Source organism: Gadus chalcogrammus, chromosome 19, assembly GCF_026213295.1.
Source record: "Gadus chalcogrammus isolate NIFS_2021 chromosome 19, NIFS_Gcha_1.0, whole genome shotgun sequence".
NCBI classification, from domain to species: domain Eukaryota; kingdom Metazoa; phylum Chordata; class Actinopteri; order Gadiformes; family Gadidae; genus Gadus; species Gadus chalcogrammus.
Window position 1 is genome coordinate 2,587,024 of NC_079430.1, and position 60,948 is coordinate 2,647,971.

Below are 60,948 nucleotides of genomic sequence, written 5' to 3' on the forward strand. Positions count from 1 at the left end.
TCCCCTGTTTTTAAAACGCGCAGCATTGTGGGCCGACGGAGAGAAAACACCCACGACATCGAGAGAATCAAGATAAGTTAAAGGGGAGTTAAGAAAGAAGGGGCCATATATAAAAACAGGCGTAGGTGAACGGGGGGGGGGGGGGGGGGGACGCAGAGGAGTGTGAGCAACGAAGATTGAAGCAGTCATTTTGCGTCGTACAGGGCCATTCTTTGAATATTTGATGCAGACGGATTGCTGTTCACTCCAGTGGAACAAACTGGTTGGAGCTGCTCATCTGGAAAAGGCTGTAATTTGAATTCCTAGACGACAGGGGTCCCGGAGATCCTCATTTCCTCCTCATCTCTCCGTTAGGTCCCGGGTCCGGCCAGCAGGGCCCCCGGTGGTCACTGTCCCCATCACACACAACGCTACCAGTCACTATGCACACACACACACACACACACACACACACACACACACACACACACACACACACACACACACACACACACCTGCATACACACAGACATGCATGACCCTTAATATGAACACACATGTATGCAAAATGCATACAACATGCACACACGAGACATGTTAAGACGCACCTTACTCCCCCACACACACACACACATACATACGCACAAGCACATTTGGCATACAGTAGTTATATACTACTATACACTATGCATACACACACTTACAAACTGCGCGCACACCCTAACCATACATACACTACGCATGCAAAAATTAAGCACTCACACTTCAGACTAAGACTATGCACACACACACACAAACATATTTTTTAATATTATTATAATATTTTTGCATGTAATTATGTGATCTTCTTACAAATTCTCTGCCGCATGCATTTTACCGTGGCCCTGGAAAATAGCGATGCCAGTGAACCTTTTCTCTATTACTCTCAGTTTCAGACTGAAAGTGTACTTGTATATTTATGACAAAACAGCACAAGTTTAATGGTGAACGTTATTTTTCAATGACAGATGAACCATTGGCCTGGAGAAAATATATGAACTACCAAAGTGTGCCCGGTGACTTTGCATTATGCTCCCGCGTTAGGGAGCTGCATCGTCTGTACAGCTGAGATCTCTCAGTTCTGCTTAGTTGTGTCCTGTTTTTCCACTCCTATACACAGGTGCATACCTTTCGTTACTCATCAGTTTTTTTTGCATTCGTTGTTATCTTTATATAACATCTTCAAACAACACATTTGTGCGTCACACATTAAAACAATTATACTAAATCGTGTTTTGATTGCAATCATATTAACCCAGTGAGCTCTCCAGAGGAATCCAGGCTGGTGTGTTTGTGAATGCCTTTGTTCTTCTGTCCTTTTCTGACATAACTCGTCGTGATCCACACACATTTGAACGTGTGCAGCTCATTCTTATCGTGGGTGACATACTGCATCACTGAAGAAACGTGGTCGAACCTCTTTCTCTTTATCAGTGCAGGTCGTGCAAAAATATCTCCCTCTGTCTCAAAGTACAGGTCATGCAAAAAAAGATGAGTCTCTCGCTCTGCACACACACACAGCCCCTGACACGGGTCTTCTGACGCAGGTGTGTGTGCTCTCTGGTCGTGCAGGTGTAAGTGTAACCTCCACGCCTCCCAGTGCCTGCTCCAGGACGGTAACCTCCAGTGCATGTGTGAGCACAACACCACGGGGCCCGACTGCCAGCGCTGCAAAAAGGGCTTCAAGGCCAAGTCCTGGAAGGCTGGCTCCTACCTGCCGGCGCCCAACGGATCCCCCAACACCTGTACGTATGACTCAAATCATCCTCAGCTTTTATTAAATGCAGTAATGCGTATGTCTTCCAACAGAGTAATATATGCCATGTTCTTGCTGGTTTCCACCAACTGGTTTGTCAACCTTGTACTCAGCTCCTTACTGTTTTCAGAGGGGGTTTCTCTTGGCGCCCGGCCAGCATGGGTTTGTGTGGCCGAGAGGGTTAAGCTTCTCGGACACTTGTAGTCTAGTGCAACGCTTTGTGGCGCATTTCATACAACCATCACTTATTATAGCAGTCATTCACCACAACGGTACCAGCTTTAAAAATGATCTCAAAGTCAGGCTGGTAACCATGGGAATAAGGTGCCCCTCCCTCCTACAACAGGGCTTGTGAATCTCTAAGCTCCGTGCTGAGGCAGGGGGCTGTCCTCCACTGGCTGGGGTCGGTCGGAGCCGGATGTTCACTGATTGAAATTCTCTGATTCACTAATTTACTAATTCAAAGTTTGTTTTAAAATGCATTCATGTGGATAGGATTAGCACTGCACTTTTTTTGAAAAATCATTAACCAATAACCATGCATAATTTAACATAGTATTATATTAAAAAATAAATCAATATCTGTTATTTCATAAATGGACCATTCGTAAGTACACTACAGTTGATTCAGCGCATTCATTCCTTTCATGCAGTGATTGTAATAAATGAAAACGAGCAGCAACCAATGAGGGTGCAGATTACAGAGAAGGGCAATGTCATTAGAAGCAGATGAGGTGAATGAGGGCTGAGCTGCCGTTAGTGGTGTCCTTCTCCCTCCCAGAGACCAGAAGCTGCAGAGTGCCAGGAGTGCTGCTGGGGGAAGTCCTCTTGGAGAACATAGGCTGCTTCCTATGATAAAAGAATAATCTAGGCCAGCCACTCCCTCGGATTCAGCTCTCAAACAAACAGACATTCGCTCTCACACTCAGTGAATCACAGCCCACTATATGCAAACGCATGAACTCACACAGAGGCACGCACACACACACACACTTTCACTGTTACACATTATAGAGTTACAGACAACGACACTTGCACAGACCTACACAGTTACATGCACAGGGAAAAACACACAAATGCACACACAAACACACACACTCTCTCGCACACACTACACAGCTTAATGGTTTTGCTGCTCTGTTCCATTGTCAGCACTTCTATGATCTTATTGCGTCCAGAGTTTCTCATACCTTAACCCACAGACATCCTGCCTCCATTTTAAAGTACACTATACATCACAGGTCACATTGAAAGTTATAATGTTCTAAAGATATATGTCTTCCATAATGGGCAAAAGCATTATGACTCTCATAACAGGAATTGTATATGTTATGTGTATATTGTTTTTCACTGTAATGACGGTTTAGAAACCAAACATAAAGAAGTCTTTGGGCTACAGAGCTTTCTGCATGTTCACTGTAGTCAGAGGAATGGAAGTTTGCAGTTTGGTTTCTACTTCAAAGCCTCTGCGAATCTTCCGAGAGATTCTCTTATTCTGAAAGAACCCCACACCATCTCTCAGCTCCAGCAGCTGAGTGTGATAAGTGATCCAGCGTCGGGTGTTAAGGCACTGCGTGAGTACACACATACTCATCTCCCCTTCCTTCTCTTTCTCCCTTCCAGGTGCTATTGCTGGTTCCCCATCCGGTTCCAGTAAGTACAGAAAAGAAAAGAAACCATTGGAAAGCCGAGGATGTGGTTGTTCATATCCCCTTCCTCCAACCTTGTTATTGCCCCTCTAATTTCCATCTGTCTGTTGATGCATCTTCATTTACATTCCTACCTTTCCTCCCGATGTAACGTCGTGTGTGACTCCTCTATTCCCTCCTCTGCTGGGATCTACCTATAGATGGGTAGCATCTCATTTCTCTGTCAGCCCGGTATGTTGTTCATGGCCATCAGTCCTCTTCTCTGGGTACATCAGGGCATTTCTTCAATACTATTCGCCCTTTTTCTTTTTTCTTTTATCTCGAAACAGTGCTGCAGATAGATGAAAAAGAAACGCAAGAGGGGGAGGATGAGAAACCAAGAGAGAGAGGTAGAAAGAGAGAGAGAGAGCTAGAGAGAGAGAGAGAGGTAGAAGAAGATGGAGAGAGAGATGGAGACCAAGGTAGAGAGAGATATAGGGAGAGAAGGGTAAAAAGAGAGAGAGGTAGAGAGAGATATAGGGAGAGAAGGGTAAAAAGAGAGAGAGAGAGAGATAGATAGATAAAGAGGGAGGTAAAGATAGGTAGAAAGAGAAATAGAGAGAGAGAGAGAGAGAGAGAGAGAGAGAGAGAGAGAGAGAGGCAGTGAAGAAGAGGATGTGGGAATGTGTTAGTGAGTTGTAATGCAGTGTGATTCCGGGTGAGGAGCTCAGGGAGGCAGGAATAAAAGGGAATTTGATTAAGGATTCTCTCTGTGGAGAGAGGCTCTCAGCCTCGGAGCTGTTAGACAGAAACGATCGGCAAAGTGGCTACATCAACCCTGACAGCCCGGGCCTGCTCCCTCCACATGGTCCACCGGCACCGCGCACACAGGAGACTCAACAACCGGACTGGCCATGCACCAGTCCCACTGCTTCAAGCACTACTCTCTATAAAGCTGATTCAATCACACCAGGCCAAACAGCAGACAAAATGGGAGCTTGATTATAGTCAGTTATATTGACAAAGGACTAGCACAAATCAAATGGAGATCCTTTTTTCTATGGTCTAAAATTGCCACGGTTTGAACTGTAATACTCATCCAAAGGGAGAGGAAGTAGAGCCATAAGTGTCCCTTTTAAACCCCCTGAAGCGGAGGAGGAGGCTGGAGGTGAGAATGAAGACGACACAGAAAACGAAAGTGTAAGAGAAAGCACATCGATACCCACCACTGCCAACACAGAGGGAGAAAGCTCAACCACGGCTACCATGGAACCTCAACAAGGTGCCAATCAGTAGCGGGTTAGTTATGATTAACCAGTTCATAGACGTAGTGTCGTAGTGTAGTAGTTTATAGTTGTGACGAGTTATGGGGGGGAACTGTTGTGTGTGTGGTGGGGCAAGATGTGTTGCTGTGCCATTGTGTGTATTTGTGCTTGCCTGTACAGCATACATCATTAACAAAGCAAGTCACCCCAGGTCCCCGCATATACAGCCGCTGCATCTCAGGGACATTAACTTCAGATGTCGTCGGCAGTCCTTGGCCAGACCGTGAGAGCGTCAGGCGATCAGACAGTTGGACGTTATTTGTTCTGACTGACTGACTTTCAGCCGTGTGCAGAACAGACAAGAATACATTCTGTCAGTTGCCCTATGTAAAGTGGTCCTCAGAAGTTGCTCAAGCTCATGCTAAATTTAAACCTGCCATCTTGGCAGTCAGCGGACCTCTGGTGTTCCTGCGGAGAGGCACTTAGGAGGTGGGCGGGGCTGGGAGCACCCAATGCCATGTCATCACACTTTGCTTTTTAGACACGGAAATGCATTAAGGGGTTTTGTTGAACAGCGCAGCATTTCTTTATGGTCCTGTTGTCGGCATACATTAAGAGAAGGCTGGGAGTCATTGATTTGTTGTCCTTCGGAAGTATCTGATTGAAATATTAATTTACGTGACACTGAAACAAAGCTGCAGTTGTGTGATGTGTGCGTTGTGTCTGTCTGTCTGTGCTTTGTTTTTGTATGTCTGTGCTTCCCGTCTGTCTGTGCGTCGTGTCTGTCTGTCTGTGCTTCCAGTCTGTCTGTGCTTCCTGTCTGTCTGTCTGTGCTTCCTGTCTGTCTGTGCTTCCTGTCTGTCTGTCTGTGCTTCCTGTCTGTCTGCTGTTTCTTCAGTGCACTTCAGTGAAACCTATGCATCATCCTCATCATCTCATCTTCCTCCTGGGTCTCACTGAAATGTCACCACTGAAGTGTCACCAGACATATACAGAGAGAGCAGACACTCGCACACACACACACAGTGTACAACTTAACACAACAATAGCATCTAGATGCTGTGACATCATACACAAATTGTCTTTACTCACAAGGAAATGTAAACAACTAAAGCCATTGAAGCACATAGCAACTTGCACCCGGTGCTATGGAGATTCAACTGGTCAGGGACCATGACACATTAAAGAGGTTGCTAAGCTAAGTGCTAATGGCGCACCGTCCTAACCGAGAGACCAGCAGAGCTGCAGTGAGCTGAGGACACTAGCGGCATGGCTGCAGGGCGGGGCCGGGGAGGAGGGAATGCTTCCTAGCCGCTGGATCATCATCTCCCTCCCACGGCCAGGTGCACTGAGCCTCGCACGCTCAGATGGGATTAGCGCGGCCTCTGGTGAGCCTCTGATCCGCCCAGCCCCCAGCCCATTGGTCCAGGGGAGAGATGGGCCAGTCGATGGGGGCGTGGCCAGCGGCACGGGCAAAAAAAAAAAAAAAAAAAAAAACATAAGCCTCACGAGGTTATATCCCTCGCCACGTGACCCCACCGTGCCCCCTACCGTTTTTTTTCTCGCCAAAAAAGTGTGTGTGTGGGGGGGAGGGGGGGGCGTATGCATGCTTAAACCCCTTTAATACAACAGAATACATGCAGACACACTACTATGTGCAAATCAAATTAGTGACGGAAGATTAGAAACTGCGTGCACCCACACCCACGCACACAATCATACACAACACAGGCAACACACCACAATTGAAGTTCATACCAAATCAAAGCCACACGTATCTAATACGGCCACAATGTCTCAGCCTCATTCTCCTCCTCGCTTAAAACCTCTATCTCTAAATCCCTGCCGCGCCGCCGAGGCGGGAGCATGTCCAGGACATCATGTGACCCATTAATACGTTCATGCTGTCAATCAGCTCGGTGCCATCAGGGGGGCGGCGCCGGGGTCCCCCTGAATACCGATGTCTTCATTAGTCTGCTGTTAAGTCAAGTCGTAGTAATGGCCGATCGCAATGCTCACACTGACAGCTGCCATGGAATATTATTGCTGTTATTGTTATTTTTTTGTAATGATTAATGCTGGTTACATATGCAGCTTGCAAATGATGTAATTAGATGCAAATGTGTGTGTGTGTGTGTGTGTGCGTTCGTGCGTTCGTTCGTACGTACGTGCGTGGGTGGGTGGGTGCGTGACCCACATAGCCTGTCTACGTCAGTCGGTCTGTACTTGGCCGCGGACATGTTTCTCTATGCATTAGAGTGTGAATAAATGAGAGTAAATGAGTACAGCACCCCCACCCTCCTGCCATCCTTCCTGCGTGCCTGTTTATTTGCATGTGTGTGTGTGTGTGTGTGTGTGTGTGTGTGTGCGTGCCTGTTTGTGTGTGTGTGTGTGTGTGTGTGTGTGTGTGTGTGTGTGTGTGTGTGTGTGTGTGTGTGTGTGTGTGTGAGTGTCAGGGGACAGTTAGTCAGTCCATCTGTGCAGACAGACTGGCACATGTCACAGGATTACGCAATAATTCAGCTCAGCCCTTCAGTGCACCGACTGAGTGCTGCTGCATGGGGTAAATAAGCAGAAATCTCTCAACTATACTTAGATTCAAACCTCTTTTCCTTTTGCATAGAGTCCGCCCTGTACACCAGCGTCCCTACCTGGGGCGGAGAACCAGAGCTCAGTTCTCGAACCCTTACAGGTAGGAAGGACTAAACTAGGACTAAGGAACCCTTAGGGTCTGCCCTGACTAGACAGTAGTACTAGAACCATACCTAGCTGTTTGGCTCTGCAGGTCCATTAGAAACCTTGTGGTGTCCCCCTAGTGTGCAGTGGCCCCACTTTACCTGGGTTCATTCTGCGCTTTAAATGCAGCATAAAGTTGGATATATCTTTGTAATGACGATGGTATTGTGGTCCCTAAGCTTAGGTCAATGAGGCAGACAAATTTCATACAATACACTTTTACTTTAACCCACATAAAAACACAATGTAAATTTTTAGAATTGTAAATGAAGGTTGACAATATTTTAACCTCAAATATAGTCAATTATTAATTGGTTTGAATAAATAAAACAAACCAACAAAGTTGTCTCTGGGATATCTTGAGAACAATTGCTGGTAATATAATCAGCAATTTTTTTATTTTCCTCCACATCAAATATAATATACATGCAATTAGCTCGTAAGACTTGAACATGAATCATAACAATACAACTGTATAAAGGTTTCCTCTTCCCAGGATATTCACACAACAACAGTCACACCTTCAACAGACATTATGTAAAAAAAGATAGAAAACACCATGCTACAATGGGCGCCTCAGCTTTAACCTCTCAGCAGTGTGAGATCACACTTGCATTGTGGTTCTCACCCGCTGTATGCATGTGTGTGTGTGTGCAGTGCTTGTGGATGTGTTCCACTCACACAGTACACAGGAAAGAGAGAAAGGGAATGCAGGGGATTTTCTTCTGCACAAACCATCTGAGGCAGCATCTCGTATGCTAATGCCGGGGCCTAGCCTCCTCCTTCCTCATTGTGTTCCCCTTGTCTCTCCCTACGATCACCGATGCCTCAGACGTAACAGGGTCGTCTTCCACACTAGCTGTTGGCGTGGAGGGCTCGACCCCAGCCGACACAGAGACACAGACTATGTCTTCTAGCACCTCCACGGTATCTCAGAGCTCATCTGTCACTGGGACAGAGTCCCCCGGACCTCTACAACCCCCCACAGTCGGGGGTCCTTCCTCATCTTCCCCGCCCATCCCCTCAGAGGAGAACAATCCCACCATATCCACCAGACCAGGCCAGTCTACACGCCTAGAGCCAATCACCAGGCAGGAGTCGGAGCTGGTGGATCCACTTGTCAAACTAGTGACCAAACCTTTCCTGGTTGCTTCTGGAGAGCTACCTTCTCCACAGGCTGAAGAGACTAAACTACCTCCAGGACGATCTGAATCGTCCACACGTCCTGTCCCACAAGAGACCAATCTAAATGCTGTTCCAAGTTTGCTCGAAACCAAACTGTCAGAGTCAAGGCTGGAAGAGAAAGAGGGTAAGCCACACCCATAGATCTAGATTACTGTAGACAGACTGCAATAGCCATAAAGTATGTGTAATAGCTGAACCTAGAGGTAGTACAGTAGGGTATAATAAGCATCAATCTCAATTGAAGTCAACTTGATGTCTCGCATGATGTGTTACCTCTCGTAAAATTTCGGCTGAACTAATTGAATCGCCTGCTCTTGTTCTATGCATCCTGCCATAATGTTATCCAGCATTGTATCAGATAACATTTCGACTAAGGTAACTAATTCAATCAGGCCCAGTGACATTGAAATCTAGTTAATGTGGATGAGTGTGGACGTGAGTGGCTCCACAGAGACAAGGAGACAAGGAGGGTGGTTGAGGCTGGGTACGGGTCCACTTAACAGTGGTTCTTCATGGTTCAGACACACAGAGTCCTCCTTCAGAGAGACACGCACACACACACACCATTACTGACACATACACAAACGCTGACACGCACACACACAAACACTTACACGCACACACACACACACCATTACTGACACATATACAAACACTGACGCACAAGCGCACATTAACAGTTACAGACACACTGAGAAACGCACACATTTATGCACACAACTAGTTACACACTCATACAAACGCACGGTTGCGGAGACAGACGCACAATTAGAGGCATATGCACACCCACAGAAAAAAATACACACATTCAGAAACACTCACACACACACACAAGCACACACTTAATTACAGACACACACAAACTCATGGACCCAGACAAACACACACTGCGACACACTGTCCAACTAATAAAACACTGGGAATAAACATTGGGGAATCCAAATACTCTGGCACCTCGTGTCTGACGAGAAGACACTGGTGAGCTGATTAAGATTTACACCGGGAGCCATTCCAATCATCCTACCCCACCAACCTCTCCCTGGGCTAACAAGCTGACTAATAATCATAATCCTAATAATGCTTTATACCTTTATACGACCTTCCTCTCCCCCTTCACAGGTAGTGATGGATGAGAGTTGATGAGGAGAGAAAGAGAGGGGGGGACGGGGATGCTTGTGGTACCAGAAGCTGGCCCAGAGAGGAGAGGGTGGAGTGTGGAGATGGGTGGGGTGTCTTACTTTGATAAAGAGTGGCAGTGCAGTAGCAGTGGCCCAATGCCAGCCGTGTGGTGGGGGTTGGGGCGGGGGGGGGGGGGTATTGAGACGTTCCTGGTGCCGGGAGAACAGATGTGTGCCGGGGGGGGGGGGTGTCGGTGTTGGTGTGGGTGTGGGTGTGTGCCGGGGGGGTTGGGGGGGATAGAGAGTGCGTGTGGGGGGAAAGAAAGTGGGTGGTGGGAGGGGGGGGGGGGGGGGGGGGAGCCTCAGGGAGGGAGAAGGGGGGAACTCCACAGGGGACTCAGGAAGCTGGCAGCAACACTCGCTCTGTGAGAACTACTGAAGATATGAGTGTGGGGAGGCGTCTGGATGAGGGGGCGCTACACATATACCCTAAAGAGCATTGTGCAGATCTCTGCCGATCTGCTACCAGTAGCAGCCCCTGGTTGGTAGAGTAGCCCTCCCACTGCTGCGGAGGCCGGAGCTGGAGGGCGTCGGTAGGGGGACACCAGGAGGAGGGGGATGAGGTGGGGAGGGCCGCCTCCTCCAGCCCTCTGCTGCCAGGGAGCCTCACAGTTTGGGGGGGGTCACTAGAGACTGGAGCAGGGCGAGGCTGGTCTTCAGGAGCTGTCACTATTCTTTGTGTGATTGTGTAAATGTGCTGATGCATAAAACCAGGTGCTTTGAGTTTGATCCAAGAGAGGCCTAAAAGGAGGCTGCCTCTTGATTCATACACCGTGGCTGTAGTGGAGCGGAGTAGTTAAGCAAAGTGAAACTGAAACCGAGTGTCTGAGCAGGGAAGGGTAGGAAGATAAAAGCATTTAGCTGAACGGACTTCCGGACATCTGCTGTTACATGTACCTGCTATCCTCTTCTCTAAAGTCATTAATCAATTTCTGTAGGCCTACATCCAAGGTGATGAGACCCCTGGTCATTCCACAGTGTTATGCGAACAGTATTTAGGAAAAGTCAAGGGCTGCAAAGAGTTTGTTGAACAGCTGACGATAACGTTCCTGATGCATGTGAGGGACATTTGTTTTTCCTTATTGGGATTAATTTACATTGTTTAGTGCAAAATGTATATCGACAAGTGCATCGATATGAAATTGTCCTTGCTGCATTTCGGTGAGTTAAACTAAAACAATATTCTGCCGTATTCTATGAATTGAACAAGGTTTAAGGAGAGAAAAGCCCCCTGAGAATGGCATAAAGCCCTCGGGAAAAATGGTACAGAGAGAAAAAGAAAATTCAGATGGAGAACAATGAAACGACTCATAAATGTTGCATGTGCACGGGGCTCGTTACAGTGAGGAAGATACTGTGAACTTACACAGAAAATGGTTCAACATGAAAGGTTGTTTGTGCTACAAGATTAACTTAATTCTTAAAGAGGAGCCACATCCTTGAGAATCTTTAGACGGGACATCAGATGTGTGCAGCACAGGAACCCCAGTGCTGATCAGCTGTGGTTCAGCATCAAACTGCCACGAACCGTTTTTAACACTGCCAAATATGCCCGTCTTATACCCGCCTTATTCCCGGCATGGTCCGAACGTTTACACTGACCGAGGTAATATACCGGCTTGATTTCACACCCGAATTGACCCTCTCGAACCCTACACATATTTGGGTTTTCATTTTCAGGTATACTGTTATGTTTCACTAACAGCTCATGAACCTGAGCCAGCTGCTGGAGAAACAACCGGTTACAGAGACTAACCTTTACACGGTGTATAGTACAGCCCACCATCATGCTAGATGAACCTTTACATGGTCATAGTGCAGCCCAGGGCTAGATGAACCTTTACATGGTCATAGTACAGCCCAGGGCTAGATGAACCTTAACATGGTCAAACTACAGCCAACCATCATGCTAGTGCATAAACAATATTCGTCCCCATTTCCTTTTGACGTGGGGGCATCCCAACACTGAACCCACACACACACAGTTGTTGATGCCCACACTTAAAAAGCGGAACGTTTGTGGCCCAGGGCCACGAGTCATTGGATGGGTCATCAAGACCGTCAACACACCCTGGCTTTGTACAGCCTACAATGGATGCCATCAGGGTATTGGCGCTTTGCACAAAAGTATCCACCAAATGGCTTTTATTGTTACGGTTGAACTTTGACACATTAAATAAATATATATCAACAAATCCTTTAGTCCTTCCTCGCCGCTCCCGCTTGCTGATGACCAAGGTCAGCTGACCTCTGACCCCTCCTGGTGCCCCAGAGTCCCCTGGCTGTAGGCCAGGGGGGGGGGAGCCAGAGAGAAGCCCTCTGCTGTGTAGTTAGATATCCTGCTCCTTCACAGTGCTTACTGTCCCTCTGACACATGGAGGAGAGGGGAGCGACACGGGAGCGACACACAGCTCCTCTGGGAGGAGTGAGGAGCAGGACGCCGCCCAGGAGGAGGAGGGGAGGGAGAGGAAGAAAGGTACTCACAGGAGCGGATCTGCCTGCTAGGGTTAGCGTAGTGTAGTTCCCCTTCAATAGTTCTGAGGAAATACAATGTTGTAATAATGCTGCTTATAAGCTGCTATCTTTGTATCTATATATCTATCCACCCATCTCTAACTATGTATCTCTTTCTCTGTATCTATCTTTATTTATAGATCTATCCCTATCTATCTTTCTATTTCTATCCTTCTAATTCTATCTATCTATCTGAAGTATCTATTTATCTATCCATCAATCTAGATCTATTTATCTATATCAATCTATCTACAGTATCTACTGGTTTATATCTACAGTATATCTATCTACAGTATCTACCTGTTTATATCTGCAGTATATCTATCTACAGTATCTACCTGTTTATGTCTGCAGTTTCTATCTATCTACAGTTTATATTAGAATACTTGTGGTCTTCCTAGAGCTTGACCTACAAGGCCTAGCCTGTTTGCAGACAGCAGCTGGTGCTAGAACAGAGCCCGTGGTTTATAGCTGCTAGTTTCCCATGGCCCTCTGTTAGCTCTGCCCTCTCCATAACACCCAGCACCGCGCCCACAGGCTCAGCCGCGTGTGAGTAGAATAGTGCCGTAGGTGCCGGCAGACGACTCCAGCAGAGTGTTAAACCTCAGATTCCTTTAATCCCTGAAGGGCTTCTGGGGCTCTTGATCTCGGGAGGGCCCGAGGCCAGACAGTTGTTTGGAATCATATACGACGAATTCAAAGGTAAGACCAGCGCGCGGGACAGAGTGCGAGGCGGGCTCTCCGGGGGCTCCTCAAGGGTGGGAGCGGGGGGGGGGTTAGACGTTTAAACACAACAACGTGGTCAATCTTTTTCATTTAAAACTGAATTTATAAGAGGCAGAATCTAGGGCGGGGGGGGGGGGGAATGTACAACACGTGCATATTACAAAACAAAAATGGACACTACATTTTTCCCTAAGTTGTCACCTTGCAGGTTTTCCATGTTCATTTGTCTTCCCTGTTTGTGTGCATTCCCTCCCTCCATGGGACTGGAGGTAGGTATCACCACCCTCCCTCATTCAGTCACGCAGGACCATGCTAGCTCTGGCTTATTTAAGGCATATCGGTACGGCCGTACGTAATATGGGAAGCCTTCCTCCATATCCCACATGCACACAGAACATCCCATACATCCCATCATAACGATGCTGTCCACCAGGGAGACCACTGTCCTGATTCCACCGAGCTGATTCCATTACAACACCATGTGACGCACCGGTCCAGGGGCGGGCAATTACCAACCAGTAAACACAGACTGGGAAGCTTCTGGAATGTTTTGGTTAATTTTGCGAGGGAGAACAGCGTCCCACTGCCACACTTGTCTACGGAGTAATTGAACATCTATATTTCATTAGGCCCTCGCTCTCTCTATCTCGATGTCTCTCTCTACCCCACTGCTCAGTTACCAAGGGGAGCGAGCTAGAGAGAGGGACTTTATGGGTCTCTCCCTTTAAAACGGGCCCATTAATATTTCAGCTGGGCTCATCAACCAAACAATAATACAATAATCACATGACGGCTGATTAAACAGCTAAGCTCCCTTCTTCTTTTCATTATGTGCATTTAAATGTGTATTTGCATAAACATGTGCGGTAACACGTCTGTTCAGAGGACAGCCGTGCCTTGCAGCTGGGATATACGCTGGAGCTGCTGACGCTTGTGAAGCTTAATACAGTCTTAATGAAGGAGCCAACACACGGATATATGGCAGCATGTCCCACCACAACACCCCCTCCCACACACACACATACCTACCATCAAAATATACATCCATATAAAAGATAAAACTACCACGGAAAAAACACAAACAGCAGTAATTATATTATTATCATTATTATTACGATTATCACTTAATCATTCACTACCAGTTGGTTTCTGAACCGTCCTGCTGTATAAATAGCCTCTATAGCAGCTCCTGTGAGGTGTTCTATCTGTTAGGTGTGAACACTGTTCACATCCTTCATGGCGCCCATACTGAGGCATCGGTTGTATTAGGAAACGTTTTGCAAAAATGTTCATCATCACTGAGGGTATTTACAGATAAATCAAAGCTAGGATTTTAGCCCTTCATTCGTGACACGTAAACCTCCACACAAGTACAAAGACATTTAACATCCCCATACATTAACAACCCACCTCATAAAATGTAGAATTGAAGACTATCTATAAATAGCTCTATTTCAACCTCAAGCATTAGCAATAAAAGGGACACATCATGATATCGATAATTAACGTACCTTAACACACATGCTGTAACACCTCACACAATTCGGTAACACTTTATAATAAGGTGCCATAATAAATAGGAAACTAGTCATTACCTAACCCTTTCTTAATATTTGTTAATTGTTACCAAAATATCTATTGGGCACAAGTTAATAATTTTTTCATCATTAATTAAATATTAGTTGTTTGAATAACCCTAACCCAACCCTAACACACGACCCTAACCCTAACACACGGCCCTAACCATAACCTTAACACACGACCCTAACCCTAACACACGGCCCTAACCCTAACACTAACACACGGCCCTAACCCTAACCATAACCTTAACACATGACCCTAACCCTAACACACGGCCCTAACCCTAACACTAACACACGGCCCTAACCCTAACCATAACCTTAACACACGACCCTAACCCTAACACACGGCCCTAACCCTAACACACGGCCCTAACCCTAACCCTAACACACGACCCTAACCCTAACCCTAACACAACTTGTGCCAAATAGATATTTTAATAACAATTAACAAATGTTAACAAAGGGTTAGGTAATGACTAGTTTCCTATTTATTATGGGACCTTATTTTAAAGTGTAACCCACAATTCTAATTCACGTGCCCCAATTGCCGGCACCCATGTAGGCCTCCATTCTGTATAACCAACCAGTAGCAGCACGTGGAGCTAAGCTACGTTAAGCTACGCTGAGCTAAGCTACGTCCCCCTCTCTCCTCCAGACTGTGAGTGCTACGGCCATTCCAACCGCTGCAGCTACATCGAGTACCTGAACATCGTGACCTGCGTCAGCTGCAAGCACAACACCCGCGGACAGAACTGCCAGTACTGTCGCCTGGGATACTTCCGCAACGCCTCGGCCGAGCTGGACGACGAGGGTGTCTGCGTGGGTCAGTGGAAGGCACAATAAGTTCACCTCTAAAAAGGGGAGACCTTGGGAGGTCGGGTATATTTTAGAAATTAGCGTAAATTCTTCTGGATTGTTTTTGTGTTGTGGTTGGGAGAAGTTCAAATCAGATCATTTTTAAGATATTCAAATTATTTCTGTTTATTTTTTTAATCCCCAGAGGAGGAGTGAAAACATGTATTTATTTATGTGTTTTATAAATATATGTATTTATTTATTTGTAGTGCATTGTGAGTGCATTCTTTTTTTCGGCCGTTTGTAGAACGTTGCACTCAGCCAGTGTTACCTCCTACTGCTAAATTATTAACAGCCACCCGAAATACCCCACAGATTTGCATATTCTCCTGGAAAAATAGAAAGCCCAGGTTACTGTACATGCTGTTCTGCTCCTTATTTTTAATTTCTCCCTTAATTAACAACATGCCTTGTTTAAGAAGGTCAGCCGTTGGCGGGCTGTGAGGCGAGAATGCGCCGTGGCGTCGGCTCCATCTGTGGGTGTACTGCAGGGGGTTAGAGGGTAAACTAGCCGCGGCCGGGGGACGCCAGAGGGCCGGTGCGTCAGAGTCAGCACAAATACGCTCCCAGTAGCCTCCCTGCCAGCCTACTGGCACACATGCATGGTTAGAAATAATACTAACTAACATCAGGGCCATGCTAGCCCATCGATAGCATCAACCTGCCACACACGCACACAGTGCAGAGTCCTGTCACACCACACATACATGTACACATGCACACACATAAACACGGGCTCACACACACACACAAACACATACAGACAAACTCATACATGCACACATACACGCACGCACACACACACACACATACTGACACACCTACATGGACAGCCACATGCGCACAGACAAAGGAAAACACATAAATAACCATGACCTCGAAACACACCTATGAAACTGTAGCATGCAGCGGGCCGTCGGATGAATGATGTAACCCTATGAATAGAATGCATAATTTGATATCGCTTTTAAATGAAAAACAACTCTATTGTTCTCCGCTTCTTTCATAGCGAGACAGAGGGAGTGGGATCCTAATGCTAACCTCCCTTCCATATTCAAGTTGAATTGTTTTTATCCATCACACAGTCCATCACTCTTGTGATGGACTGATACATAATGACTAGATATATTTTTGGGATATCAATCATAGTTGAGACCTATGGGCGAGATCAACGTGTCAACTAAAGCCGTGGGTCCCAACCTTTGCCTTTAGGTGCGCCACTAAATAAAGAACTTTCACCGATCACATGATGACATGGTCAAAACTAATAATTACAACTTCAGGGGCTGAGCAAAGAGTGCCAGCCCCCTTTATACAAGATTATTTCTGCAAGAAGGCCATATGGGAGAAAGTGGAAAGATAAAGGAAGCAACGCTTACTTTGCTTTAGTATTTTTATTTAGAAAACAAAAATGAACACAAATATCAGTGCATCATTACAATGGAAAAAACCGGATTAAATAGACACAGCGACACTACTCTTTAAATGGTCAACCAGAATACTATATCATTAACTGAACAATATTTATAAAATAATTATTCTCAATTATCTATTTAATTTATCATTATTGTTCATTTGCCTATTTCAAGACGAAAATCCCACAAATCAGCTGCAGTACCACAGTATTCAACTATCCCACCAATGACTGGCTTGGGGGAGACCCAGACGACCCCACACCAAAATATATGGCTATGTTTTTCTACTGGGCTCGGAGCCGCAGCCGAGCAGATCCAACCGTCCAAGGCTTCACATGAACCCACCTTGTTAGTGACCCTTTCCCTCCCTGTCCTCCAGAGTGTAACTGTAACCAGCTGGGCTCGGTCCACGACCGCTGTAACGCCACCGGGTACTGCCAGTGCAGAGAGGGGGCCGCCGGGCCCAAGTGTGACGACTGCAACCCCGGCTACTACTGGAAACAGGGCTGCTACCGTGAGTCCTGGGACAGGGTGTGGCGCGTGTGGTGGGGAGTGTGTGTGTGTGTGTGTGGTCATGTTAGTGTGTGTGTGTGTGTGTGTGTGTGTGTGTGTGTGTGTGTGTGTGTGTGTGTGTGTGTGTGTGTGTGTGTGTGTGTGTGTGTGTGTGTGTGTGTGTGTGTGTGTGTTAGGGAATGTGCATGTCCAATGCATTGTGTGTGTATGTGTGAGTGTGGGCATGTGCATGTCAATTTTTTTGTGTGTGTGAGTATACATGTGCATGTCAATGTGTGTGTGCGTGTGTGAGTGTGCATGTGCATGTCAATGTGTGTGTGTGTGTGTGTGTGTGTGTGTGTGTGTGCGAGTTTGTGAATTTGCATGTCAGTGTGTGCGCGTGTGTGTGTGTGTGTGTGTGTGTGTGTGTGTGTGTGTGTGCAAGTGTGTGAGTGTGTGCATGTGCATGTCAATGTGTGCGTGAGCGTTGAGGGTTGAGCAGATTGCTCATGCTAATGAACGGTGTTTCTTAGCCACTGAACACTGGCTATATTCTCCAGTCCGGGGGGAGTGGATCACGCAGCTCGTTAGCAGCATCACTTGCTCCTTTAATTGATGACCCTGTCGCCCCCTGACCCCGTTATGGCATCACGCCACAATCCAACATCCAGCAGCTAGTCAGACACCGTGCTCTACACACATCATCTTACACACTCAACGCACAAAGACACACCCAAATGCATATAGACACAATCACACACACACCCACACAGACGCAGACACACATATAGACACACACACACACACACAAACACACACAGACATAGAAACACATGGCAGACAGGCTAAATGCCCTGTATCAAGCTTTAGATCATCCTAGATGCAGGAACACAAAGACACCCTCTGTCTTTGAGAGTAGTTAAGGATCTCAGACGGGAAGGAGCACTCGTTCTATTTTTAGCGTCCCATTTCTAGGTCAAGTGGTGCTGTATTAATACCTCTCTGTTTCCTCTAATGCCTGTTTATTGCTTTTTAATGACATTCCGCTATGGTCCAAAGATTAGCACAACGTATCCAACCTTAAGAGACACAGACTGTCTGGTCCCTGTGAGATATCCACTCTGCTGATCACCTCGAGAGAGGATAGAGAAACACCAGTGACACCGGCAGGTGCAGCCGCTTGTTGTCCCCGAGGCGGCTGAATTTATCTTGCCTCTCTCTTTCCCTCTCGCCCTCTCGATCTCTCTATCCCGCTCCATCTCGGTCTCCTTCCTACCTTGTTCTTTTTGCCCTGGATTTTTGTGTGTTCTCCTCCCACCTCCTCCCCTGTCTGTGTCCCATCGTCCCCCCACCTCCTCCTACACCCCTCCTCCCATCTGTCGCTCCTCTCACACACACCTCTCTCTCCCTCCTCTCCTCTCTCTCCCCACTCCCCTGATGCCTCCTTACCGCCTGTCACTCTGCACACTCTCCTCCATGTTGCCTGCAACTCTTCCTCCTGTTTCACTTTGGTCCCCCCCCCCCCTTTTGTCCGTCTCAGCCGACATGTGTGACGAGGAGCTGCTGCTGTGCCAGAACGGGGGCAGCTGCTACGAGGGCCAGAGGTGCGTCTGCCCGCCCGAGTTCAAGGGGGTGCTGTGCCAGCAGTCGCGCTGTGAGGGCGGCCAGGACTGCAGCGCCGCCCCCCCGGCCCGGACCCCCGCCCCCCTGCTGCTAAGCGGCCTGCTGCTCCTCCTCCTGGCCTCCTCGACGTCCCCCTGAACGGCCCCGCCCGACCCCACCCTCAGATATAACCACGGACCGCGCTGTGGGGCGTGTCGCGTCTGCACGTGAGGCGAGCGAGGGGGGGGGGGCTGAGGAGTGACCCGGGGGGGGGGGGGGGGGTCGGACCCCGCGGAGGACGGCAGCGTGGTGCGGCGTGTGCATATGTACATGCAGCGCCGCAAGCTCACGCACACACACACACACACACACACACACACACACACGTATACACACCAGACCCACAACACACGCTCATATATGCATATTAAGGAACTCGCAAAGACAGAACTGAAACATGACACACACACGTTTACATACGAACACGCACACGCATACGGTACAATCACACCCACTGGACTGTTACTGTTACCGGGCCTTTTTCTCAGGTGTGCGTGTAATAGAAGACACACACACAAAGGGACACACAAAGAGAGGTGGGGGGCCAGCTCAGGGTGGGATGGGGTGGGCACGGTGGAGAGGAAGGAGCATCATAGCGAACCGACCACTGTCTCTTCCCCTTTATCCAGAGCTGGAGCAACACGCGTCATACCAAAAAGTGTCAAACTAAAGAGGATCTAACACTAAGCCAAGCCACTCACCGACTCACTTCAGGAGAAGAACCAGGGGGGGGGGGGGGGACTGCTGGTGTACACACACAATGACTTTTGTTTTGCTCTTGATTTTCATGATTGAGTAGAGAGAACGGGGCCTCTCTGAGACTGCTGGGGGCCTGCAGTGAGTGCTGGGGGCCGAGTGGGAGTGAGGAGGAGGGCCGAGGGGCTGTTTGTCTGTATGCTGCTGAGGCCTAAGTAGAGTATAAACTAGGTTTCATTTTAAACAACAAATTGGACTTGATTTCACGTTTTCTTCTATTTCTGCTGCTTTTGATTTCTTCTGTTTCTCATGTCATTGTATTTAATGTGCCCACTGACAGTCGCTGAGATTATACATATATTAATATAACATCCTGACCATTATGAATAATACAAATTTAGCCACTATTATGGTTGTGATAGGAATGAGTGATTGTTGCCACACTTAGCGAGATTTTATCTTGACACAGTATTCAGGAAACAGAATTTACCTTATCAGAAATCTAAAAAGAAAGAGAAAATATCAACAAAGTATCAATATTATATGACATTATTTGAATATTTTTTGTAGAAATTATTTTTGTTTGGAGTTACAATAAATTATAACAAATTACATTTACAACTATTACAAATGAGATTGTGTTACACTGTGTGTGTGTGTGTGTGTGTGTGTGTGTGTGTGTGTGTGTGTGTGTGTGTGTGTGTGTGTGTGTGTGTGTGTGTGTGTGTGTGTGTGTGTGTGTGTGTGAGGACTGTTCTCCTGGTTGGTGTATTCAATGATCTGTTGACATTAGCCAAATGATCGGTATTCAGCACAGGGGCTGGACTTTACGAAAAGCAAATGAGATCCCTCACTGCAAGTTATTAATTCAGTGCATTTCATTCTATTTTAAACTGACATTAAACAAAGCACAAATGTTGAAACCCAACCCAACCCACTCAGAGATAGAGAGAGAGAGAGAGAGAGAGAGAGAGAGAGAGAGAGAGAGAGAGAGAGAGAGAGAGAGAGAGAGAGAGAGAGAGAGAGAGAGTTAGAGAGAGAGAGAGCGAGAGCAGCTCCCATCAGGAGGACGTTTCAAGTCCTTTCACACACAGAATATATATTATTTATTTTATATCAAGCAAATTATGGTTATTTCTATGGTGAAATGATGGCCAGGAAAATGACATATATAATAGCAATGTACATCTGAAGTAACCAGAGCCTAAAGCCACCAATAGGAAGAAGCCCCGCCTCCCAGCCGGCCTCCCCGTTAGCCACTCCACCAAAACATGGGACTAGCCGGCTAGCTTGTGGAAGACGACAAGATGTCATGGGCCATGAGTGCAGAGTGCGCACAGGTAGGCAGAGCTAGGCCATCCCATCAGTTCACTACGGCCAAATGAAAGGCTGTGACACTGTGTGACACCCACAGACACCAGACATTCTCCGTTTTTGGGCAGAGCATTTCATCTATTGATTGATGTCGGGATGTAAGGAGACAAACGGGATAAAATGCTTCTGGAATAAATGGCCTAGCTGTAATAAATGACAAAATTATTATCAATATAGTTGATGAGGTTCGACTCATCAATTCATTGATCAATCATTACTGATCTACAATTGATCGAATCTGCAATTCTAAAATGCTTCGGACTGAATTGATGTAATTGTGTTTTTTATTGTGTTTTCCTGAATATCATGTCAATATCACATTGCTATATTTGGTAAGGTATGACACCGGTGGTAAAAGACTGCATCACACAGGTACAACTTAGGTATAAAACATTACTAGAAACTAGAAATTTTAGAAAAAATAGAATAATGCTGTCTCTTTGGGACGTCAGGCAGAGCCATCTCTCTTCCTGCGCCTCGTTTGAAATGAGAGGTGAAGGATAAGGGTTTATGAATTTGAAGCTTTGGAGAACTAGTTAAGGTAGAACTTAGATTAACCAAGTCTGCGACTCTGCAATAACCCCTGTCAGATTTGATTCTCAGTCATGGTCAACACAGCCAAACCCTACGAGCCTTAGAGGATTCCTTACTGACGAATTGGCGCAAACTTTTCATCGTGATATAATGGTTGGATTCTGGGGGTGAGTGGATGACCCTGAGGACACTGAGGACAATGACAGGTCTGAATAAAGGTTCACTGACAACGCAAAGAATATACTAACAGGCGGGTAGTAATATAAGGGTAGTTACATGCGGGTAGTAACACCCGGGGGTCGTAACAAGCGGATAGTAACAGGCGGATGGTTACAGGAGGGGGGGTCAGAAACAGTTGAGTAGTTACAGGCAGGTAGTAACAGACGGGTAGTAAGAGGTGGTTAGTAACAGGCAGTAACGGGAGGGGTTCCATAACAGGCTAGTAGTAACAGGTGGCCAGTAACAAGCGGTTTGTAACAAGCGGGGGTCCGTAAGAGGCAGGTAGTAACAGGCAGGTAGTAACAGACAGGTAGTAACAGGCGGGGGTCCGTAACAGGCGGGTAGTAACAGACAGGTAGTAACAGGCGGGGGTCCGAACCTCATAGCATCATAGCAGTACATTAAGTACAGAAGTGCTCGATGGGCGGGGCCTGATGGGGAGGTGACCGCCTAGTATAAGCTCCTCCCCCTCGTTTGCTTTGACGCCTTCATTCCCCTCTCATCAAATGACCCATCATATGTCTTCCAGGACAGAAGAACATTAAGGCTGGGCTCAAGCCTTAATGTTCAAGCCTTTGACATATTATAAATAGATGGTACTAAATACTGTAACCACGAACTTTAGCAATGCACATTGGCAAGTAAAATTTTTTTGGGATACATTTATTTTCCAGACAGTCTCTCAGCCAACATCAAACTACAAACCGGGCGCGTGTCTAACAGCTCTGATGCATCTCTGCACACATACATATTCATAATCACAGTCCACGTAGAGCAGAGAGTTGTTTTTCTTCTAGCTGCTGGCTTCTGTCCCCAGCACCGCCGCGTCCGTGCGTGTGACTGACATGAGGAGCAGATGATCTGAGGATAGCACGTCTTCTCCCAGACCTGTGAACTCAGGCCGCCCACGTCCCCTCTGGACGCTCACCACCAGCCCCCCCCCCCCCCCCCCCCTCCATGGCGGGGAAACTTTGTGGATCAATCTAAAGAAGTGCAAGTGACTCGGTGCCTTGGAGGTAGAGCGGGGGTTGGTTGCCGTCCACGGCTCGGCAGCGGGTGTAATAAATATTAAATGATTGAATCACAGATTACCGGTCTCGCCTGACCAAAAAAGGCTAAAACCCATGTTCAAAAATGACAAGCGTCCCGATGAATTGCATTAATGATTTAGGGAGTGTGTATTTGTGTATGTGGATATCTGTGTGTTTGTATGAGCATGGTAGAACACGTGTGTGTGTGTGTGTGTGTGTGTGTGTGTGTGTGTGTGTGTGTGTGTGTGTGTGTGTGTGTGTGTGTGTGTGTGTGTGTGTGTGTGTGTGTGTGTGGGTGGGTGGGTGAGTGGTTGGGTTTGTGTGGGTGTGTTTTTGTGCGTTTGCATCCACGTGTTAACTGGTTTATATGCCATAGTCTCACTCTGAGTCTGTGTTAATTGTGCATATTATTGTTCAGCTGGTAAGATGGATGTGTTCAAGTGAAGTCCCTCCGAGACAAGGAGGGGTAACGTCGGTGTTGTTCTGTCTGTCAGACGGCAGACAGGAAGCAGTTCTTCTAATCATCTGAACAAGAAACTAAAACATCCTGACGTCCGGACAGATCAACGTCTAATACAATAGACGTTGTAGTAGATCAATAGTAGGACAGTCAAGACACAAAAATATGGAAATATTCCTCCGGATGATAGTCGCACATCATAGGGAAATACAGTTTGGAGTTAATCTAAACTGCAAGAGACTCAATACTCACTCGTTAAGAGTTCACCTAGACTCTGCATAGCCAACCCATCCCAAATCCCTTACGCACTTATTGTATGTTGTACGTCCTGGCACTTAATGTAAGCACTTATTGTACTCTGTACGTCCTGGCACTTAAAAATAGTACTTAGCATTGTTTACCATCTTATCCTAGCTAGCCTTGTTGTGTAAGGGGAATGGGTTAACTTAGCGATTGTTGATGTTTGGCACTTGGTTATATGAACATCATTACTATACTGTACCGACAGTGATATGTCGTTTCTCCTTCTTCTGATAAATGCACTTATTGTAAATTGCTTTGGATAAAAGCATCTAAATGCCCTAAATGTAAATGCAAACATGCAGCTTTTTCGGGTTAGAATGCAAATTTAGATAACCACTCCCTCCAGTATATCCTGTGCAACATTCAGACAAACGAGTCAAATCAATCAATTTGTTTGGCAATTGATGGCTGTATCTTCAATTCCCCTGTTTTATTTAAACATTCAACATCAACTGAAAATAATTACTATCTTAATTCCTAATCAATACTTCCATCACTAAGTGGTACAAGAAGCCCTACATATTCCATAAGCAACAGCCAGCCACAGTCTGCATCTATAGGACACTGCCTTATAAATTATTTGAACCTGTACGGATAACTTCAATCTGTCCTGTGGTGCTCAAAGGCTCAGGCAAGCTAATACAGCCAGGAATAGATAGTGAGATAGTTATAGCTGGATAATATACCCAGGAATAGATAGTGAGATAGTTATAGCTGGATAATATACCCAGGAATAGATAGTGAGATAGTTATAGCTGGATAATATACCCAGGAATAGATAGCGAGATAGTTATAGCTGGATAATATACCCAGGAATAGATAGTGAGATAGTTATAGCTGGATAATACACCCTGGAATAGATAGTGAGATAGTTATAGCTGGATAATATACCCAGGAATAGATAGTGAGATAGTTATAGCTGGATAATACACCCTGGAATAGATAGTGAGATAGTTATAGCTGGATAATATACCCAGGAATAGATAGCGAGATAGTAATAGCTGGATAATATACCCAGGAATAGATAGTGAGATAGTAATAGCTGGATAATATACCCAGGAATAGATAGCGAGATAGTAATAGCTAGACAAAACAGGACAAGGTATGAAAAGATGAAGGATTAATGTTGGGACTGCGTGGTTGTGATGATTCTCCCCCAGCAGGTACAGGTCCAGGATTAGAGTGCAGAGGTTCAGACACTCTTACCCTCTGGTGACCCACGCATCAGGACCCTGAGGGAGCAGGGATTAGGGCTAGCTAGTTTACAGTGAGCACCTCCTTGACAATTTATCATTGATTTGTTTTACTACCCATTTACATTTATATATTGTTATATTATCTATACTATTTGTATTAAGTAGTTAATTATTCAGTCATATTTTTAATCAAGGGTAGAAATTATTTATTCATATTTGTTTTATTCATAATTGTATTATTTGATATTCGGCTGAAGATATTGGAGCATGCTATGCACTTCACCACTGAGAAGGTACTTTTATGGCTGAAGGAAGGTTTCCCTCTTTTACAGGAGCTAGGGTAGTGGCTTCTATACTCAGCCCGCATTATTCACATGATCTAGTCATCTGGAATCCTTTATTTAATTTTTCAATTATAATTAATTTGCTACCAGAAGAAGAGATGCACTGATTCAGGAACCAATCCACTTGATTTATACGGAACAGTATCGGTATTGTGATAGTTTGGATTGAGTTGAGAATAATTCTTGTTTATTGTTCTCCTCTTGTTGAATACGATATTCTATAACAGACATCTAAAATGGTTATAGGCTTTAAATTCACATCTATAGTAATACTGAAGTATATCTGAAGTATAATGACTTGACTTGTATTGAGAATGTTCTTAAGTTACCGATGCAGGATATGGGACAGTGATATCTGATACCAGTTAGTGTCCCTAACATAAGATCCATAAAACCTAACAGACACGTCCATCAACTTCCCAATTCTGTTCACAACCGTCCTTTAATAAAAAAAAAATGGGATTTTTATTTTTCATCCTAGAACTATATTTCAAATATATAAAACATGAATGTTTATATTTAGAATTCACACATTGAGTTTAGTTATAGCGTTATGGTGCATTTGTTGCCAATTAAAATCGGCATCAATTAATATCTCTGTCATCTTCACCTTCCCGTTTGTAAAAAAGATGACTAAATAATGTATAGTTTCTGAGAGAGATAGGGGAGTTTGTAGCTCTACACATCACAGAGACTGCTAGGGGAGTTTGTAGCTCTACACGTCACAGAGACAGGTAGGGGGTTTTGTATCTCCACGGCCATCTGTCTACTGCTGGACTCCACTTTCTATCTCCCCAAACATAAAACTTATACTGGATGAAAAACAAGTAACTAGTGAATGAATTCTGGTATTTAAGTGAGGCTGCCAGTAAACCACACATGATTATTGCATAGTAACACTCTATTAATAAATAAGAACAAAAAACCTGAGTGAGTGATTTAAATAGTTAAACAGCACTTTGAACATTCGTTCATTACACACATAATGACAATCTGTTTCACAGCAGCTCTTTGTATATCAGTTTAGAAATGCTAATTATAATTGCTAATATTGGCGAATGTAATGCAAACTAAGGTGTCAGGAAACAATTTTTGTTATGTATCTATCTTCTTCTTAATATTATTATTGATTTGGAGATTTTTCCTGGGTAGGTAAAATCACATAAATATTTGTGTCGTTTGAATTATACATGCCAAAACCTTAATTTTCATACCCTGAAAAAATCAATATGAATACAACAAAAAACGAGACATTTGAAGAAATATAATGACCTATACCTTCTTCCTTTTGAGTTATAAGTCACAAATAAAAATAAACTGCAGATGTTAATGTCACAGCAACCCTCCCTGACAACAGGGCCAGACGGAACCAATTAGCACAACAAGACACACCTGGCCTACCTGACCTCATACGCTGTGTGTGTGTGTGTGTGTGTGTGTGTGTGTGTGTGTGTGTGTGTGTGTGTGTGTGTGTGTGTGTGTGTGTGTGTGTGTGTGTTACAGTACATGTTGTTGTGGATTCTGACGTGTGATACAGACGTGCAAAGGGCACACATCTTAGCGGACAGACAGGAAGTGGGCGGGATTGTTGTCATAATGTGCTCTACTACTGCACTACCCTGTCCAACCGCTGCACGGCTAACGACGGCCTAAGGATATCAAGGGGCTATAAGTTTGTTTAGATCACACCAATTTCATGTGGGTGCAGTATATGCTCTTTAACATGAATATAATATTGCATTTGAACTGAACTTCGATAGTATAATTACTTCAATACTGTTGTCCGACATTACGCTAGATTTATTAGTCAAAAAATCCCCGGCACACCTCAAATTAAATGAATAATTATTTCAGGTTTGTCCTGTGACTGTATTGAGCGGCAGTGAGTGACACCGACACCTGGATCATTACAGAACAGCAACCAGGGCTGGAGCTGATTAAAGGCTTGGATAGATCCACAAAGCAAGGCTAGGGACTTAAGGGGGCCCTCAACATCCCAAAACAAAGGTCTCTGTTTAGCACCTGCCATAGCGAAAAGCTTTTAAATTACCTAAAGTACCTATAAATATCAAAACAACATCATTCATGTTCTATGTTATTCTCTAGCATGAAGTAGGCTACACTAAACTCACATGTAGCCTACTATACAATCAGGCTTTGTTCTGTTTCATTTGATAAGCACAATTACACCCACACACTGCTAAATCTATGCCTACAACCCTGAACGGGGTCCTGTCTCACAGTTGGGTGCATGTCATGACGTCACTTAACAAGTGCATAGCATCATTTGAAAAATAAAAATAAACCTAAAGCATTAATAGAGTGTTTTGAGTAAAAAATAACAGGAATTGAACAAAAAAATGCCTGAAAATAGGGAACACGATAAGCTTGGACAACATTCAATGTCCTGAGTTCCCTGCTGGCTGGTCCATATTAAAACTGTCTTTCAAAATGCCAGTTGGCAGTAGAGTTGGAGTCTAGCTGTACTGTACACTGATGACAGAACGGTGGCTTTTAATAAAACAGTTGCATTTAAAGTCAATAGGAATTTGGCTGGTAAAAAAAAAAATGTGGGAGACTATTTCTTGAGCAAACTATCCCATCATGCAATTATGTGTCAGTGAGACTGTACAACGAATCCGCCCTGAAGCAGCGCCTCCACACGACAGACCAGCCTTGAGTGTAAATTGGCCGGCTGTGTGCGTTTCTTTTTATAGGTCAGGGTCTTGGGGGGCGGGCCCGGTGACCCCGATCCAGGAGAGGTAACTGATGATAATAATGACCTCTCTCTAAGAATCATTAAACCCTGCAAACACTTCCTGCTATTTGAAAATTAACTTAATGTCAACATTTATCTTATATCAAATGTCTTCGTTTGCACTTATCTGAAACTCAGCTCCCAGTTCCCTCTACAAAGCTAAGCCGCCAGTATCCCCATACAGTATATAGCGCCATCAAGTGGAGAGAGGTGGACAACGCATAAAGACTACGGCGGTTACTCTTAAAGCAATTAATATGAACATAGGCCTATAGTTCGTTGATAGTTTTGTACATGTAACCACATGTAAAAATACATATCGTTAATTAAATTTCCCCATTCACTAAATAGTATTTAAATTAATAATAGCAAATATCTTAAATATCAATGCCTAAAATCATGTCAAACTCAACCCGCATCCCAGCTGCAGTTGCAACATCAGCTGAGTGAAGGATTATGTCAAGGGTAGTGATTGAGAGGCCAAGGAAAAAACAATCCTCACGCTGTACAATAATGTTGTCCCAGCAGCAGAAAGGACCAATGGCTTCAGATTGGAGCACAAGTGCTTCCATCAGCTCCAAACCAGCAGCCACATGGCTCATAACTGGCCTGTGCTGTCTGGACAAGGCCATTCTTCAACTCCAAACCACCCATAACACCACCACCACATGGGTCTTTTTAATCTACAGGAAACAGAGAAAAACTTCTACTTCAATATGTTCCCAACAGACCATATCAAGTGTTTTGGAGCCCAGAGAACCCTATTTGTCTAGGAAATGTTCATCTGTGAAAAGAAGAATTGTGAAGGTTCTAATCATTTGTATGTTTCAAATTCAGGGGCACTAAAACAGCTAGAAATATATTGAAATCAAATCAGCCGTGATTAGGTTTTAAAACAATTTACTGAATTACATTACAGATTTCTTGAATTTTTAAATAGGACTATATTTAGAAAACAATTAAAAACTTAACAATTAAAAACTTCTTGCCAGAACCAAGCAAACTAAATTGATTCCACAGCATTAGAGAGCTGTAAAAAATATAGAACTATTCTGACAGAAATATTTTTTTCTCTGACAAGTAGACCTCTGCGAGCCTTTGCCAGGGGCTGTATTATTCTCATTATTCAATAACGTGCAACTGTGTGCACCAAACGCGCGCGCGCGTGTGTGTGTGTGGTATAAATAGAGGTCAATTAATATCTCAGCTGGTTGCATGTTATATTTAAGTAACTGGATTACTAAAATACACCAAACAGTAATGGGGGGGGGGGGGAAGGGGTACAGGTCAGGCAGGAGGGGGACAGCAGGTAGGTGTTTGATCTCCTGAATGAGGCCGTGCAGCAGCACAACGGAGACGGCTTAGTACTTTATACATAATATTTGGCACAAGCTCATGGGATGATTATAGTTTCATGCATTGCGTCTATTACGATGTATGTGATCTCTAAATCCAAAGCTCTTATAAAACAATTGGATAATAACCATAATACTGTCATAATGTAATTTACATTCTGAAATATTTAAAGGTGTTTGCAGGTGGATGGATTGCTAGGTGTATACCGCACAGACTACAGATGGAAGGGTTACTTACCTTTTGATTGGAATAAAACATACAGTAAGTAGGAGGCGCCATCTACTGGGAGAATGTGGCAATAGCACTATAGTGATAACACTAGTCCTGAGTCAATAAGGCATACCAACAATCAAATGAACAGTTTCTCGAACGTCTGAATACTAAACCAAGTTCAAAACAGTAACGGACAGCTTTCAGTCTATTCAGCAGCCAAGCAAAACTAAATTCTTGTAATCAGTTATTGTGAAATATATATAATTATTGTTAAATCAAACTCTTAATCAATTTATCAGCACTTGCAAAGACTATCGGAAAAGATAGCTATGAGCAATGAGAGTCAGACAGTGAATGAACATATTCTCTACTTAAAAATATATACTTTTGAAACACACGACTTGCCGAATATGGTGTTGCAGTCAGAGCAAATGATATACCTGCTATGGTTTACCCAGAAGGCTTATTTTACGGAAGCATTATTTACATAAAGCAGCTCATTAACTTCCCTCAGATTTCAGTGAGGTATTCTATTCTAGTTTCCAATGCATTATGGGCTAGTAAAGTAAGACGGATATTTAATCAAAAACCTAGCTGAAAAAATTGATGGAATTGTACTAATTGTATTTTTAATCATTTGTTATAACAGCATTACTTTTTTTTGTCCAATATTAAGCCTATTCAATAATAAAATGCCAAATTTGCCTGTTGAAGTTCGGCATCGCTATATGATGTCCCGTTCACCAGGGTTCCTTTCTGGGCGTATTATTTACTGATATCTACACATTAGCTTAACTTCAGTTGTCTAATCTACAGGACTATAGATAAAACGGTACTACATTCAAGAAAATAACAGCTCCGTTTGTACATAAACACATTTCTTTATTCAGCCTGATATGAGTGACACATCTTTCCTCGGTGGAGGTATGGACATTTACAAACAAGCTCCAGGTCCCGCCCCCTCACTCCACAACCGCGAACACTAGCTGCCCTTGTTGTGAGGAACAAATCATAACATGCTACAAAAAACTTGGGAATTAAAAAAAATCCCTCAACAGTTGAAGGTCTTGTCACTAAATGATACGGAATGTCAACCTTCAACTTCATTTAAAAAAGTAAAAGAACTCCAACAACAGAAAATATTAAAAAAAATCATAACAATTAGAAACGGACTCCTGGATATCAGCTCCCCATCTGCTACTTTAAGGCGAGACACAGAAAGAACGTATTTTGTAGAGTAAAGGAAATTACCACTGAGAGTTTGTTATATATGGTCCCTTCCTCAAGCATAAAAAGGAAAAGAAACAAGAAAGACCTAATACACAATAGTACTTAAGTGTACACTAAATGGACATTGCTTGCAAATCAGCTTTGGAACCGAACAAAGGGCCGACGGTTCCAGAAACAGACAGGTATAAGAGGGGCCTCTAACTAGTGGTAGACTGAACGTAGAAATGTCAAAGCCCAAATGGTATTTTTGCTTCAAATCTTAACCAAATTTATGTTTCTATTATACAATGAAAAAGACATGGTAATACCACTCAAAACCAACCCTCGCCATGACCAAATCAGACTCACATCAACCACTCCCCTCCCCAAGCACATTTAACCCATTATTTAAAATTAAATACCCAGCTATCCACCTTAAATAGAAAACAAAATGGATCAACATTTACATGCTGTAATGACACCCACCAATTTGCTTGAGTCTTGACCAAAGACCTTTTTGGGCACCTTGCATCTTACAGTACGAGGCTTCTTGTCAGCGTGCATTTACAGTTAAAATATATATTAATCTATCATTAAATAGTATGCCTCTTGGAAACAGTCTTGCATGCATGAGAGAGCATCTAGGCAAGCTGTGGGAGAACGAGAGGCTATGAGTACGCTCAGGGGCCCCAAGGTCCCGGGGCCAGTCCCACACCTGGAAACGCTTTGGCTCTCCTCAATACCCCCTCAGTCCCAGAGAGGGCCCCGATGTGCTCCTCCACTGAGCGCTGGTCTGTGTCTGTGTGGGTCATTGTGTGAGTGTGTGCTCTTAACTGCAGTTTCAAAATGAGATCATTGGAGATCACTGAAGTTTTGTTCCAAGTTTTCGTTGCCTGTTCCTAGACAAATGATTTAGAAAAAAAAAAAAAGGAATTGAAACCCAGAACACATGAAGAACAGCATTGGGATTCCTTTAGGCCCAATCCCATTTCTACCCCTTACCCTTACCACTCCCCCTTGTTTTGAAGGGGTAAGCCCCTTGTTTTGAAGGGGCTTACGCCTACCCCTTACCCCTTCAAAACAAGGGGGAGGGGTAAGGGGAAGGGGTAAGGGGTAGGATTGGGATTGGGCCTTAGTGTGTGACAAAGTGCATGCATTCCACTTATCTTACCTGGCCTCTGATCTGGTCACTGTGTACTCAAACCATAAGATATTTGGGATAAGGCTTGTGTCTCGCACCAGGAAGTACTCAGATATCGGCCTACGAGTTAAAAAAAAATAAGAACTATTAAATGATCGCACAGCGAGAAGAAATATGCCAATTTTATTCTTCTACAACCGATTTATTCTCATTAGAGACATGTAACAGAAAAAAGGTATTCGTGTGGATGGGAGCGAGTGAAAAAGAAAGGAAAACAGGTTATGGGTCCAATCTTACCAAGCAGCTATTTTAGGGAATATTGGCGTCAGGACCTCTTGTGTGAAGAAGAACCAAGTGATGCCGATGGCACTGCCAGCCACGCCCCCCCAGAATACCTGACTCCAGGTGTGATACAGCAGGTAGACTCTGTAGAGAACACACAGCTTGTACCAAATACTGAACATATGGAGTTGGAGGATGTGCTTTAGAGACAGTTTCTAACCAAATCATATCCATATTCTGAAGGAGTATGAAGAAGCCAAATGTTTGGTGGATAGGAAAACTATTTAAACTGGATAGGAAAACTATTTAAACTGGATGACTCCAGTTTGTACGACAACATTTAGAAATGATGGTGGTCAGAGGAGTCCGGTGAAACCTTGGCGAGTAACAGAAAGTAAAAGAGGGAAACACCCAAAGCAGCCGTCGACCACTGTACAAACCCCTCTAACATACACATGTTAGAGGAACCTACACATTCTTTCATTTCAACTATTTTTCTTTTAAAGTTGAACACGTGGTTTGTACTTGAGGAAGTGGAAGTATTTAGTCAGATCGCAATCTGATTTCATCTGTTAAAGATGAAGTAGCATTACTTTACAGACATTACCGTTTCTGCCTAAGGAGAATTATTACCATTTAATGTAATTTAAAACGACTTGTAATGACCAAATCATCCCATTTGAAGAAATGTCAAAAGAAAGGGAGAAACCATACCTGCTGTAGGAAACTAATAAGGCCACGCCCAACAAGACGATGGACAGGATGTGCCTCCAGAGAAGGTCGACACACCGAGCATTGTTTGTTTGATGCATTCTGGGGACAAGAAACAACTAAACTTGACACCAACATAACAACTCCTGTTCCACTGAACCAGTTCCGGTGTCGACAGGATAGTAAGCAAACCAGAAGTGCAGTAACAAAGAGCATGAGAGTACGATATGGAAACAATATAACCTCAAATACAAAGAAATACAAATTGAACATAGAAGGTATGTACATTGAACTATTAGACAATTTAGCAGATGCTATATCAGAAGCTACAGGGATTCAGATACATGTCACTTAGGAGCTGGTATGAGTCATGCATCTTGCACAAGGACGCCTACAGATCAAACATTAAGAATCAAACACTGAACCTTTGGCAGAGAGCCCGTTGAACCCTACCCTCAATCTAACCTGACTCATGTCATGCATCGCTTGACTCAAAATAGTTGAATTAAAGTTTCAAGGTTATCCATTTTGACCAAAGCATTGTTTATCAAGTCAAATCTTTGGACTTTGTGACACAATGCCATCAGCTTTCCGCGTGAACAGAGCAACCAGCACAGCTCCAATGATAAAATATACAAATGATGAAACTCACCTTAAATAAAGGAAGAGAAAGAAATACACAACAAAGAACCATATGAGCTGAGAGTGACTAGAAGGCATCCCATAGTCCGTGTTCAGAGTAGTATGCGCCCCTAGAAGTAAAAAATAAAACGGTACACATTTTGTATGAGATGACATCCAGATGGACTGTGGTACTGGGGATGCACCACTCGGCCAAAGTATTTACCTGCACATGGGCGTGGCTCCTTAATAATGTGCTTCAGTAGCCAGTTCACCACTTCATTTAGGATGAGTCCACCGAAAAACGAAATCTATAGAAGGATAATGGAACACAATTAACTTATTTTCCGACCTTGCCCTCTAGAGAACTGGCCTGATTAGCCCGGGCTCTTCACAACTAGAGTCATCAGGAAAAGGACTAATTTTACCGTGAAATCTCTGATGAATTCCAAGTCAAACTTACCGTGTGCAGCTCTCGTTTGAACATTATGAGTGTTACAAAGCCCACCAGAACTGCGATGGGGAACAGACTAATGTAGGCCAGCACTTGTCCAGTTAGGTCGTCTGAAAGGGAAGGACACAATATTTAGTGAGTGAAGGACCCTTTTGGTAAAAGAAGATCAAGACCAACACGCATTTGCCAAAATGACAGCAATTGAACAGCATATACGTGGACAACGACAAACACAAAATAAATGTAGTCCATATATTCTAATTGCAAGTCAAGCCAGTTAATGCCAAGAACTCTCCAACGAATTCGTAACTTAGTAGTCGTTGCAGAAAACATGGTTTGAGCAAGTTATTACTTTTCTCCAGTTGTGCATCCTCTGTGTTGTCAGTTATTTGTCATCCAGTTTTACACAATACAACTTTAATAAAACAGCAAAGTATGTCAAAGCACAAGCTGGTCGGAATGATTTGCTTTGTCTACCAGTCAACTATTACATCAACCAATTCCAATCCAACTGTCCAAATTAACCTAGCTAACTTGATAGCCATCATTGTGGATGTATGATCAAGTGCGCATGCGGCATTGGCTCACAATTGTGCAGCCTAGGTTATATCCTCTGTTCAACCTATTGCTTTCAACGGCCTCATTATTTGGCAACGTACTGACGACAATGTCCATACGCTAGTAAATTATCCAAGATACTAACAAAATGAACTTACATTAAAATAAATAATGAATAAATTAAAGATTGAGTCAACATACCTTTTGGAAACTCTACATGTGTAAGAGATATTGACCGCCATTGAGGTGGTGCCGAGCACTGCTCTTCCGACGCCATCTTACCCGGACACGACCGGGGATCACTGTGACGCGCGTGAGAACCGCGTCGACCAATAGGGAGCCGCCTTCTGTTTTCAAACACCTTACGAAAGCAGAGGTTTTATCCAATCAGAGCAAGGTACTGAAAATGATCATTTTGCCCGTAGTCAAGAATTACTGAATGAACAAATAGTGGAATGAACCCCTATCGTTGGTTCCAGTTTTTTCTCGAATTGTATGCCTATGTTTTATTTGAGGATGATTGTATGACTTGAAGTTAACAAGAAAAGAATAAAAATATTGATATAATGAACACAATTCATTACACTATTGAAAATGTAACACTGTTTTATGCCATAATAGTAATTTATGAAATTAACGATACCCTTTGTTTTAATTACACATTTAATATTGATTTATTTATTAAACAGAATCAGCCATTTTGCTTCACTACCGGATAGGCCATCCTAAGCAACAGTTTTTTTTTCTTTATGAATTACTACGAACTAATCAGAGTATAACATCTATGTTAGTTTATGATTATGTTCAAAGTATGCAAATTATTAATTACATATTTAAATTGCCTCTACATTTTAGCAAAAAAAAAAAAAAAAACAGATTGAATGATGTTTGATGGAGTGAAGATAAAACCATGAGAGAGAGAGAGAAAAGAGTAACATGACAAAATCATAAGGCAGCCTCACCTGAAATCATAAGAGGGAGACTCACCTAACCTTAGACCTATTCAATTCAAGCCAGGGTCAACTCTTAGCAGAGCAGAGAGAAATAGATGTAAGTAAACAACAGCTGATTCCAAAATGTACAGCTGCGTCTTCTGAATAACTTGGTCAGCTGCTCACCTTGTACACTGCCGGTGTAGAGATGTACATTTATTTGAAGAAATAATAGAATGGTATTAGCCGACATTCAAATAAATACATAATTAGGGACAAAATAAGACATTTCAAATCGATGATGTAAAAACATTGACATTGCTCATTTGATAGATTAAGATACAAATGAATTGGAACAATAATGACAATAATCACTGGAACACAAAAACAATAATGCTAAACATACAGAATCCAAATTGTACCATGTTTGGGTGCATCATTTCAAAATAGAAAGTCACAATCCTAAAGAGAGTTGTAGGGAACGTTCCAACACAACTATTCTGTTTTGAATAATATCTTTATATTACGGGGCAAATTAGTACAAGATATGACAAAAAGATTATTTTCTGTTTTTACACACATGGATTATTATCTAAAGATGAAAATCCAAATGATGCAAGGGACACATGCAAAGCTGAATTTAATTTTCTTGAAACATCTGCTCTGGGCTTTTTGATTATGCAATCACTTAAGCAGTTTCTAACAAACATAATCCATTTTTTGTATATTAAGTAAAATACCATTTTATGCATGATACGTACCCATATTGAACTTTTCAAAGATCATTAAAATACTTACAGTATTATAAATACAATAACAATAATGCGGGAATACAAGGAAAACAATACAAAAGTGAAAAGTAAAAATCATGAAACTGTTTATGGGATTTATGAGTCAAGGTTATTTCTTGAGTTTTTCAGGAATTGTCTTTCAGCAAATACATAATTATAAAGTTCTCATAGTTACCGTTCAGTTTCAAGCGTGGATACCTTGCAATCACAAATGACTTGTTATCAACAATTGGGCGGTGACACCATAAGCTTACTCTAAGAAACGAAGAATGGTTTTCAAGAGATCTCCTCAGGGTAACAAGTGCAGTATCATTTAAATGAACCTATTAAGAAGATGTAGTTGAAATACAACAATGTATTCTTCAGTTAGGGAATCCTTTCCTTCAGTATCATAACATTTCTGGTACCAATCAGTCTTTTTAGTTCACACTATTATGCCCTGTTCTGTGCATCTGACGAGCTGACGTGATAGTTCTACCAAGATAAATGGCCGTTTGTAATCTGCCACCTTTCTCCTAAACGGTTCAAGAGTAAACAAGCATTTTTTCGTTGGAAGTAGCAATACATTGTGTGGGGAAAATAGTAATTCTAAGTATTCTTTAAATTTTCGAAACCAATAGAATCGCACTACGACATACATATGTACAAGCACTTCTGAGATATGATGTATCCACTCACTTAAAAAGTAACTAGAATACTTAACTATTGTCATTATCATAACTTACAAATGAGTTATAGAACTGACCAATTCCATCTCCCCAAGAGAATGACCATTCTCTATAAGAAAAGGTTAAGCCGGGACTTGGGGAATGCTACTGCCAAAGCACATATTGGAACAGAGAACATTGGAAAGTCGGAGAAAAGTACTAGTTGAACACCTGATCCACTGACAGTAACAATAAAATGTTTCTTTACTCCGCAATCTCAGTGTAGGCCGTTTTACCAACAGTTAAGAGGCCACAGAAAAAGCAGGCAGGACATATGGGTGGAATAAAATCAGTTAGTGAGTGATTCTTTTATGGAAGAAAATATGCATCACAACATTTCAATCATATATTTTCCTTAACAACTTGGTTTATGTTTTTCCATTGCTGCAATATTTAACAGTTAATCAATGATATCAATGATTGAAGTTTGATTGACTTGGAAATTATCAAAAACATTTTTACCAAGGACGAAGCCTTTATTACAAATATAGAACTTCTCCACGGACAAATGTGTCCCTTAAACACAAGGGGAAATGGAATAAATAGTAAATAACATTCAGGTCGCTGATCAAACTAGAGGTGTGACGGACAAGCCACCAGTTGTGACACAGGGGGGGTATGCAGCATACACTTGATGCAATGTAAATAGTGCTCCGGCAGTGGGGTAGGGTGACCACTGAGGATCAGAGGTTTCAGATACAATCTAAATCAATCAAACACCGATTTTTGGGACTTCCTTGTTGATAAACAGTTTGTAGAGAAACATGGACACCGTGCAGCACGTCCAGGCTCCTCATCTTCATCGTTTTCTTATTTAAAACCTTTTTTACGCCTTTTTCTTTTATTACAGTATTGTATGACCGTAAACAAACCCGAGGGACGGGTTTGGTCTATAGTCGGATGCATCAGTTTGGATTAAAACGACGTTGTACAAACAGCAGCCTGTTGTCCATTTCTTTCTTTTCTTCTCAAAGCCTCAGTCCTATGTACATGTAGCAGCCCAGCGTCCAATGGCCCCACCGGGCGGGCTCTAGGACCCTGGGGAGCCGTCTGTGGCCGGCAGCGCTCCGTTGAGCTCCTGGAGGCCGTCGATGCCGAGGTACCCCAGCAGGATGTCGCTGCGGCGGTGGGAGAGGCTCAGGATGTCCTGGGCCAGGCACGGGGCGGAGGTGAAGCGCACCTTGTCGTGGTCAAACATGTCCTTCAGGTACTGCACAATTTGTTGCTGACGGGCAAAAAGTGGTGGAAAAAGAACACAAATAGTTTCACTAAGGTTATGATGATAGAAAGGGTTAAGTTGATCCAGGATGATTTATTTCAATAATAAACAAAGTTTTTTCAGATGTTTTTTATATATTGTAAATTAATTAATTTATATATATGGGGTTAGGGTTATATATATATATATATATATATATGACCATCAAAATTTTGGGGTCAGCCAGACAATTTCATGTCATGTGCTAACATAATTGCACAAGGGTTTTCTAATCATCAATTATCCTTTGAAAACAATAAGCTAAACAATGAACCATTGGAACAGGAGTGATGGTTGCTAGAAATGGGCCTCTTTACAGCTATGCAGATAATCCATTAAATATCTGCCGTTTCCAGCTAGAATAGTCATTTAACACGTTAACACTGTAAAAATAGTATTTCCTATTGATTGAATGTTATCTTCATTGAAAAACACTGTGCTTTTCCCACAATAAATAAATAAATAAATAAGGACAATTCTAAGTGACCCCAAACTTTTGAACAGTAGTGTATAAATGACAGATTTTCTATTAGTCTCTATTGTTGTTGCTGATACATTCTTCCTTTGAGATAATAATTTACTAATGTTTCTTAGAAGATATGTTGATGTGCAACAAAAGTGGCGAGGGACATGATGTGCGACTAGCTTCATGTTCATCACGCCTCACCTTGAAGATGGTGCACACTTCTCTGAGCTGCTGCCTCGGCCCCAGGAACCCGAAGGCGAGGACCGGGCTCACGTGCTCCGATATGGCGTAGAAGTGAGAGATGAAGCCGTCAGGAACCTACGCACACAGAAACCCAATCAAAACATCCGCCGGGAGTTTCACAGGAATATCTTTGGATTCCATCCGTCCTGCTGCACGACATTCCCTCCACATTCCCACTTATTCCTGACCCGCTTCCACATCAGTGTCCGCCGTCATGTCCACAAAGGGAACCAACTCCCATAGAACCATCCCAAGGTCCCCGTGGAGGAGCTTAACGCCGTCTGTCACTCACCATGAGTAGCCGCCGCTTGGCTTTGAGGACGGACCAGCAAGCGGTAGCCAGCGCCTGTGACGATCACACACACACACACACACACACACACACACACACACACACACACACACACACACACACACACACACACACACACACACACACACACACACACACACACACACACACACACACACACACACACACTCTCTTTTAGTACAAGGCCTGGTTGAGAACATGGTAGTAAGAGCTTTGGGCTGCGGACCCCCACCGTCTCCTTGAAGCTCTCTGAGAGCCAGCGGTTCCTCAGCACAGCCACCACAGAGGACGGCGGCTCCTCCAGGTCCTCGAAGGCGTCCATCAGTATGAAGTCCAGCACGATGTCAAAGAAGTTCATGCACACCACCTGCGGACCAAGAGGGAAACACCCACGGTTGACTGAAAGGGAAAGTGAAACAAATAGAGGGGATGCATGAAAAAGTGCAGGCACACCCCAAAGGCTCATGGCTCACCCCTCGGCCCTCCAGCTCCATCTTGGTGATGGGCCACGTGTCCTCTCTCTGGGTGTACAGCAGCATGTCCTGGTAGCTCTCCAGGAAACCTTTTGGACTCTGGCGGAACAGCGGGAAAAGAGCCCAACCAGTTCATCCCACACAGAAGCACGGTTTGGGGTTTAAGACTGGCTGTCTGGACTCTCCTTATGGGGACCAAGCCAGCATGCCATCACCATAGACAGACACTTTAATACACTAAAGGATCTCAAATGTTTAGCCTGTATGTTGGTCAATAATGGCCCCCGTTGCACTCCTGATCATCCCTCTGTGGGAGTAGGGTCAGGGGGTGTCATACATACTGTATATGGCCTGTTAAGCCCTTTGAGACTGTACCTTTGATTAAGATCTATACAAATACAATTTATTGGACCTTCTTTGCAGGATTTACCTTGTTGGCTTTTACCATCAGGCCTGCGATCATCTGTTTCCCCGTCTCCATGAAGAACGTGCGTTGAGTTCCATCCAATAGAAGAACCTGGAGAACAGAAACAACAACCGGGTTCTACCATCTCACTGTCCTCAGGGGTAAAGGGTGCTACCATCTCACTGACCTCAGGGGTAAAGAGTGTTACCTGCTGCACCAGGGCACATTGGCTCTGAACAAGGGGATGGAAACGTGTGTTCGCCCGTAAAGCGCTAGTCTCTAAATGTGTTTTTGATGGCGTTTTTCCACAAAATAGGCAGCACCTACGACGTATCTCTGGACCCATCCTTTATATTGATTTTGTATCACACTATTATGTTTGCTTTAGTATTATGCCGATGGCCCAATATATAGTCCTAAGAATATGATTGTAGGGATTGTAAAATGACCATGACATACTGGACATCACCATGACATACTGGACATGACCATGGCATGACCATGACCGTGACATGACCATGACAATGACATGACCATGACATACTGGACATGACCATGACATGACCATGACATGACCATGACATGACCATGACATACTGGACATGACCATGACATACTGGACATGACCATGACACACTGGACATGACCATGACACACTGGACATGACCTTGACATACTGGAAATTACCATGACATGACCATGACATGACCATGACATGACCATGACATACTCCATGACATATTGGACATGACCATGACATGACCATGACATGACCATGACATACTAACTGGACATGACCATGACATAATGCACATGACCATGACATGACCATGACATGACCATGACATACTGGACATGACATACTGCACATGACCATGACATACCGGACATGAAAACTATGCTCACCTGGAATGCTTGCCTCACACAATGAAGTTTTGCGAGGAAGTCTTGGTCACCGTAACACTCCAGCAGTTCAGTTCTGTTCACGGAAACAGGACACATATGAATGGCCTTATTCTCAGATCCATCCAGCGGTGCATCATATCCTAGCAGCAGAGAGCAGTGTGTTCCACTGTGTACCGGAGGGAGCGGAAGATGACCTTGTCCTCCCGCACTAGACCCAGCGCCTCTTCATAGAGAGCAGCCTGCTTCACGGGCTGGTACGCCTCCTCCAGGGACATGGCGTCGAACAACTAAACAGGGGGTCAGACACGTAAAACATTTAAAAAAATAGTCCGGTACGTTTGGGCCGACCATCCAGACGGATCTGGCGTTTTCGGTGCCTGCAAACACATTATTTTTAAACCAGGTCCCAGGTTGAAAAAGAGAAAAACGGCCCCCTGCGTTTTCGTGTTAGGAGTACAAATCGCCCCCCCTCCAGGTGGGCAATGTTAGATTTCCGTCTAATAATTGTTTTGTTCTATTTGATTTGTAGTATTTTTGTAGCTTTAAATACAGCCTCTTGGTAAATTGAATGACTACCTGTTGATTCATTGTTCTGCTCAATCTACAAGGTTTAACAACTGCTTCCTTCTCCTAGACTGTCAGTTTGTTTTTTTACAGCGCGCAGGCTTGATGCACATGCTCCACCTAGTCTTCTTCTTTTTGGGTGGAGGACCAGCATATAGGCCTCGAATATGTACTACAGCGTATCTACAGCTAGATGCGTTTTTGCATTGAGTTCCTCATTACGGAGAAATTCCTGAAACGCTGCCAAGGAAAGCAGGGAAAATATATAGTTTTCGTCCGTGTGGACAGGGCCTAAAACAGTGGTAATAAGTAATGAGTAATAATAAGTAATGAGGTGTAGTAAAGTGTAAAGTGTAAGTGTCAAATGTATATGCAACATGAGGTAGCACATCCTGTTCTCCATGAGGAAGAACCAACCTCTGCGGCCGAGAAGAAGGAGTCATCAGAGGTGATGGTGGTGGTGTCGTCCTCGCCCTGTCTCTGAGAGCTCTCGATTCGAGGCAGGATCAGGGTACCTTCACTTTCTGACACACCAAACACAAACCATCCAAATCCATTATTCGTAACAACAACTCTAATGTCAATGTTCAATGGACATGCTGATTGTTATAGTTATCAGGCAAAATGAGTTAATGTCAAGATCTTTGATTCATGTTATCCTTATCAGAGAAAGTACTAAAAACGGAAACGACCAAAAGCTGCTTATTCTATCAGCAATAATACAAATGACTTGCATTGGATTATGATATTTGATATCATTTGTCATTTGACACTTTATCCATAGCAACTTACTACTTTGATAACCTGATTCAAAGTTGGACATGATATTAATGAAACTTTTAACAAATACATATTTAACAACTTAAGAGACCAGCATTGACGTTATGGAAGGATTACAAGGCTGACGAAGGATGGCAAATCCCCCCAAAACACCCTGCACCCCATGACTGCCCTTGGAGTGGCAGCCGCATGCTGAACTCCGTAGTAGTGGAGTCAGATCTAAGCGTCACGGTCCCTACCGAAGTCAGCCAGGAGGCTGTCTGGAGGGATGGAGCTGCCGAAGTCCTCCTGCAGGTGGTACGCCCGGTGGAGGAGGGTCTCCAACTTCTCTGCAAAGCCTTTGTGGCGGGCCTCGGCCTGAAGCTGAACGAAGACCTTGTTTATAGTTACACATCACTTGGTCAACAGTATTTATAGGTATAATGCATGATTAATACTGTGATAAAAACTGTATTGCATCATTAATAGCTCTTCTCCTGTTGACGCAGTATAAAGGTTATTACCATTTTTGGTAACTTCGTTCTGTGTGAGTGGTTTCTGAATAATAAGGCTTAGTTTAGATTTATTTTATTTTTTTCAAAATAAGGTTGTGGTGCGTTTTTACGCAGATGGCAAAATGAATCCAGATTCCTCTTATCTCCAGTCTTACACCTGGCTGACTCTTTGTGCTGGTCTCTACAAGCCTTATCTCACCCTCACTCCATGGCTTCCACTTCCTGTCTGGGGTTACTTCCTCCTACCATGGGTCCTGGTGCCAGAGGTTTAACCACCCCGTTTTCCCTGAGCCTGGTTTCCATGACTACCAAGGTTGAATGACAGGTGGTTGCCAGCTCAACCAGTTTTTTTCTGAAAGGTTCATTTTTTCCCTGTGAATGTCAATAACCTCTGAAGACGTAGCAGCAGAGTGCCTGCGGGGCCACACCCCACCTAGGGGCCGTCACTGGGCCCCTCCAACACCAGGACAAAGGCTGATGCTTTAGAACTTTATTGCAGCATTTGGAGTAAACTGATGTCCAAACTCTCCTGAGTGTGTGGTGATGGAAGGTTAAACCTGCCATCTAATTTGTCTGACTCAGGCCAGGTGATGCTGATTAAACCAGCCATCAACCACACCCTCTCCACAAGAAACTATAGACTCCTTCACATATTGTATGAGGGGGCACCCATCTGTTAGGTGCACTAGCAGAGTTAAAATAATGCAGCCTATTGGGGCCTGTATTGATATGCAGCGAGCATTGACGTTACCAAAGGAACCTCCGCGCACGCCGCCGCCCCCTGCAGGGCCAGGCTGTTACTGGAGGAGGAGCGGCTGTGGTGGCGAATGTTCAGGGCCAGCTCCCACTTCTGAAGGGCCTCCTCAAACAGCTCCATGCCTTGGAGACAAACACAGAGACAGCGGGTCAGGGACGTCGCCCCAGCGCTCTCTAATCCTGGTACAGCGGTCGGCAAGTAAGTTAGGATCAGGAAAACATTACATCAAAATGCATTGGACATGGGACAAGGGTTGTAAATACAGTTCAGGACAGGAGCAGCGTACCCATAATGTACATACAGTAAACACTAGGGGTGTATATACGGATCGGTACCCATAATGTATATACAGTAAACGTAAACACTAGGGGTGTATGTATGGATCAGTACCCATAATGTACAGGTTCTCTGCGTTGGCGTCCTCCGCTGAGCCGGTCTCCTCCGCTACGGGCTCCGCGTCCCACGGCGCCGCCGGGGTCACTGAATGGTTTGGAGAGAGAGGGGCCCGCATCTACACACACACACACACACACACACACACACACACACACACACACACACACACACACACACACACACACACACACACACACACACACACACACACACACACACACACACACACACACAAACGGTTGCAAAGAGAAGACCACCAATATGAAGGAAGATCATGAATAAATCAAAGACGTGTTCAGCCTACACACCGACGCCAGGCTGTGGGAGGAGCTTGAGTGTTTGCTGGGCGCCAGAGAGGAGATTCCACTCATGGTGTCATTGCTGCGCATGCTCGGGCTTGGACGACCAGGAAACGGACCTTAGACCAAAATAATAACAGAATTATTAGCTATTAAGAACTGAATATATAAATACAGTTAGAATAACTTTTGAGAAAGGAATCCTATGACAATAAGTTTTCATTTATCAGATGCAAAGCCCCACATGTGAATTTTGTTGTGTGAATTTCAAATCGTATTCCAGAATAGAGTTTGAGGTGACTGCACCGGCCTCTGTATGAGCAGAGATAAACTTGATACGGCTATGGCGGTCTCAATTGTGGAGAAGCCTAGGGAGGGAGGGGGCAGAGAGGAGGGTGAAGTATTTTTTGGATCGTTGCAAAATCTTGCTCTCTTCCGCTCTCTCAGGCTCCAAGTCGAGAATCTAAACTCACCTACTGCACCTTAGAATATACATTTTCCTCAAGGATGCCCTCAGGTAGTGCTGCCAGATTGGGCCAGATTTCCCGTCCAATCTGGCTCAATCTGGCAACCAAAAGCTTTGGGCTGGCAGTCAAACAAACAGCCTAAGCCACTACACTACCCAGCCCCTAACTAGATCTTCTTTGGATGGACCACCTCTCTTAAGCGACGAGGTTCTGCCCGTCCTCATCGGCATCTCAAGCATCCCAGCCCCATTCTTCTGCACGTCTTTGCTCTGCGTGACCTGCTTCCTCTTCCTCCCCCTCCTCTTCATCTGGTGGGCGGTGAGCGCCAGAGCCACGCTGCCCAGAGCTGTGGCAAACAGCACCTTCTTCAGGTTGGGACTCAGCTTCAACTGGGAGAATATGGACTGGAACACACAAAGGACCACACGGCCAAAACAATTCACTGGCTGGTTTTGATGTTTTGACAAGAAATATGAAACTTTGAGACGTTTATGCCACGTTAACATTTCATAAATTGCCCTTGCAATATTTGAAATTGGTAAAAACTAAAGAAATGTAATTTGTTTTGAATGTTGAATTAAAAATGGTGGCTCTTATGCTGAAGGGATAGGACAGGTTTAATGTGTTAGTTTACCTGTCCAAACGTGGAGTAGAGGAAGACAGGGATCTCTGCCACAGTCATGGCCAGCGCCTGGGCAATGGACATCCCGTCGGCCTGTCTGAGGGACATCTCAGGAAGGAAACTGCCCGCAGGCCACTCCCCCTTTCAAACCTCCTTCGCATTCACCTTAAAGTGGGTGTACCCTGCTGCCTTGGCCTTGTTTTGGCAGATACTGGTCAACGTCCGGTTCTAAACTGGTCCAGTTCCTCTGTCACTTTGTTGCGTGTAGAAGCCTTGCTGTACCAAAATCTCACAGGGCTTGTGGGTTCATTTCCTTAAATGGTGTGCCATGCTGCTCAACAACTGAAAAATACAATGCATTCATTAGACAGACACTTTCCATAAGATGATACCAAATGCTTCTGCTATTTCTCTCTCTGACTCCTGACAAATGTGTCGGCTTCATGAAAACTATTGACAATTGACTTTACTTCTACAAATGCAATTATGTTTACTAAAGCTTAACTAACAGTTCAACCAGAGCATTGTGTATCAACTCAATCTGGTCCGCATTTGTTTAGCAAGTCTGCATCCCCATGCCCCTGAAGCATAGACAACAGGCCTTCAAGTTAAGAGAATTTAACATCATTCCAACAAACTGTTTAAGTCACAGTAAACATATTATAGCCTATATATTATAAAATCTGTAGTTCCACAGAATAAATTTAATGAATACACTTGAAAACAAGATAAAAAGGAAACTATTTCACACTACCCTCTCAGGCATCTGAGGCCATACTGGACAATTGCTTTAATGTGGGTTATTTGTTGAATATCCAAAAACATAAGGCCTAGATTCTGTTTTGCTAATAATATGCTCTAACTTTCAACCATCAACAATCAGGTCAGGACTTTAATTGACAGATCACTTAGTCGGCTACAGCTAGCTCTGTATGATCTGTCAAATCAAAGCCTGGTCTGGTCTAGTCTGGCCAGATACATGAGGTCGTTGGGACATTGACAGGTCCACTTTCAATGGAATTCATAAAACTAGGAAACTATAAATCGCATGAGACACAGAGAGAGAAGCTCTTCTAAAGAAAGCAAAACCATGTTCCTACCTTTGGTTCTAGAGAAGGGCACTCGGCCGTCAACGCACATCACATACTAGCATGGAGTCAAGGGGCAGAACTGGAACCCTGAGCTGACCAACTGAACACACAGAAAAAAAGACCGACGTTGTTTCTGTCGAATCAGATTCAAGATGCGAGTAGCAAGTAAGGCGAAACTCCAATCAGAACTCAAGGCAAATCAGAATACCCCGCCTATCCCCTGATATTTAGTGAAACATACTTAAAACGTCCTTACACATTTTTTTATTGCAAATAATTATTACACATTAATCATATGTCACATTTGCTTTATAGTCCTCATCCTTGATGTAATTTATTGAAGTTATACAAGAAAAAACATGATTTTTTTCTGTTAGGAACTACAGATTTAAAATGTTTTCCCGACGGAGGTATTTGACAGTGTCAGCGATGTGCGGGAGGTTTTAATGGAGTGGTTGTAAACATTTATAAATATGTTAATAAGAATAATAATCACATTTCAGTGTCTAATAAGCTGTTCCATGAAAGGGGAACATGGATTAATTTCTTGATGATGTGAAACTCAGCCGATCAGAGGTCTGCTATGATCATAAAACTGTAAGATAGGAGACAAGCTATGATATGAAATATCTGGTAAGAATGTGTTCCATGACTCATTTTCATCAGAGGAAATGTCGGATTAATGACGAATCAAATCCGTCCGTTACTCCTAAATCGATTATTGTGGTTTATGATTTGATTCCTTAGAAGAGCTGCTGGGTTGGTGTGGTCAGCCTCAGCCTGCTTCTGTTACTGTGGGGTGGACATGTGCTTCAGTCCCATGTCCCGGCCTCTCTGCCCAACACTGGCCTCAGAGGGTACGTCCGGGTCCACCCTGCCGGGAGGAACCAGGTGAGCTCTCTCCTTCACTCGCCCCACCGTCCCATGTGCACACCTGGATTTGACCAGCGCCCACTGTTGGCGACATGCATCGGTGATTTGGGCACGTGCGTAAAGTGTGTGTGTAGCAAGCAGGCGGCATTGTGACGGTGAATGCCAGCGCAACAGATGAAGAGGCTGGCAGATATGTTGTCAATCTGGCAACGTATGTTAGCCAATAAACACAGCTCCCTATTTGGACTTTGATATCTGGGTAGACTGGGACCTGGCAATTATAGTGGATCCTGGTTCAAAGAGTTCAGGCACCCCTGGTGTAGTGCCAAGGCTACATAATAGTTGTTGGTGTCCGACTACAAACATGGTTGTAGGTCACATTGACCTTTCTAAGGCAATGATTTCGGACCATTAACCTCCAGCCACAGTCACTATTCTTGCAAAACAGCCTAGATTTGAAAGTGCACACATCATAGGTGGCAACTTGTTTAATATACAATTAAAAAAGGATTTCTTATTTCATTTTATTCATATTATATTTACATCAATACTGTAGGTTTTTGCATGACCTTTATATGATGTAGGGTTATCACAGCATACCCTCTGCTCTCGTCTCTCTCTCCCTCTGCTCCTTTAGTTCCTGGAGATGCGCTGCAGCGTGTGCGCCCTGGTGTCCAGCTCGGGGCAGATGCTTGGGGCGGGCGTCGGAGAGGAGATCGACCGCGCTGCCTGTGTGTTCCGCATGAACACGGCCCCCACACGGGGGTACGAGAAGGACGTGGGGAATCGCACCACTGTGCGGGTGGTGTCGCACACAAGTGTCCCCCTGCTGCTGAGAGAACAGAACCAGCTCCTCAGAAGCTCCATGGGCACCACCTACGTGTTCTGGGGTCCTGAGCGTCACATGAGGCAAGACGGCAAGGGGCGCGTGTTCAACGCCCTGCTGAAGACGGCCCGGGAGCACCAAGGCCTCGGAATCTACACCCTCACCAAAGAGAGGATTCAGTATTGCGATCAAGTGTTTGAAAACGAAACAGGGAAAAATAGGTAAAGCCAGAGAGACAGTTTATCTTGATATTATCGTGGCCCTGTCTATCGTGGAATTTGTTCTGCCGGGGTTAAGGGTTGGACCCCCCAAGGAATGTCTGCACTCACACTATTGTGACACTTTGGATAAAATGCTGTGTGTGTGTGTGTGTGTGTGTGTGTGTGTGTGTGTGTGTGTGTGTGTGTGTGTGTGTGTGTGTGTGTGTGTGTGTGTGTGTGTGTGTGTGTGTGTGTGTGTGTGTGTGTGTGTGCAACATACATATATCTATACATATATGCATACTTTTTTTTTGGTTTTCTTCTCCTTCAGAATGAAGACAGGGTCGTTCCTCAGCACTGGGTTCTTCACCATGATACTGGCCATGGACGTGTGTGAGAGCATCCATGTCTATGGGATGGTCGACAAAAACTACTGCAGGTCAGAATCATTTCAATCGCATGTCCTGAAATACCTTTCACTCTGTCATGTCAACTTAGATGAGAACTCCTATAGGGTCACGTGTAGCGGGGCATCGTATGAGCAGGGGGTTTGAAACTTTGAGACGTGAACATGCGTATCCAGACCTTGCGATGTAAATCCTGAAACCTCTGCCTTCCGATAGCCGCACCAACAACAGTGTTGTTCCGTACCACTACTTCGAGCGACGCCACGTGGCTGAGTGCAGGATGTACAGATACCACGAGCACGCGCGGCGCGGGGGGCATCGCTTCATCACCGAGAAGGCCATCTATGCTCAGTGGGCCAGGCGCCACAGAATCACCTTCAAGCATCCATCCTGGAGCCACTAGCTCAGGACGGAAAAGAGGGGTCCGCTCCAGTGGGCCTGGGCCCTGTGGTTGTCTAGTTTACCGTCTACACATCCTGTTGGTCATTATTTGCATAAGTGTTACTAGGTAAACAGGCTTAAATGAGAATTTTGATAGTGTTATAAAACATGAATGCACTTATCATTTCAGGGTTTACCATCAGGTTTTTCTAATAGTATAACGTAGTAGTCTAATGTATCACTTCATTAGAGCCCTGTCGGGCTTCTTTCTGATCTGCTGCAGTGTATTTCCCCATGTTACCCAGAATGCCTTTCTCCTTTATCTCCTGCAGAGCCATTTTCTTCAATTCTGGATTCTGGAATCTACTGATTCTGTTAATGATTTTCTTTTGTTGATGTTGATGTTGAAGTCGTACTCCAAAGAAAAAATTGCGCTTTACCTACTGTGGCGATATTATTCTGTGAATTTAGCCTCAGCTAAGTAAAATACTACACAATACTGTTGATGTGCTGGACATCATCAAGAGGCACCTTCTTACAATGTCCATTGTTTTAGTCTGTTTGTAACTGTATTGCTCTGCCACTTCATACATGATATAGGACAACATACCAGCCATTTGCAGTGGTAAAAAATGATTTATATTTTTTAATCATTCAAGGCACTATACGACTGGAGCTGTCCATTTTAGAACACTATATAGTACAGGTTTCCTAGTTTGTGATTTTTTTTTTAACTGTTTTGTGAGTTATCTACTGTTTTACTTAAGGAGATGATTCCTTGGTGCCTTCTATGGAACCGTTATAATTCATCAATTATAATGCAGGTTATGAAAATATAGCCTGTAATGTATTATCATCATTTTCGGATTATACTTATTTTTTAAACATTGCATACACGACTGAATTGTTACACACTGTAATGTATTAAACGGAATACAATAAAATGTAACTACTGATGTAATTATTTTTTTGTTCTCAATGATCATATTGGCAGTAGGCTACCGTTAATTAAAATACAGGCTGTACCATATGATAAACGCTTATCACACAATGACGTAGTTTAAATTAATTCCAAGGCTACATATTTATTATTTTAACACTTGTCAAAACTGGAACACATGCACCTGAAACACTTGCTATACCATTGAGTAATTTATAATAATAAAACCGTATCCAATCCTTGGAACATAGACCGCAGTGACGAAGGGGTTGATGACGTCAGAAGTCCCCTGCGGTGTAGGAAATGGGGGAGAGACGGATCAGACGTGAATAATCCAGAGATCATGGACCCATGAAACCTGAATAGGGTAAGTCTTTCGCAGTAGGTCTAATTACTAAAATTTTGTAAAAAAAAAAAAGATCTTTTGCGAAATCAACTGTGTGATGGAGCGATTGTGATGGGCTGTTTAAAGGTGGGCCTGTATGAACAGCTGGAATAGGCCTACATAACGGAATATTTAGATAGATAGATAGATAGATATATAATACATGGAATCTACCAAGCCGATGCGGAAACCATTCAAACGTATGTTGTTCTATGGACTATATGAAGACTCGGTTACATTTCATATATTAGCCTGCGTATCGAGGGCGTGTTTTGGTGTACGGACAAGACGAGCGCAGAAAGTGCGCAACACGCAACATTTTTTGCAGGATTCTTTGCGCAAATTATTATTTTTGGATGGGTTGCCAGGGAACAAGATAATCTTGACACTGTTATTCATCAACAACCCCCGCCTACAGCTGTTCCTTTATATACCAATTTCTAAAAACTACTTTTTAGGCCTATACAATATTATTTACGCAACACCATTATTCCACAATCATCATCCATCGCTCAACAGGTTTTTGTTTTTCACAGCCTGTTTGAGAAATGACTAGCATTTTACTGTATTGAAAGGCCGGGGGACAATAGGTAGAGTGGCCTTTGAAACTTGTGTTTCCTAACATGGGAACCAGACGTATCTGCGAGCCCATGTTGTATTTTCTCTGGCATATGAGTATGGCATAATCTCACAAGGCAGATGGATTCACGAGATTACGATCCTGCGAGAATCCAATCTTGCCAGGATTCAAGTTGTTGGTTGTTGTTCGGACCAATCAGATTCGAGCAAGGAACTAAAAGACCTACTTGATGCCTTGACAGTGATAAGACAAATACCTGTACATCATCCATTCACCTGCCAACAGTAACTCAGTTACCAAACCGTTTCCAGATATTACCTCCCGGATGGTTCTGAGTCACAGCCGGCGGGTCAGGTGACGTTGGGCCTCTTCCTGTCAGACGGCAGCAGACCTGGCTCGGGTCAGCCCATCACAACTCTTAATCTTAAATGTGGAAGTCTTAATAAAATGACTTCAGAGGAGCGCCCCCGATTGGTGCACCCTATGGGACCGCCCTATGAGAGCGCCCTATGAGAGGGCCCTATGGGAGGGCCCTATGAGAGGGCCCTATGAGAGGGCCCTATGGGAGGGCCCTATGGGAGGGCCCTATGGGAGGGCCCTATGAGAGCGCCCTATGGGAGGGCCCTATGAGAGGGCCCTATGAGAGCGCCCTATGAGAGGGCCCTATGAGAGGGCCCTATGAGAGGGCCCTATGAGAGCGCCCTATGAGAGCGCCCTATGGGAGGGCCCTATGGGAGGGCCCTATGAGAGGGCCCTATGAGAGCACCCTATGAGAGCGCCCTATGGGAGGGCCCTATGGGAGGGCCCTATGAGAGCGCCCTATGAGAGCGCCCTATGGGAGGGCCCTATGAGAGCGCCCTATGAGAGCGCCCTATGAGAGCGCCCTATGAGAGGGCCCTATGGGAGGGCCCTATGGGAGCGCCCTATGGGAGCGCCCTTTCATAAACAACCAAGATGTCTGACCCTGATGTGTCACATGTTTGTCTGCACTGATCGGTTGTAGGTCTATCAAAATGCAAACAGGGGCATTTTGGGAGAGAGGCTCCTCGCTGCAGAGCCAATGGCCCAGTCCCCCTCTGGGTCCTCCCCCCCCCGGCCCAGGTCACTCATACAACTTAGTAGCACAAGCAGCATGTCGCTGCAGCCTGCAGGCCCTCGTGTGTCTTGATGAGGGGCCAGTCCCTGGGCCGTGCCGGGACCCCCAGCACATCGCCTCCCTCCCCATCCCCGTCTGCTCAGAAGCAGCAGGAGGCTGCTTATGGATGGGCAGCCTTCCGCACCAAGAGTTGGATTATTAAAACATTTCCTCATCATAGATTACACCTGTCAAGGCCTACAAGACATGCAGGTGGCCATACCTCTTAAAAATGCAAGGGTTATTGTTTTGGTTCTTTACTTTAGTTAGGATGAGAATCACCCCGAGCCGACCCCCCGCTGCTCATCTGGACCAGGAAGGATGGCCCCCCGGCTCATAGAAAAGGTAAGAGGAAGGGGCCCGGGGAATAATAATAACATTCCCTTTCACATTTTTGGTTTAGGTCTGAGAAAACAACAAACCAAAGTCTTTCCCCGTAGCAGCGGCAGCCTGCGCCATAACTCCCATGGCTTTGCATCACCGCCGTAGGGCATTTGATGCACCGAACTGGTTTGATTGTTGTTGTTGTTGTTTGCCTACCCCATAACAGGGGCAACAGAGTCATAAGATGGTGATCTTCGGAGCCATCTTTCTCCTCACCACGCTCCTCATACTCTACAGCTCCAACAGTTCAAACGACATCATCTACGGCTCCATCCACGTGGCGGGCCGACCCCGCACAGTGAAGACCACCGACCTCAAGAAATGGGCTGGGAAAGAGGGCTATGTGCCCGTCTACGGAAACAAGGTGGGCCTATACTGTGCTGAGCTATTCACATGCTTCACGATGCGCTCACCGTCTGGCCCAATGAACTCTGCCGTTTGGAGATAATGGAGGTGTCCCTGAGCATGCACCTCACCCTCACTGCTCCTGACCAGCTGGCCGACGCCCCTGCATGTTGGACACCGCCGTCGCTGTGTGAACGTGTGCATGAATGGGTGAATGTTTGGCGATATTGTAAAGCACTTGTTGGATAGAAAAGCGCTGTATGAGTGCAGTCCGGTTGACCATGGACCCTTCTCCCCAGAGCATGCTCCTCCACTGCCGGAGCTGTGCCCTGGTCACCAGCTCCAGCCACGTTCTGGGCGCCCGCGCCGGCCGCGACATCGACGCCAGCGACTGTGTCATCCGCATGAACGACGCGCCCACCCTGGGCTTCCAGGCCGACGTGGGCCAGCGCACCACCCTGCGCGTGGTGGCCCACTCCAGCGTGTTCCGCGTGGCCCGCCGGCCCGCCGAGTTCCTGAACCGCACCGCCGGGGAGCCCGTGGTCGTGTTCTGGGGCCCGCCCACCAAGATCGGGAAGGACGCCAAGGGGACGCTGTACCGGCTCATCCAGAGAGTGAGCATGAGCCACGGCAACCTGTCCTTCTTCACCATCACGCCCAGCAAGATGCGCAAGTTTGATAACCTGTTCCAGAAGGAGACCGGACGAGACAGGTTGGGGTTTTCAAATGATGTATAAATAACATTTTGTTATGATAAACTGAACATTCAAAATACATTTGATGTATATTATATAACCATATAATAGCAATTTATAGATAGATATTATTTGTATATTATATTTTTTAAATATATATATATTATTTTTTTTGCATGTTCAAATTATTATTTGCCGCATCATTAATGAAAGATTGATGCTGTTTCTTTAAATTATGTAAATCAAATGATGGTTTGTCTCTAGGGCGAAGTCTCAGTCGTGGCTGAGCACCGGCTGGTTCACCATGGTGTTAGCCATCGAGATGTGTGATAACATCAAGGTCTATGGGATGGTGCCACCCAGTCACTGTGGGTGAGTTACTATGGGGTCAGAACAGTCTCAGTCATTAATAATGAATGCACAGAGAAGGATTCACAATTGTATTTTGTGATTTATATATAAATTACTCTCTTCTAACAAATACATTTCAATGCACACACAAATGGATATCGGTATGTATAAATGTAAAATGTATCCATAAACAAAAATAAGTTTCACAAACACATTTCTGATCCACACACAAATTTACCTTGTTTTAAATAAATGTAATATAAATCCATAAATATATGAATTAAAAAATATTTGCAATTTTCATCAAAATGTATTTGGATGTTGTTACATTTATATACAAACTGTTAAACTTGAATTTACAAGACGCTTTTCATTTGTGAACTTGTTTGCATTTGTGTGTGAACCTCGCTGAACATACCCAGGCTTTCTTGGGAAAACCTGGCTCGACAGAGCCGCAACTCGCATCAGAGTTAAATGGTACCACGAAGCTCACTTTAGATTCAATTAGTTGAACCAGGTTTTCCGCTTTAGGTTCAGTGCGCGTTCACGTGAAAGGGGCGTTTTTTGCGTCATTTTTCTCACTTGATCTATCATCTCGATAGATCAAGCAGTCTATATGCGTATAAGTGAAAAGATTCTGCATATTGTCTATAAAATAACTATGCCAAATGCAGAATTGTTCGCCATTAATCCAAATAGAATGATAATGATTTAAAAATGCATGAGCAAAGTCCATCCTGCCTTATTCTATCATTTAGGGGAATTCACTTTAAATACACCCTATTTAAGAAATGTATCGCATGTTTTCAACCGCTGAGAGGTAGCGGCTTTAGCGTAGTGGATTAGTAGACCCGAACGCCAGCGACCGGGGTTCAAATTCGCCGGTCTATCATCATGCATTTTACCCCCATAGATGTGGTGCCAGCACTGCCTTGAAAATATGGGTTCAAGTTCAAAATAAGCACAAAAATATAATTCCATAAGCTTTAGTGAATAAGTATTCCATATGCATGAGAATTGGGACTTTTTAAGCTTCACATAAATTCGCGTCACTTGGGAGTCGAACCCGCGCAGAAATTCAAGACTGACGCGCTACCTCCACTCTAGCACTCTGTCACGGAGACACAATGCGCAACAGTAATCATTGTCTACATAAGGTCCAAAAGGACTATCAAATAACGAACACCCTCTGATGAGAATCTGTATCTCTCATGAAGTATGGCGACACATTAGTGCCATAATTCACTAATGTGATAAAAGATGCATTCGGGCGTATTATATTATTCCACACGCGTAGATATTAACTGCGAGCGCGCAAATGATCTCTGCGCGCGCGCAAATTACCTCTGCGCGCGCAAAACAGCCTCTCTCGCGTGCAAACTACCTCTGCGTGCGCAAAACAGCCTCTCGCGCGTAACAGCCTCTCGCGAATGATGTTCTGCTCTCGCGCGCAAATTTAGTTTTGGCACTATGGGGGAGGGAACCAAGGCAGGGCGGGCTTTCCTATGATTGGCCGTTTCTGAAGCGCGATATTTGATTGACAGCCCTCCTCAGCCCTCCTCTCATTCCATTCTGAATTGTACAGTAAATGGCTGAAACGATAGTTACGTGTTGTAACTCTAGATTCTATGAGTATAGGCGCAGCCTTTTAAGGCTATCGCTATTGGGTTATCCCTAGGCGTGAGCCGTAGCACTGAAAGATTTGTAATCCCCGACCACCAACAGCGTGGGCCTCAATTACGTCCGCGTGCGGCGTGCCTCAACGACGTCCGCATTTTGCAGATATAGTCGAGCGCCGGCGGACGTTCTGCTCCCAATGAACAGCTTTTCTTCAGCTATTTAAAGGACAGTGAGGCCGACACTTAAAAGGCTGCGCCTATACTCATAGAATCTGGAGTTACAATACGTAACTATCGTTTCAGCCATTTACTGTACAATTCAGAATTGAATGTGAGGAGGGCTGTCAATCAAATATCGCGCTTCAGAAACAGCCAATTATAGGAAAGCCCGCCCTGCCTTGGTTCCCTCCCCCATAGTGCCAAAACTAAATTTGCGCGCGAGAGCAGAACATCATTCGCGAGAGGCTGTTACGCGCGAGAGGCTGTTTTGCGCGCGCAGAGGTAATTTGCGCGCGAGAGAGGCTGTTTTGCGCGCGCAAAGGTAATTTGCGCGCGCGCAGAGATCATTTGCGCGCTCGCAGTTAATATCTACGCGTGTGGAATAATATAATACGCCCGAATGCATCTTTTATCACATTAGTGAATTATGGCACTAATGTGTCGCCATACGCCTGTACGAGAAGTGCGCCGACGTCCACGGGAACACCCACAAATGGTGACGCCATTGTCAGAGGAGGGGCTAGGAAGCTGCGCACGCCGATCTCCGGCTAGACTAAGCCGAAAAACTGCTCCCGACCAGGTTTGGTTGCAAGCATAAGTCACCATGGTGATACAGCGACGCTAAAAGAGATCAACTTTCGTGGTACAACTAACCCAGGCTTTGAGCTCAACATGCCTCGCTAACCCTCTAAGCGAGCTTCGTGGTACAGGCCCCTGACGTGGCTGGATTCATAAATGCAATTTTTTCAACAAGGAACTCTCTGTAGCCAATCAGATGCCTCCGTCGTTTTCAGCCAATCACATGACTGCAGTAACTGTTTTTTTTTACATTGTCGGTGCCGTTTGCTACTTTGACAGCACCGACAATCCAAAAACCCATTCAAAACTAGATGGAAAAAGTGTGTAGCTCAAAACGTGACGCAGCTTTTACTTTTACGATCATTCAAAAAACCCATGTTATTATTCCCATAGACATTTGACCGAGGGAACCGGGAGGCTCGAAGGCTGGACTCAGAGGTTGGAACTGCAGTCATGTGATTGGCTGAAAACGAGGGAGGCATCTGATTGGCTACAGAGAGTTCCTTGTTGAAAGAAATGCATTTGTGAATCTAGCGACGTCAGGAGAGTCTCAAAAATCCACATATAAATACAGTCCAGTTCACACACAAATGCAAACAAGTTCACAAATGAAAAGCGTCTTGTTAATTCAAGTTTAACAGTTTGTATACAAATGTTACAACATCCAAATATGTTTTTGATGAAAATTGCAAATATTTTTTTAATTAATATATTTATGGATTTATATTACATTTATTTCAAACAAGGCACATCTGGGATCTGAAATGTGTTTGTGAAACTTATTTTTGGTTATGGATTTATTTTACATTTAAACATACCGATATCCATTTGTGTGTGCATTGAAATGTATTTGTGAGAAGCGAGTAATTTATATATAAATCACAAAATACATTTTTGAATTCTGACCCCATACGTTACCATCACTTTATGCACATTTATCCTCCACTTCCAAATTATAGAAAATAATGAAGATTTACATTCTAATTAAATTGCTAAGAAATTCTGAAATTCATGTTTGACCAATAAGCCAAATTATATTTGGTTTTAAAGGAATTGGCTGCTTAAATCTGTTAAGAATAAACACCCTTCTACACTTACCCTTGCAAATTGTTGTAATGTTGCTGAATTGTTGTTGAATTCTGAATTATCCCACTGTCTATTATGCAGCTACTAGGCAGGCAGTATTGGAGAAAGCTACCTAGCCTGGGCACTTTGTTTGAGCTAACCTGGGTTGGGACACCAATGATACACTTATGTGGGTAATGAAATGCTTGTTTGGGGCATATGGATGTCAATTGATGGCCAACTGCCCAAATTCAAGGAGGAAGTTTAGTTAAACTAGAATCACGGATGATTTACATCTCAACATAGATAATTAACATGGGGTCTCAACAAACCGGACAAATCCTTTAAGAATATTCAATGCCTTGTTTGCCATGTAAAACTAGCAAGCATTACAATTACTCAACCTGACTCTACCTGAGCTCACCATTCATACAAACCAACACACATCTGCCAGCTGAGGACCCCAGGCCATCCACTGCCTGTTGGGATCCAACTTTTATCAGACAAAGCCAGGTAGAAAGGTCCTACCTCCCGTACCCCTAACATCCCCACTGGCTACACACGCAGAGCCCAGAGACTCACATGTAGGGCTTATCCTTTAATCTAACTGGCATGGATGAGCTCTGAGATCCATGCAGCATACCAACAGCCCACAACCTGGGTCCCATCCATAAATAGGCCTAGGGTTTAAACAATCATGTGTTTTTCCTTTCAGAAAGAAAATTGGGGCCAAGAAGATGCCCTACCACTACTACAAGCCACGGGGTCCAGATGAATGTGTGACATACTTAACGAACGAACGGGGCCGCAGGGGCAACCACCATCGCTTCATCACCGAGAAACAGGTGTTCGGTCGCTGGGCAAAGCAATACAACATCACCTTCACACATCCAAAGTGGTGAAGCCACCAGAAGAAGACCACCTCTTGGTGTTGCTTGGGACTGCACAGTGTTGCTTATTTATACGTTTATTACCTGGAATTTCACCCTCGGCCAGGCTGACCTGTTTCCATGACCTTTCAATATGCGTGACCTCTTAGCAGAGATATATGATGATGTTTTTGGTTTAGTTTATAAACACTGATTCCTGTTGCAACAAATTACCATGAAATGTTTAAGCATTGTTTACAGTTGAAATGATATAGAAATTCAGGTTCCGTGAAATGTGACAGCCATTTGTGTTTTGTACATAGTAACACAATATATTTTTTTATGTTTATTTTTGTTCAACTTGACATCCCAGTATCTTACTGTATAAGCGGTATAGCATAAGTCATGTTTACCTTATGCGTACCCCTAACATAATGGGATTGGCTTAACAGACATGGCCTATCCTGCAGTATACACACTATATTTCGGTTGTTGTCTAGTACTGCTAGATACTACTTTGGACCAGAACTCCACTGTACAAGCTACAATGTGTACGACGATCGCAATCAAGTTAAGTTGAATGTAAACCTAATCAGAAAACACCCTAAACAAACACCATCAACCAGAAACCACTAAAAAGCAAATTGATGCATTCTTTAATTTCGTCAAATAATGAATTTGTCCTTTAGTATTTGTGTTTAAAATGTGATTCAAAAATCTGTAACTTTTGGATTGGGGGTACTTTTTTAATCCATGTAGGACAACTATCGCTCAGAAAGGTGTTCATGTATTTGTACAAACTCTAAAAAAGCAACGTATACAATCCAATTGTTTTGAGGATGGACCCTTGGACTGGATCCACTACAAGCCACATATTATATTAACAGTTCAGCATGGTCTTCAAATACCCGTTTACAAAGCCTTCATTTGTAACATTTCTGTTGCATGCTAAAAAAACATGCAACATAATATAAATTGTAGTTTTTCCTCACTGGCTTTGATCCAACACTTACAGATACAGAAGATTTTGAATGTAACTAAACTAACATCAGACCCATCTACTGTGGTCATTGGAATAAGACAAGCTTCGTGTAGGAGTTGGTTAATCATTCAAAAAGCAACAATGCAGAATTTGACATTGAAAGGTCTTTGTTAAGGGCTTACATTCACATGAGAATGTTGAGAGGTCCATCCGTATGTGGGAGACTAGTGGTAATGTATTGTACTTGAAAGATGCCTTATATCTCTAAATAAATTTTGTGCAAGATGGATTTCAACAATTTCCATTTTGAGAGAGAGAGAGAGCAAGAGAGTTAATCAATTAAAACAGGCATGTGCATTTAAAAGTTTTTATTTTCGGTCCATGTTCTATTTGTTCATTACAGAAATGGCATTGTATGTTTTCTATAACATTAATAATATAGGATATTGTGTAAAATCGCTTACACCAACATGAATTTCACAATATATCCATATAACATTGCAATCAGGGGGCAAACGAAATTCAGCGAAAGCCCCAGCAGAAAATAGGAAGTAGAAAATTTAGATACAAAGTTAAATGTAAAAAATACGACTAAGTCCCCCAAATGGCCATGGTTCCAGCCGGCGGTGTTGGCTCTACACGGCGCCACTGGAGAACGCCGAGAGGATCTTCGGCCGGAGTCCTGCCATGGAAATTAAGATGGCCTCCTTTCAGGAAAACATCAGAAGGAAAGTAAATACAGAGACATTGTCTGACAAATCCAGGGGGATAGAGTGCAAGACTTAGATCCAGTGTTATCCAGATATTTATGAATGACCAAGCACCTAGTTATTTTATTGTGCGAGTGTTGAAATGCTTCGAGTTTGAGGCCCTGCTTCAAATGAACCAGGAAACACATAATAATAATACATTTAATTTAGAGGCGCCTTTCAAAACACCCAAGGTCACCTTACAGATATGACATATAGTCATCATACATTTTTTAAAAAACAAGACATTGTGGGAAAAAAAAAAAAAAAAAACGTAGAACGTATCAGAAGCATTATGGGTACGGAGTCCAGTTCCTGCTCACCTCTGTGCGAATGGTCCTGCTGCCTTGAGACGGGCATGTGTTGAGGTAAAGGTCAAACAGAACGCTGGGGTCCGTGACGTCCAGCTTCTGGTCGCCGTCCACACTGGCTTCCAGACCCTGGAGGCCGCCGAAGATCACCAAGAGATGCCTGAAGAGAAATACATTTAAGCGGGGATTTATGAGAGCACTTAGTGCCATATAGGGCTGCACAGTGGTTAATTTGAGCCAGATCCTGCTGGAACAAAATCCGGCACCTCTTAATTTTGGCCTCCCTGTTTTCCGGTACTTATTTAGTCAGATCCGGTACCTCTCATAAAAAAATAAAAACATGTTTAAAATAATAATATGCATATATTAATTTACAGAACAAATCCCAAGAATGTAATGTTGTTTATTAAGATTTGACGTCCTTTGAAAGTGTCGGAGATCTGTTGACGCACTGAAAAGCTGCGGGCCATCAAACCACGCCCGACACTTTTGAAATTTGCCGCATCCGAGTAGCAAGCAGAGAGTTAAAAAAGGATGCATGACCACATGCGTGTGCGCCACGCACAAGTTAATAGAAATTATGATAAATTAAATATCACAGAGCAGGATTGTGAA

At 44.1% G+C, this 60,948-nt stretch overlaps 5 protein-coding genes across 11 annotated transcripts in view; 3 read left to right on the forward strand and 2 right to left on the reverse strand.

The window, feature by feature from the left end:
• The window catches only part of ntng2b (netrin g2b), a 51,293-nt gene extending 32,150 nt beyond the window's left edge, over positions 1 to 19,143 (forward strand). For both annotated transcript variants that reach the window (XM_056578722.1, XM_056578721.1), the window contains 5 exons: positions 1,591 to 1,763; positions 3,398 to 3,427; positions 15,245 to 15,412; positions 17,239 to 17,373; positions 18,892 to 19,143. In XM_056578722.1, the coding sequence (XP_056434697.1) occupies positions 1,591 to 1,763; positions 3,398 to 3,427; positions 15,245 to 15,412; positions 17,239 to 17,373; positions 18,892 to 19,112 (727 nt within the window). In that variant the 3' untranslated portion in view covers positions 19,113 to 19,143. The remainder of the gene's footprint in view (positions 1 to 1,590; positions 1,764 to 3,397; positions 3,428 to 15,244; positions 15,413 to 17,238; positions 17,374 to 18,891) is intronic.
• Positions 19,144 to 30,335: 11,192 nt separating this feature from the next.
• dolpp1 (dolichyldiphosphatase 1) lies at positions 30,336 to 34,810 on the reverse strand. The gene is made up of 8 exons (XM_056578793.1): positions 34,675 to 34,810; positions 33,925 to 34,025; positions 33,688 to 33,772; positions 33,493 to 33,592; positions 32,844 to 32,942; positions 32,145 to 32,273; positions 31,878 to 31,967; positions 30,336 to 31,605 (listed from the first exon to the last, which is right to left on the reverse strand). The coding sequence occupies exons 1-8, from the start codon at positions 34,748 to 34,750 to the stop codon at positions 31,569 to 31,571; spliced, it is 717 nt and encodes a 238-aa protein (XP_056434768.1). The 5' UTR covers positions 34,751 to 34,810; the 3' UTR covers positions 30,336 to 31,568.
• Positions 34,811 to 35,374: 564 nt separating this feature from the next.
• On the reverse strand, positions 35,375 to 46,564 carry miga2 (mitoguardin 2). The gene is made up of 16 exons (XM_056578685.1): positions 46,448 to 46,564; positions 45,360 to 45,689; positions 44,916 to 45,129; positions 44,268 to 44,377; positions 43,954 to 44,074; positions 43,558 to 43,685; positions 42,552 to 42,675; positions 41,950 to 42,056; positions 41,143 to 41,255; positions 40,969 to 41,041; positions 40,087 to 40,173; positions 39,657 to 39,755; positions 39,416 to 39,550; positions 39,163 to 39,216; positions 38,829 to 38,945; positions 35,375 to 38,128 (listed from the first exon to the last, which is right to left on the reverse strand). Exons 2-16 carry the CDS (start codon positions 45,453 to 45,455, stop codon positions 37,934 to 37,936), a joined length of 1,773 nt encoding a protein of 590 aa, XP_056434660.1. The 5' UTR covers positions 45,456 to 45,689; positions 46,448 to 46,564; the 3' UTR covers positions 35,375 to 37,933.
• A 281-nt stretch (positions 46,565 to 46,845) lies between these two features.
• st6galnac4 (ST6 (alpha-N-acetyl-neuraminyl-2,3-beta-galactosyl-1,3)-N-acetylgalactosaminide alpha-2,6-sialyltransferase 4) lies at positions 46,846 to 50,077 on the forward strand. 4 transcript variants are annotated; one of them, XM_056578093.1, is made up of 5 exons: positions 46,846 to 47,071; positions 47,186 to 47,329; positions 47,949 to 48,358; positions 48,669 to 48,776; positions 48,961 to 50,077. In XM_056578093.1, the coding sequence occupies exons 1-5, from the start codon at positions 47,060 to 47,062 to the stop codon at positions 49,145 to 49,147; spliced, it is 861 nt and encodes a 286-aa protein (XP_056434068.1). In that variant the 5' UTR covers positions 46,846 to 47,059; the 3' UTR covers positions 49,148 to 50,077. The 4 variants fall into 4 exon arrangements, with proteins under 4 accessions (XP_056434068.1, XP_056434069.1, XP_056434070.1 ...); XM_056578094.1 differs by lacking the exons at positions 46,846 to 47,071; positions 47,186 to 47,329 and adding an exon at positions 47,373 to 47,424 and having other exon boundaries at positions 48,961 to 50,069; XM_056578095.1 differs by lacking the exons at positions 46,846 to 47,071; positions 47,186 to 47,329 and adding an exon at positions 47,463 to 47,522 and having other exon boundaries at positions 48,961 to 50,069.
• Positions 50,078 to 50,344: 267 nt separating this feature from the next.
• Positions 50,345 to 60,122, forward strand: st6galnac6 (ST6 (alpha-N-acetyl-neuraminyl-2,3-beta-galactosyl-1,3)-N-acetylgalactosaminide alpha-2,6-sialyltransferase 6). Of its 3 annotated transcripts, none has more exons than XM_056578087.1 (7): positions 50,345 to 50,432; positions 52,432 to 52,510; positions 52,716 to 52,913; positions 53,194 to 53,606; positions 53,854 to 53,961; positions 56,751 to 56,795; positions 58,138 to 60,122. In XM_056578087.1, exons 2-7 carry the CDS (start codon positions 52,487 to 52,489, stop codon positions 58,322 to 58,324), a joined length of 975 nt encoding a protein of 324 aa, XP_056434062.1. In that variant the 5' UTR covers positions 50,345 to 50,432; positions 52,432 to 52,486; the 3' UTR covers positions 58,325 to 60,122. The 3 variants fall into 3 exon arrangements, with proteins under 3 accessions (XP_056434062.1, XP_056434064.1, XP_056434063.1); XM_056578088.1 differs by having other exon boundaries at positions 50,375 to 50,432; positions 52,436 to 52,510; XM_056578089.1 differs by lacking the exon at positions 56,751 to 56,795 and having other exon boundaries at positions 50,347 to 50,432.
• Positions 60,123 to 60,948: the final 826 nt, after the last annotated feature.

Coding starts and splice junctions, on each gene's coding strand:
- st6galnac6 (XM_056578087.1), top strand. CDS start 52,487: ATGGCCCCCCGGCTCATAGAAAAG. Junction 52,914..53,193: donor TGCCCGTCTACGGAAACAAG/GTGGGCCTATAC, acceptor CCTTCTCCCCAG/AGCATGCTCCTCCACTGCCG. Junction 53,607..53,853: donor AAGGAGACCGGACGAGACAG/GTTGGGGTTTTC, acceptor GTTTGTCTCTAG/GGCGAAGTCTCAGTCGTGGC.
- miga2 (XM_056578685.1), bottom strand. CDS start 45,455: ATGTCCCTCAGACAGGCCGACGGGATGTCCATTGCCCAGGCGCTGGCC. Junction 41,042..41,142: donor GTCATCTTCCGCTCCCTCCG/GTACACAGTGGA, acceptor TTCCGTGAACAG/AACTGAACTGCTGGAGTGTT. Junction 39,217..39,415: donor CAGAGAGCTTCAAGGAGACG/GTGGGGGTCCGC, acceptor TGATCGTCACAG/GCGCTGGCTACCGCTTGCTG.
- dolpp1 (XM_056578793.1), bottom strand. CDS start 34,750: ATGGCGTCGGAAGAGCAGTGCTCGGCACCACCTCAATGGCGGTCAATA. Junction 34,026..34,674: donor ACATGTAGAGTTTCCAAAAG/GTATGTTGACTC, acceptor CTTCCCTTTCAG/ACGACCTAACTGGACAAGTG. Junction 31,606..31,877: donor GTGACCAGATCAGAGGCCAG/GTAAGATAAGTG, acceptor TCATTTGTCTAG/GAACAGGCAACGAAAACTTG.
- st6galnac4 (XM_056578093.1), top strand. Junction 47,330..47,948: donor ACCCTGCCGGGAGGAACCAG/GTGAGCTCTCTC, acceptor CTGCTCCTTTAG/TTCCTGGAGATGCGCTGCAG. Junction 48,777..48,960: donor GTCGACAAAAACTACTGCAG/GTCAGAATCATT, acceptor GCCTTCCGATAG/CCGCACCAACAACAGTGTTG.